This window comes from Cervus elaphus, chromosome 5 (assembly GCF_910594005.1).
Source record: "Cervus elaphus chromosome 5, mCerEla1.1, whole genome shotgun sequence".
Lineage (NCBI taxonomy): Eukaryota > Metazoa > Chordata > Mammalia > Artiodactyla > Cervidae > Cervus > Cervus elaphus.
In genome coordinates, this window is record NC_057819.1 from 75,662,807 (window position 1) to 75,734,895 (window position 72,089).

Below are 72,089 nucleotides of genomic sequence, written 5' to 3' on the forward strand. Positions count from 1 at the left end.
TTCAGTCTCTCAGTCGTGTCCAACTCTTGGCGACTCCATGGACTGAAGCACGCCAGGCCTCCCTGTTCATCACTAACTCCCTGAGTTTACTCAAACTCATGCCCATTGAGTCTGTGATGCCATCCAGACATCTCATCCTCCGTCGTTCCCTTCTCCTCCAACTTTCAATCTTTCCCAGCATCAGGGTCTTTCAAATGAGTCAGTTCTTCACATCAGGTGATTACAGTATTGGGAGTTTCAGCTTCAGCATTAGTCTCTCCAATGAATATTCAGAACTGATTTCCTTTAGGATGAACTGGTTGAATTTTTTTGCAGTCCAAGGGACTCTCAAGAGTCTTCTCCAATGACACAGTTCAAAGCATCAATTACTTGGTGCTCAGCTTTCTTTATACTACAATCTCACATTCATACATGACTACTGGAAAGACCATAAATTTGACTAGACAGACTTTTGCTGGTAAAGTAATGTCTCTGCTTTTTAATATGCTGTCTTGGTGGTTAACGTTTCCTTCCAAGGAGTAAGTGTCTTTTAATATCATGGCTGCAATCACCATTGACAGTGATTTTGGAGCTCCAAAAATAAAATCTGTCACTGTTTCCATTGTTTCCCCATCTATTTGCCATGAAGTGGTGGGACTAGAAGCCATGATCTTAGTTGTCTGAATGTTGAATTTTAAGCCAAAGTTTTCACTCTCCTCTTTCACTTTCATCAAGATGCTCTTTAGTTCTTCTTCGATTTCTGCCATAAGGGTGGTGTCATCTGCATATCTGAGGTTACTGACATTTCTCCTGGCAATCTTGATTCCAGCTTGTGCTTCATCCAACCCAGTGTTTCTCATGATGTACTCTGCATAGAAGTTAAATAAGTACGGTGACAATACAGAGCCATGACGTACTCCTTTCCCTATTTGGAAACAGTCTGTTGTTCCATGTCCAGTTCTAACTGTTGTTTCCTGACATGCGTACAGATTTCTCAAGGGTTATGTCAAGTGGTCTGGTATTCCCATCTCTTTAAGAATTTTCCACAGTTTATTGTGATCCACACAGTCAGAGGCTTTGGCATAGTCAATAAAGCAGAAGTAGATGTTTTTTCAGGAACTCTCTTATTGTCTTGATGATCCAAAAGATGTTGGCACTTTGATCTCTGGTCCCTCTGCCTTTCCAAACCTAGGCTGAACATCTGGGAGTTCAAGGTTCACATACTGTTGAAGCCTGACTTGGAGGATTTTAAATATTATTTTACTAGTGTGTGAGATGAGTGCAATGTGTGGTAGTTTGAGCATTTTTTTTTTTTTTTTTTGCATTGCCTTTCTTTGGAATTAGAAGGCTTTACTGTGCCCATCTTTGCATGAAATATTTCCATGGTATCTCTTATTTTCTTGAGGAGATCTCTAGCTTTTCCCTTTCTATTGTTTTCCTCTATTTTTTTGCATTGATCACTAAGGAAGGCTTTCTTTTCTCTCCTTGCTATTCTTTGGAAGTCTGCATTCAATTGGGTATATCTTTCCTTTTCTCCTTTGTTTTTCATTTCTCTTCTTTTCAAAGCTATTTGTAAAACCTCCTCAGACAGCCATTTTGCTTTTTTGCATTTCTTTTTCTTGGGGATGGTCTTGATTCCTGTCTCCTGTACAATGTCACAAACCTCCCTCCATAGTTCATCAGACATTCTGACTATAAGATCTCGTCTCTTAAATCTATTTCTCACTTCCAGTGTATAGTCATAAGGGATTTGATTTAGGTCATACCTGAATGGTCTAGTGGTTTTCTCCACTTTCTTCAATCTAAGTCTTAATTTGGCAATAATGAGTTCATGATCTGAGCCACAGTCAGCTCCCAGCCTTTTTTTTTGCTGACTGTATAGAGCTCTTCCATCTTTGGCTGCAGAGAATATAATCAATCTGATTTCAATATTGACCATCTGGTGATGTCCATGTGTAGACTCTTCTCTTGTGTTGTTGGGAGACAGTGTTTCCTATGACCAGTGTGTTCTCTTGGCAAAACTCTATTGGTCTTTGCCTTGCCTTATTATCTTAGATCACATGAACTTGGAAAACATTTCAATCATATTCTATATTTCTGAAAGTATACCTGTTTTATACAAATGCTTAACATTTTAAAAGCAATTAGATAAAGTTCTTTATAAATTAACTTTGACTATACAGTAGAGGTAGAAAAAGGACAAATTTATTATATATTAATACATACATACATAAACATCCAGAAACATAAAGACAATCAGTTTTTGCCTCAAAATGTTAGCCACAAGACAGGTACAATTAAGTTATACTAAAAAAAAAAAAAAATACTTTTATTTCTTACATCTAGATCCGTTACAATATCTGCAAGTTTTTTGAGATGAACAGGGGAAATTTGCAAATTGTAAAAATGATAGGTGTACTTTGAATTGTTTCTAGGGCTACATCTCTGTTCTCATAAAGAGTAGATTTGTAAGACAACTAACTGTCTTTATTATTATTATTCAAAGAATTATGTTGCAACCTGAATATCAAGAGACAAACAAATTTTTAGTTTGCTTCTTTGTATCAGGAAGATCTTCGACATGTAAATCAAAGGACTGGTATAGTTTAAAGTCTTTGGAATATTTTAGTAAATCTCTTCACAAAGTTGTCAGAATGTTTTTAATGTCCCACTGGATTCATAGTTTCATTTTTAGCTTAGGTTAAATAAAAAAGTTCTAATCAGTCTTTGACTATCAGCTTCCAATTTGACCAACTTCTGACCATTGAGCTAGTTAAAAAAGAAAAAAAAAAAAATCCTTTCAGGTATTCTGTCACAATTCAGCCAGGACAAGTAGAATATATTCCTAGCCATTTTGATCAACCCCATGAAATCAAGAGTTGTCCACAGAGAGGCTGCAAAAAATACACTACTCTCCCAAGACACAGAGGAACCCCCAAAGATAAATAAAAAGAAAGATTTAATCCTCTAGGCTAATGGTAGGGAGCATGTCCCACCAGATAACAAGTCTTCTTATGAAGATACTAAAGCTAAAATAAGGTGGTATTGTGCAAAAATAAACAAACAGATACATAAAATGAAATAAATAAATAAAATTTGTCAATTCTTCTGAGTTGGCAACAGTGGTAGGACCTTGCCAGAAATGAAGTCTAACCCATACTTCTGTCCAGTCATATCAAGGAACAAATGGGGTTCACCTCACATTTCTGTCTGGCCAGAGTTTAGAGGTTCACAACCTTACTGTTGTCAAGACAAGTTATCAGGACTCAGAATGATATGGGGGTGGGGGAGGCAATAACTGTCCTTTGGGGAGAAAGTGTGGAAGATCAATGGGTATGTAAAAAAAATAATAATAATAATAACAACTCAACATTCAAAGATCTAATTCTTAGAAATGTTGTTTGCCTGTCAATCTGGATTTTGAAAGAAAGGGGTACAGGAAATTGCACCCTTCTTTCTTAAATAGCCATGACAGATAAATATCTAAGAGTACTGACTTTTGGTGAGAATGCTTTTCTGGCTTCTGCAATTTTTCCCAGAATCCCATCTGCAGGTTCTGGAGATAGTGTTAGTGTCCCAGTGGCTCTCATTCTGTTCACCAAAAACCTTTATAGGAGGAAAAATAATTTTCCTTCTACCCTTTATGATGAAGTCTTGACTAAGACCCCTTTTTCTCTGCAGCATCTCATAAATGGATAAGTTTACTTAGAATAAAATGTCTCCATTCTGACCATAGTGATTCAAGATTATCTTTGGTACATTTAGCCTGCCTCTTTAGTCATAAAATTTTATTTATTTGAGGCTTCATACTGGATTCAGTACAAATTAAATTAGACCCAGGTCAATTCTGGTAAGTTTTCAGACTCAGCCCAGAAAAAGATATGCTGAAATAAAGTCTGAAACCTCATAATATAAAAGCTGAAGCACTAGTATTCAATAATGACTATCTCCAGAGGCAGGATGATAGCAGGATAATAGCAGTGAGTTCTAGGGACTCAACAGTTACCCATTATTGATTGTTTTTTGCTCCTGGAAGCCTTAAGGGTCTCATTTGGTTTCCTTTTCTGGCCACAGAACTGTTAAAAGATAAACTAAGGCATATTAAAAATTACAAGAATATATTAGAGCAAAAATTAAATCAAACAACAGACAATCTAGTAGAAAGGAGCTAGGAGGAGCTGTACAAAATGAAATATTTTATAAGGCAGAAGTGAGTAGGAACAAAGAAGTCACTTTAGGAAAAAAATAAATTGATTATTATAAGGTTGCTCTCATTTAGAAATGGCAAGGATCTTTCAGACAGATTACCTAACTAGTGCTGGTCAGGCAATTTCTGGCTAACTTGTTTAACATTTCATTTCTCTGAGAGCCAAAAATGTGTTTGTCTCAGCTTGGTGATGTGAAGCTTAAGTGACTCCATTCTGGGCCTGTTATCTTGTTTGTTTGTTTGTTTGTTTTGTTATCTTGTTTTTAACAACAAATATGCTTGTAGAAATAGTGTAGCCGTCATAGTAAACAAGAGTCTGAAGTATAGTACTTGGATGCAATCTCAAAAATGACAGAATAAACTCTGTTCCTTTCCAAGGCAAACCATTCAATATCTAGTAATCCAAGACTATGCCCCAAGAAGTAATGCTGAAGAAGATGAAGTCGAACGGTTCTATGAAGACCTACAAGACCTTGTAGAACTAACACCCAAAAAGATGTATTTTTCATTATGAGAGGGTAACAGACAGGAAGGCCAGGGGTCTCCAAATGGAGGAAATAGGCTGCAAGTGCCCGACATTTTTATCTCTCTTAAGCGGCAGGAGGAAACAAACCAGTGATAGTTTTTTCTTCTCTATACAAATTTCTTCTCTATACAAATCTTCTCTTAAAATGCTGTGTTGCCATGACATCTGGTTTCACCTGAAGCTAACTATTCTCAAACCTTGAGTTAACCAATACATTTTTTTCTTATGGAAAAGTTTGTGTTAAGCTATGTTAATGTGCTGTGCATTTACCCCAGACTCTAAATTCCGCCAAAATGGCTCAAACTATACTCAGATATTGTTCCCCTAATCTATGTAAACAAAACTATTTGTTTGGTAATCTGCCCTTCTACAAGATTCAAGTCAATCGTTTATGGCCGGAGATGAATTATCTGGTGCCATTCTAAATTTTATGACATTCCTTTCTTTTCATTAACAGACTGTGAGTGGTATATAATATACAGCTAAAGACTAGCAGAGGGGTACTCTTTCTGCTCCCTTCCGATGCCTATGTCAAAAGCTTTCTCTATCTCCTTTATACTTTAATAAAACTTTATTACACAAAAGCTCTGAGCGATCCAGCCTCGTCTCTGGCCCCGGGTTGAATTTGTCTCCTCCAGAGGCCAAGAATCCCGGTGTCTTATCGTTCAGCAACAACATTTCAATTATAGGGGACTGGAATGCAAAAGTAGGAAGTCAAGAGGTATCTAGAGTAACAGGGAAATTTGGTCTTGGAGTACAAAATGAAACAGGGGAAAGGGTAACACAGTTTTGCCAAGAGAATGCACTGGTCATAGCAAACACCCTTCTCCAACAACACCAGAGAAGACTACACATGAACATCACAGATAGTCCATACAGAAATCAAATTGATTATATTTTTTGCAGTCAAAGATGGAGAAGCTCTATACAGTCAGCAAAAACAAGACCAGGAGCTGACTGTGGCTCAGATCATGAAAGCTTTATACTCAAATTCACATGTAAATTGATGAAAGTAGGGAAAACCGCTAGACAATTCAGGTATGACCTAAATCAAATCCCTTACAATTATACAGTGGAAGTGAGAAATAGATTCAAGGGATTAGATCTGATAGAGAGAGAGCCTGAAGAACTAAGGACAGAAGTTCCTGACATTGTACAGGAGGCAGGGAACAAGACGATCTTCAAGAAAAAAATGCAAAAAGGCAAAATGGTTGTCTGAGGAGGATTTACAAATAGCTGAGAAAAGAAGAGAAGAAAAAGGCAAAGGAGAAAAGAATACCTATTTGAAAGTAGAGTTCCAAATTATAGAAAGGAGAGACAAGAAACCCTTCCTCAGTGATCAATGTAAAGAAATAGAGGGAAACAATAGAATGGGGAAAACCTAGAGATCTCTTAAAGAAAATTAGATATGACAAGGGATCATTTCATGCAAACATGGGAGTAATAAAAGCAGATGTGTTATGAACCTAATAGAAGCAGAAAATATTAAGAATAGGTGGCAAGGATACACAGAAGAACTTCATCTTCTGAGAAGATTATTTTCATGACCCAGAAAACCACAATGGTGTGATCACTCACCTAGAGCCAGACATCCTGGAATGTGAAGTCAAGTTGGCCTTAGGAAGCATCACTACAAACAAAGCTAGTGGAGGTGATGGGATTCCACTTGAGCTGTTTCAAACCCATAGATGATGCAGTGAAAGTGCTGCACCCAATATGCCAGCAAATTTGGAAAACTCAGCAGTGGCCACAGGACTGGAAAAGGTAAGTTTTCCTTCCAATCCCAAAGAAAGGCAATGCCAAAAAACACTCAAACTACTGCACAATTGCATTCATCCCACACACTAGTAAAGTAATGCTCAAAATTCTCCAAGACAGACTTCAACAGTACATAAACCGTGAACTTCCAGGTGTTCAATCTGAATTTTAAAAAAGCAGAAGAACCAGAAATGAAATTGTCAACATCCATTGGATCGTTGAAAAAGCAAGAGTTCCAGGAAAAAACAAAAACAAAAACAAAAAACATATATTTCTGCTTTATTGACTATGATAAAGACTTTGACTGTGTGGATAAAAACAAACTGGAAAATTCTTAAAGCGATATGAATACTAGACCACCTGACCTGCTTCCTGAGAAATCTGTATGCAGGTCAAGAACAACGGTTAGAACTGGACATGGAACAACAGACTGTTTCCAAATTGGGAAAGGAGTATGTCAAAGCTTTATATTGTCACCCTGCTTATTTAACTTATATTGAGAGTACATCATACAAAATGCCGGGTTGGATGAAGCATAAGCTTGAAACAACATTGCTGGGAGAAATATCAATAACCTCAGATATGCAGATAATACCACCCTTATGGTAGAAAGTGAAGAGGAACTAAAGAGTCTCTTGATGAAAGTGAAAGAGGAGAGTAAAAAAATTGGCTTAAAACTCAACATTCAAAAAATTAAGATCATGACATATGGTCCCATCACTTGAGTCAAATAGATAGGGAAACAATGGGAACAGTGAGAGACTTTATTTTTGGGAGCTCCAAGATCACTGCCGATGGTGACTGCAGCCATGCATTAAAAGATGCTTGCTCCTTGGAAGAAAAGCTGTGACCAACCTAGACAGCATATTAAAAAGCAGAGATATTACTTTGCCAACAATGGCCTGTGTAGTCGAAACTATGGTTTTTCCTGTATTCGTGTTTGGATGTGAGAGTTGGACTATAAAGAAAGCTAAGTGCCGATGAATTGATGTTTTCGAACTGTGGTGTTGGAGAAGACTCTTGAGAGTCCCTTGGACTGCAAGGAGAACAAACCAGTCCGTCCTAAAGGAAATCAATCCTTAATATTAATTGGAAGGACTGGTGTTGAAGCTGAAACTCAGCACCTGATGCAAAGAAGTGACTCACTGGATAAGCCTCTGATGCTGATAAAGATTGAAGGTGGGAGGAGAAGGGGCTGACAGAGGATGAGATGGATGGATGGCATCATCGACTCAATGGACATGAGTTTGAGTAAGCTCCAGGAATTGGTGATTGACCGCAAAGCCTGGTGTGCTGCAGTCCATGGTGTCACAAAGAGTCTCACTTGACTGAGAGACTGAACTGAACTTTTGTTTTTAGTGTACTGGGGAGTATGGAGCTCCTGTTCTCATATGTAGCATTATATTTTTCTAGGTTCAATCCATGCTCAAATTTTACTTTTAAAACTACACTATTTGCATTGATTGTGAGTGAAACATCTCTGTATCCTCAATTCATGCTACACTGCTTGGCAACAAAGAGGGATTCTGTAAATGTTTATTTAATTTCATGGCTCAGTAGGATTTTTTTTGGATGGCTAATATGTGTCCATATTTTTAAAGTCATATTTCCTATTTTGAGGTAAGTTTGAAATTGAATAAGATATATCCAGAAGCAAACAACCAGCGTTAAGCAGACTGTTAGAAATCAAATATGGTACTCACTGCATTAGCTTTCTGAATCAGAACATAAGTAAGAGTGTCAGGAATGTTTTTGTAAATGTGTAAATCTCAAAATAAAGAGCAGATGCATTCAGTTCTCCCTACTCCATTGGTAGATAGCTATGAGCTCTGCCCTTGAAGGCAGGCAACTGATATTCTGATTGCTTTCAAACTGAATTACTCACTATTTCCAAACTTGTACTCTTCTCCTTTGCTCTGTTATTGAACAAGTAGACTTTGATTTCTATTCCCTTTTCTTTTTTTTTCTTTTAAAGTGTCCCATGTTTATGAGATACAGCACTCCCTGCTTAGTATTCAAAACTCACATTGACTGAATCAACTGGTTGCCTTAGGATATAGTACCACCCCATACTTGTTCAGTTTCTAAGTTGTGTGTGACTCTTTATGACATCATGGACTGCAGCACCCCAGGCATCCCTGTCCTTCACTACCTCCCAGAGTTTGCCCAAACTCACGTCTATTGAGTCGATGATGCCATCCAACCATGTCATCCTCTGTCACCCTGTTCTCCTCCAGCCATCTATCTTTTCAGGCAACAAGGTCTTTTCCAATGAGCCAGCTCTTTGCATCAGGTGGTCAAAGTATTAGAGCTTCAAAATTACTCCTTCCAATGAATAGTCAAGATCCCTTTCCTTTAGAATTGACTGGTTTGTTCTCCTTGCAGTCCAAGGGACTCACAAGAGTCTTCTCCAGCACCACAGTTCAAAATCATTAATTCTTTTGTGCTCAGCCTTCTTTATGGTCCAGCTCTCACATCCATACGTGACTAATTGAAGAATCATAGCTGTGACTAGACAGACCTTTGTTGACAAAGGGATGTCTCTGCTTTTTATTATGCTGCCTAGGTTTGTTATAGCTTTTCTTCTAAGGAGCAAATGTCTTTTAATTTCATGGCTGCAGTCACCATCTGCAGTGATCTTGCTGCCCAAGAAAATAAAGTTTGTCACTGTTTCCATTTTTTTACCTGTCTATTTTCCGTGAAGGGATGGGACCGAATGCCATGATCTTAGTTTTATGAATGTTGAGTTTTAAGACAGTTTTTTCACTCTTCTCTTTCACCTTCATCAAAATGCTCTTTATTCCTCTTCTCTTTCTTCCATTAGGGTGATATTATTTGCATATATGAAATTGTCTGTGTCTTCCCTGGAAATCTTGATTCCAGCTTGTGATTCATCCAGCCTGACATTTCTCATGGTGTACTCTGCATGTAAGTTAAATAAGTAGGATGGCAACATATGACATGAATGTACTCTTTTCCCAATTTTGAAACAATCAATAGTAGAACAGTCAAGAAAAATGTACAGTCTTTTGAAAAAGCAAGTAAAATGAGAGAGAAACAGAAAAAAAAAATAGCATAATAGCATTTTCTGAGATTTTTCATGTTCTATGCCCTGAAATTTGTGTCATTCAATTATTAATGTTCACCCTGGACAATGGTGATTATGTTTATTTAACAAATTTAGAAAGTGAGTCTCAATGATGTGGATGGCCTGATATTTTTTTAAAAAAATAGAGTAGTTGGCAGAGCTGGTATTTGGAATTCAGTTTACCTGATTTCCAAATATTAAAATAAAAGGATTCAAGGATGCCATCTTCTAAAAGCATGAAGTTATGGTCTGAAAATCTACAGCTTCAAAAATTAAGTAGAAATTCACAGAATCTTGGGGTTCTGTTAAGAGCAGCTAGCTCTCCTCTGACTCTTTTGTATGGTATGAATAGCTAGCATTTCTTTTCTACTTTGCATTAAATTCTTATGGCAGATTTGGTTGTCTTTTTCTCTATCTGATTAAGACAGATAGACACTTATAAATGAAAAAAAAATAAGTTTAATATATTATTTTATTCTGAAACCTTAGTATGAGGATGTCACATTAGTGGACTGTTCTCTCTGAGAGTCCTGAACAATTAAATATGTACTTGTGACAACCCTCTAGGAGGAAGCCAGGCCCTTAAGAAGTCTTTGGAAATGGAGATACTGGCACCTGGGCACCTTACTAGAGATAGTTGGCTCCAATGCTCCAATAATCTGGTTTCCAGAAGGTTTCTTTCCTCTCTCCTTCCTCTCTTCCTCTTCCTCTCTTCTTTTCTTTCCTCTCTCTCTCTTTCCTTCAGGCCTGGCTACAGTGTGTACACTTATGAATTCTCTGCCTTGTACTTTGCTATCAGTGAATGTTGTGAATGTGTTGTCAAACTCAGAGGTGGAAGCAGAAACTTCACTTTGGTATTACACAGTCCTGAATTTTCAGGAGTGATAATTATATTTATAGTGATATGTTGTTGTGTTTATATATTGTGTGTTTGCTTTTATCTAAAAGTTTGGATTGTAGATTCTTTACCTATCTCAACTACTGACAATTTTTAATACCATAGAAAGAATAAATACAAACCTACAAAGGAGGTTTTTGCTTAAATGAAAATAACAAAATGTGTTTCTCTCTGTAGTAGAGCATAGGTTCCTTTGTCTCGGTACAGAAAGAAACCAGTGAGAGGCAGAGTGACAGGTAAGGAAAGAGTTTATTAATATAGGAAGCTTGTGAGAGATACAAGTGGGTGGGAAAGGGAGTGCCACACCCAGAATTTAGTAGGCTACTGTCCTGTAATCAAAATAAATGTGGAGAGGGGGAGAAGACCACCTTCTTCATTCTTGAGTAGATTTCATTCCTCTGTCATCAGTTCCTCCTCCACACTGTGTGGGAAAGTTTTCTCGTCCTTACATAGCCAAACTGGGACTGTCATGGCACAATGGAAATAAGCAAAATGGTGGTAACCTACACTAAACTATGGTAAATCATCTCAGGTTTCAGTATAATGCCATCTTTCCTTACATTTTTATATTTAGTGTGTACAAAAGAGCACGTCTTAGGATCTGCCAGCAGATATCCATTTCACAGACATATATACCACTCTCACAACAATTTCCTCTCCAGTACTTTTGCCTGGAAAACCCCATGGACAGAGGTGCCTGGTAGGCTACAGTCCATGGGGTCTCGAAGAGTCAGACACGACTTCACTTTTACTTTCACTTTTCACTTTCATGCATTGGAGAAGGAAATGGCAACCCATTCCACTATTCTTGCCTGGAGAATCCCAGGGATGGAGGAGCCTGGTGGGCTACCGTCTATGGGGTCACATGGAGTCAGACACAACTGATGCGACTTAGCAGCAGCAGCAGCAGCACAACACTTCAGATGGTTGAATAGGATGTGTGTGTGTGTGTGTGTGTGTGTGTGTGTGTGTGTGTGCATGCGCGCACATGCGTAGAAACAAAGAAATAGATTTTAAAATGTTAAGGAATATTTCTGACACTATAAACCTAGCAAACAGATCTTATTTCACTGCTCTACACACATGACTTTATTTATTTATTTATATTTCATTTATTTTTATTAGTTGGAGGCTAATTACTTTGCAATATTGTAATGGTTTTTGCCATACATTGACATGAATCAACCATGGATTTACCTGTATCCCCCATCCCATCCCTCTGGGTCTTCCCAGTGCACCAGCCCTGACCGTCCATCTCATGCATCCAACCTGGACTGGTGATCTGTTTCACATCTGATAGTATACTTGTTTCAATGCTATTCTCTCAGAACATCCCACCCTTGCCTTCTCCCAGAGTCCAAAAGTCTGTTTTACACATCTGTGTCTCTTTTTCTGTTTTGCATATAGGGTTATCGTTACCATCTTTTTAAATTCCATATGTTTGTGTTTGTATACTGTATTGGTATTTATCTTTCTGGCTTACTTCACTCTGTATAATGGGCTCCAGTTTCACCCACCTCATTAGAACTGATTCAAATGTATTCTTTTTAATGGCTGAATAGCATTCTATTGTGTAAATGTGTCATAGCTTCCTTATTCATTCGTCTACTGATGGGCATCTAGGTTGCTTCCATGTCCTGGCTATTATAAACAGTGCTGCAATGAACATTGGGGTGCATGTGTCTCTTTCAGATCTGGTTTCCTCAGTGTGTACGCCCAGAAGTGGTATTGCTGGGTCATATGGCAGTTCTATTTCCAGTTTTTTTTTTAAGGAATCTCCACACAGTTCTCCATAGTGGCTGTACTAGTTTGCATTCCCACCAACAGTGTAAAGAGGGTTCCCTTTTCTCCACACCCTCTCCAGCATTTATTGCTTGTAGACTTTTGGATAGCAGCCATCCTGACTGGTGTGTAATGGTACCTCATTGTGGTTTTGACTTGCATTTCTCTGATAATGAGTGATGTTGAGCATCTTTTCATGTGTTTGTTAGCCATCTGTATGTCTTCTTTGGAGACATGTCTGTTTAGTTCTTTGGCCCATTTTTTGATTGGGTCATTTATTTTTCTGGAATTGAGCTGCAGGAGTTGCTTGTATATTTTTGAGATTAATCCTTTGTCTGTTTCTTCATTTGCTATTATTTTCTGCCATTCTTAAGGCTGTCTTTTCACCTTGCATATAGTTTCCTTTGTTGTGCAAAAGCTTTTCAGTTTCATTAGGTCCCATTTGTTTATATTTGCTTTTATTTCCAATATTCTTGGAGGTGGGTCATAGAGGATCCTGCTGTGATTTATGTCAGAGAGTGTTTTGCCTATGTTCTCCTCTAGGAGTTTTATAGTTTCTGGTCTTACATTTAGATCTTTAATCCATTTTGAGTTTATTTTTGTGTATGATGTTAGAAAGTGTTCTAGTTTTTCTTTTACAAGTGGTTGACCAGTTTTCCCAGTACCACTTGTTAAAGAGGTTGTCTTTTTTCCATTGTATATCCTTGCCTCCTTTGTCGAAGATAAGGTGTCCATAGGTTCATGGATTTATCTCTGGGCTTTCTATTCTGTTCCATTGATATATATTTCTGTCTTTGCCCCAGTACCATACTGTCTTGATGACTGTGGCTTTGTAGTAGAGCCTGAAGTCAGGTACATTGATTCCTCCAGTTCTATTCTTCTTTCTTAATATTGCTTTGGCTGTTCAACGTTTTTTTTGTGTTTCTATACAAATGGTGAAGTTATTTGTTCTATTTCTGTGAAAAATACTCTTGGTAGCTTGATAGGGATTGCATTGAATCTATAGATCACTTTGGGTAGTATACTCATTTTCACAGTATTGATTCTTCCAATCCATGAACACGGTATATTTCTCCATCTATTTGTATCCTCTTTGATTTCTTTCACCAGTGTTTTATAGTTTTCTATATATAGGTCTTTCGTTTCTTTAGGTACTTTAATACGTCTCTGAGAGTGGCATTTAAGAGTTTGGAAATACTTCTCTTAATTCACACTAACAGGGAAATTCACATCTTAATGGAGATGTACATTGTGTGTTCGTTAGTTCATTATGTCTAACTCTTTGTAACCATTTGGATTGCAGACTGCCAGGCTCCTCTGTCCATGGGATATTTCAGGCAAAGTTACTGGAGTGGTTGTCATTTCCTCCTCCAGGAAATCCTCCTGTGTCAGGAACTGAACTCATGTCTCCTGCATCTCCTTCATTGCAGGTGTTTTGGCACTTTGTTAAAAAATAATTCTCTTGAAATATGACCAGGATGTAATAATCCATTACTATTTTTGCCTCTATAAAACGGATTGAGTTTTAGTAAAGCTCTTTGATTATAGATGATTTTCAAACAACTTTTATTGAATTGGAATTATGTCATCTTAGAGCTAATAGAACTTTTTTGATTTTCTTCCTCAATTTTTTTGATTTTCTTACTGTTTTAAATAATGAGCTATTGAGCTGGAATACCTGGATTCAACCCTGGCCCTGATTACTTTGTGACTTTGAACAATTAACCTCACCTTTCTGAGCCTCAGTTTTCTCAGTGATACAAAGGCCAGAGACTTCTGCTACATGGAAATATGAAATTGAGTGCCTTAAAAATATTGGCAATTTTCTCGGTACTTTCACAGCACTTAATAAATGTTTGTTATTATTTCATTTTTCTAGTACATTGAAATCAGTGCTTTTCTTTTTTTTTTTTTTTTTTATCTCTTGAGGTTACTCTGTGTGTGTGTGTGGTTAAGAGTTTGATCAAGGGTCATGTACATACATGTACATATTTAAAATGGATAACCAACAAAGACCTTTTGTATAGCACATGGAAGTCTGTTCAATGTTAAGTTCCAGCCTGGATGGGATGGGAGTTGGGGGAGAATATATATATATCTGAAGCACTTCACTATTTGCCTGAAACTATGACAGCATTATTAATTGGCAATAACAATACAAAGATGCTTGCTCAAAAAAACAAAAACAAAAAAAATCTTAAGATGTATGGATGTGAGAGTTAGACCATAAATAAGGCTGAACACTGAAGAGTTAATGCTTTTGAACTGTGGTGTTGGAGAAGACTCCTGAGAATTCCTTGGACTGCAAGTAGATCAAGGAAATCAATCTTGAATAGCCTTTGGAAGGATGGATGCTGAAACTGAAGCTCCCATACTTTGGCCACATTATGCAAAGAGCTGACACGTTAGAAAAGACCCTGATGTTGCAAAAGATTGAAGGCAGGAAGAGAAGGGGATGACAGAGGATAAGATGGTTGTATGGCATCACTGACTCAATGGGCATGAGACTGAGCATGCTCTGGGAGATGGTGAAGGGCAGGGAAGCCTGATGTGCTACAGTCCATGGGGTTGCAAAGTGAACAACAAAAACCAATGCAAAATAAAAAAGTTTAACGTTTGGGAGGGGGGAGAATAAAGAAAATTTTCTTCCAAATTAAAAAATAAAAAAAAAAAGAATTTGATCAAGGGTCAAGCATTTTTCTGAGACAAAATATATCAAAGTAGATTATCTGTAGTATTTCTCATTAGCTTAAAATCTGTAATCAGACTCTATTCAGCTCTTTAAGTTAATGTTGTTGCACTTACATGGCTATTTGAGTTCTTCTGAAAAAGTAAAGATAACCTAAGAAAACCTGAAGAATTTCATTCAGTTACCATGGCACAAGGTGTGGGAGTTTCTTGTAACCATTCTTTCAAGGGAGTAATTTTACTAATAATATTATAATGCTCAATTATAACAATAAATTATGGTAGGATTTAGTTGTTGATCAGTGCAAGGTTTGTGTTGTTGAACATCTGAGCCAGACTAATCTGACTGGAATCATGTTATGAAAATGGAATCTTTCAGAAGTTAGCATTAACAGAGTTATATACATTAAATGCATGAAGCAAAAAACTTGCTATCGTATTTTCCTTTCTCTTCAAATAGGCTCTTGGTCCCTTTAAGCACTGAGCAAAACGTGGAGGCTGCAACCTAAATTTCTTATATATTCAAACACAAATGAACAAGCTTGTTTCCTCGCTTTTGTATATCTTTTTATCACAAATTATTATCTGTACATAGAGAAATTTCTGCTTTAGGGAGATGATTCATATATTTTCTACTTTGTGATAGATGCTGCTAACACTAACCCAACCTCCTCTCTGCTATGCCTAGCCCTAAACATGTCTTTGACATCTCCCAAATACTTAGCCTCCTTATTTAACTTTTATGAATAGTACATCATATGAAATGCCAGGCAGGATGAAGCACAAGCTGGAATCAAGATTGCCAGGAGAAATATCAATAACCTCAAATACATGATAACACCACCCTTATGGCAGAAAATGAAGAAGAACTAAAGAGCTTCTTGATGAAAGTGAAAGAGGAGAGTGAAAAAGTTGGCTTAAAGCTCAACATTCAGAAAACTAAGATCATGGCATCTCGTCCCATCACTTCATGGCAAATACATTGGGAAACAAAGGAAACGGTGAGGGACTTAATTTGCGGGGGGGGGGGGGGGGGGGGGGGGGGGGCCTCCAAAATCACTGCAGATGGTGACTGTAGTCATGAAATTAAAAGACACTTGCTCCTTCGAAGAAAAGCTATGACCAACCTAGACAGCATATTAAAAAGCAGAGACTTTACTCTACCAGCAAAGGTCCGTCTAGTCAAAGCTATGGTTTTTCCAGTAGTCATGTATGGATGTGAGAGCTGGACTATGAAGAAAGCTGAGTGCCAAATAACTGATGCTTTTGAACTGCAGTCTCGGAGACAACTCTTGAGACTCCCTTGGACTGCAAGGAAATCCAAGAAGTCAATCCTAAAGGAATCAGTCCTGAATATTCAGTGGAAGGACAGTTGCTGAAGCTGAAACTCTAATACTTTGGCCCACCTAATGTGAATAACTGACTCATTTGAAAAGACCCCAATGCTGGGAAAGATTGAAGGTGGGATGAGAAGGGGATGACAGAGGATGAGATGCTGGATGGCATCACTGACTCAATGGACATAAATTTGAGTAGGATCCAGGAGTTGGTGATGGACAGGGAAGCCTAGCGTTCTGCAGTCCACGGGGTTGCAGAGTCAGACATGACTGAGGGACTGAACTGAACTGAAATACACAAAAAGAAGCAGAATATAACTCACTGGCAAGTTTAAGACTTTGGCTCACCCCTTCACCCACATGATCCTCCATCCTAACAAACAGAGAGAGGTTCCAGGACTCTAGGGAATTTGATTCACTTTCCTATGTGTTTTTCAATGGTGAATTACAGTACTTATACAATGTTTGCATTTTACTTCCCTTATTGCTTCTCAATTTCCAAATGCCCATTCTGTTACTAATAACAATCTATATAGATGGGGGCAACAGAGGATGATATGGTTAGATAAGCATCCTGCCTCAATGAACATGATTTTGAGCAAACTTCAGGAGACAGTGGAGGACAAAAGAGCATGGTAGGTGAGAGTCCATCAGGCCACAAAGAGTTGGATATACAACTTAGTGACTGAGCAACAACAAAACTAGTGGCAATGGCAGAGCCTTGTGGATGAGAATGAAGTATACAGAGTCAAAGGCCAACTAATTTCCTGCTCTAGCCTTCATTAGCTGTGTAACACTGAGGATATTAATTTACTTCTCTAAGCTTCAGGTTTATCATATAGAAAATAATGAGAAGTAATTAGAATCACACCACAGAATTTACATGAGCATTAAACATGATAATGCACATAAAATACTTACCACAGTGCATGGAAATAGTAAATTCTCAACAAAAGGTAACTATTGTAAGTCCCAGCTTGGTATATCAGTAGATAAACATTTCTGGACTTGAGCCCTATCCACACTATTTTCTTCACTTTTCCCATCTGTTAAATTAGAATAATAAAGTTGACAAATTAAGATTTTTAGGTGAAATGTTTAGTCTGACACCCAAGATTTCATAATTCATAGGTTTAAGGATAGAAAAGATAATTCTTAAATATTTTTCTTTGACCATACTTAATAAATTCAACTTACATTATCCTTTTAAAGATATAATCAATTTTATTTTTTGGTAACTCTGGAATTAAAGTCCTACTAGTAACCTTGTTTCTTAATGTTTAATGGCTAAATCTGCAAGTTATTCTTTGGATTACAAAAGAGCTGAGACTTACTACTTGGGCCCCAGTCATAGAAAAATAATAGAGACTTTCAGTGGGGAAAGAGGTAGTTTGAGGAAACATGTGCATATTCTTTTCTCAATTGAGTTGACTTTGTAATTAACTCCAAAATCAATTTTCAATTAGTGGTTGTTTGGCATTTTATATTAGTTGTTAAAATTATGAGAAGAGGTAGAAAGAAAAGCACATGACTTAGAAATTGCTTTTGGCTACACCAAAGGCCTTCTTCCCAGGTGACCCAGTTGGTGAAGAATCCACCTGCAATGCAGAAAACCCAAGTTCAATCCCTGGGTGGGGAAGACCCCCTACAGACATAAATGACAACCCACTCCAATATTCTTGCCTGGGAAATTCCATGGAGAGAGGAGCCTGGTGGGCTATAGTCCATGGGGTGGCAAAGATTCAGACATGACTTTGTGACTAAATCATACAAAGATACAATGAAAGCTAAAAGTTGGACACTGTGATTGCTAAAATGATACAATGCTTTGAAGAAACACAAAGGATTGGGGTAGATTCACTTGCAGGTAGCATGATATCAGCTGGTAAGCCCTGATAGTTATTGATGCCTTCCTTGTGTTTATTTTCTCCCATTCCTCAGCATTTTAGTTCATAACATTGTCTCTTGTTTTTATCCTAAAAATCTTGAGGTGGGGGGAAGGAGAAGGTAATTTAAAAAGCCTCCTAGGTTTTCAAGATATAGTGAGGCGTATTTGTCTTTAAAAATTTCCTTCACACTCTCAGCCATTTTATCACAAAATGTTCCAGCACATACCTCTAAAGCAGAATAAAGATCCACCTCTCTTTCAGAAGAAGAGCTACCATGTCTGCATATTCAGGCACCATGTTGATTTTAATCTTAGCAATTTTGCAAAATACTAACAGTGTTGTAGTTTGTATGCCAGATCTTAATCTAACAGTTGTGTTTCAGATCAGAGGGATCATGGGAAGTTGGAGGGAATTCCACAGTAACAGTAACTGGACCTTAGATCACAAAAATTGTTCCTCATGACGTCTTTATTTATATGTTGACAGGTTCAGTCCTGACTGGCTGATGAAAAATATAGAAAAAATTATTATGATAAATATTTAAAAATATATATATATATATATATATATATATATCACATATGTATAAACTAAATATTTAAATTAGTAAAGTTTCCCTGTACTTTATATACTAAATATACATTTTATCTATATACAGTAAATTATTTCTGTATACATGTGTATTATCTATACAAACACACAAACATATATATGGGATATAAACATACATCTATATGTACATACTTAGTGGAAGAACTGTAGAAAATCACTCCTTATGTTGTTTTAAATCTACTCTTTCTTATCTTTCTTTTCCTTCCCTTCCAAGCAAGTAAAATTGTGATTATGATAAGCAAAAATTCATCTCACAAAAATTTTAAGCAAAAGCTTCAGTAAACAAAAGAACTGTTTTAGAATTTTTTGAAAAGACAGTTAATTTCTTATATTATGTTATTTAGAAAACATTATATAGCATCTGATACTTAGTAGATGCTAATTCTCATCAATGAATGAGTAAATTAGTGGATGAATGAAAGTGATATTTAAAGAATTATTGGATCCAAGCATCTGTCCTTTGTTTCACTCCACTCATAAGTATATAAATACATTTTGTTTTTTCTATTTCTAGGGAAGGACACTTAGATTCAATACTATGTGTCAGGTTTCATGGGCTAGTTGTCATTGTGAGGAACATTTTAACTGCAAGCCAAACAACATAAGCACTTCGCTAAGGACATATCAAACAAGCTCACGTTCATGAACATCACAAAGAGAAATGTGTTTCATGGCTTATGGTCTACCAGTGATTTTATCGTTTTGCAGACTATGATGACCACTCATTCTATACTGGACAGTAGATGGAATATATGAGAGCTAATGTGTGTTTTGTTGAAACTTTGCTCCAATTTAGTCCTTTAAGTGTTCATAGTGGATCATGATCTTGAGAACTAAAAGGATTAGATATGTATGTATATTAATTTTGACAAGCTTGCCACCATATTTTTTAAAAATTCAATCACAATATTTCCATTATACAAACAAAAAATTACTGAGTTAAATAAAAGAAAATACTGAGAAACATTTAATGAGAAAAGCTTATTAAGTTAAACAAGCCCCTTATTGCAAAATTCAGGCCAAGATTGAAGAAAGTAGGGAAAACCACTAGGCCATTCAGGTATGACCTAAATCATATCCCTTATGATTGATACCCTTTATGACCTAAATCATATCCCCTTATACAGGGGAGGTGACAAACAGATTGAAGGGACTGATCTGATAGGCAGAGTGCCTGAAGAAATATGGATAGAGTTTCATAACTGCACATGAGGCAGTGATCAAAATCTTTTCAAAGAAGAAGAAATGCAAGAAGGCAAAGTAGTTGTCTGAGCAGGTTTTATGAATAGCTGAGGAAAGAAGCAAAAAGCAAGGGAGAAAGGAAAAGCTATACCCAGCTAAATACAGAGTTCCAGAGATGAGAAAGGACATATAAGATGGCCTTCTTAAATGAATAATGCAAAGAAATAGAGGAAAAAACAGAATAAGAAAAACTAGAGATCTCTTCAAGAAAATTGGAGATCTCAAGGGAACATTTTATACATGGATGGGTATGATACAGGACAGACATGGTAAAGACCTAACAGAAGTAGAAGAAATTGAGAAGAGGAGGCAAGAATACACAGAATAACTGTACAAAAAAGATCTTTTGGCCAAGATAGCCACGATGGTGTAGTCAATCACCTAAAGTCAGACATCCTGGAGTGTGAAGTCAAGGGGCCTCAGGAAGCATTACTACAAACACAGCAAGTGGAGGTGATGGAATTTCAACTGAGCTGTTTAAAATCCTAGAAGATTTAAAATCTTAAAAGCTATTTAAATCCTATTAAAGTCCTACACTTAATATGTCAAAAAATTTGGAAAGCTCAGCAGTGGCCACAGGACTGCAAAAGGTCAGCTTTCATTCCAATCTGAAAGAATGGCAATGCCAAAGAATGTTCAACCGCCACAGAGTTGTGCTCATTTCTCATGTTAGGAAGGTTATGTTCAAAATCTTTCAAGCTAGGCTTTGGCAGTACATGAGCCAAGAAATTCCCTGGGTTTGGAAAGGGCAGAGGGACAAGAGATCAAATTTCCAACATCCACTGGATCATAGAGAAATCAAGAGAATTTATATATATATATTTATATATATATATATAAATATATATATATCATTGACTATGCTAAAGACTTTGTGTGGATCACAACATACCATGGAACAATCTTAAAGAGATGGGGATACCTGACTACCTTACCTGCCTCCTGAGAAATCTGTATGCAGGTCAAGAAGCAACAGTTAGAACCAGACAAGGAACAACAGACTGGTTCCAAAATGGGAAAAGAGTACATCAAGGCTGCATATCGTCACCTGCTTATTTAGCTTATATGTAAAGTACATCTCCCCAACCAAGGGATTGTGCAAAATTCCAGGCTAGATGAAGCAAAACTTGGAATAAAATATGGCAGAAAGTGAAGAAGAACTAACTAAAGAGCCTCTTGATGAAAGTGAAAGAGGAGAGTTAAAAAGTTGGGTTTAGACTCAACATTCAAAAAAAATTATGGCATCTGGTTCTATCACTTCATGGCAAATACATGGGGAAACTGGAACCAGTGGCTGACTTTATTTTTCTGGGCCCCAAAATCACTGAAGATGGTGACTGCAGCCATGAAATTAAAAGACATTTACTCCTTGGAAGAAAAACTATGACCAACCTAGACAGCATATTAAAAGGTGGAGACATTGTTTGCTGACAAAGGTCAATCTAGTCAAACCTGTTTTTTTTCCAGTAGTCATGTATGGATGTGAGAGTTGGACTGTAAGGAAAGCTGAACACTGAAGAACTGATGCTTTTGAACTGTGGTGTTGGGAGAAGACTCTTGAGTCCCCTGGATTGCAAGAGGATCAAACCAGTCAATCCCAAAGAAAAGCAAACCTGGGTTTTCACTGGAAGGACTGAAGCTAAATTGAAACTCCAATACTTTGGCCACCTGATGCAAAGAACTGCCTCACTGGAAAAGATCCTGTTGCTGGGGAAGATTGAAGGCAGGAGGAGAAGGGGATGGCATGGGATGAGATGGTTGGATGGCATTAGCGACTTGATGGACATAAGTCGAAAAAGCTCCAGGAGTTGGTGATGGACAGGGAAGCCTGGCCTACTGCAATCCATGAGGTCACAGAGTTGGGCATGACTGACTGACTGAACTTACTGAATGACTGCTCCTTGGAAGAAAAGTTTTGACAAATCTAGACAGTGTATTAAAAGGCAGAGACATCAATTTGCTGACAAGGGTCTGAATACTCAAAGCTATGATTTTCCCATAGTCATGTATGGATGTGTACATTTGACCATAAAGAAGGCTGTGCCCGCAAAGAATTGATGCCTTTTAATTGTGAGTCTGGGGTCCCTTGGACTAAAGGGAAACCAAACCAGTCAATCTTAAAGGAATTCAACCCAGAATATTCATTGGAAAGACTGATGCTGAAGCTTCAATACTTTGACTACCTGATGCAAAGAGCTGTCTCATTGGAAAAGACCCTGATGCTGGGAAAGATTTAAGGCAAAAAGAGCAGAGGTAGCAGAGAATGAGATGGTTGGATGGCATCACTGACTCAATGAATGTGACTTTCAGCAAACTGTGGGATACAGTGAAGGACAGGGGAACATGACATGCTGCAGTCCATGGGGCTGAGAAGAGTTGGAGATGACTTTAGCAAGTGAGCAGCAACAAAGAGAAAATTAGTACAATAGAAATATCAATCTTTTTTTTTTTTTTTTGCTGGGGATGATGCCATTAAATATTGTTCTAAAATTTGTTCAGTAAATATATTTAAGAATATCAAAGATAAACCAATAAGATAATGAGTAATGGAGAGTCTTGGAAGATACTGAACTGTAAAGTAAAATCATAATCTCACTTTAACTGTAAATATAAATGATTTTAAAGTCATGAGACTCTACCAGTAGGGCACAGGAGGCAAATAGCTTCACAAATTTACACGCATCTTATTTAGTATGTTGTTTTTGTTATTCAGTCACTCAGTCATATCTGATTCTTTGCAACTTCATGGACTGCAGCATGCCTGGCTTCCCTGACCTTTGCGATCTCCTGAAGTTTGCTCAAACTCATGTCTGTTGAACTGGTGATGCCATCCAAACATTTCATCCTCTGTCATCCCCTTCTCTTCCTGCCTTCAATCTTTCCAGCAGCATCAGGGTCTTTTACAATGAGTTGACTCTTCACACCGAGTGGCCAAACTACTGGAGCTTCAGCTTCACATCGGTCCTTCCAATGTTAATTCAGGGTTTATTTCCTTTAGGATTGACTAGCTTGATCTCTTTGCTGTCCAAGGGACTCTCAAGAGTTTTTTCCAGCTTCACAGCTCAAAAGCATCAATTTTTCAGTGTCCAGGCTTCTTTATGGTCCAACTCTCACACCCATGCATGACTATTGGAAATACCATAGCTTTGACTGCAGACATTTGTTGGCAAAGTGATGTCGCTCTTTTTAATATGTTGTCTATGTTTGTCATAGTTTTTTCTCCCAGGGAGGAAGCATCTTTTAATTTCATGGCTTCAATTACCATCTGCAGTTATTTTGGAGCCCAAGAAAATAAAACCTGTCACTGTTTCCATTATTTCCCCATCTATGTGCTATGAAGTGATGGAACCATATGCCATGATCTTAATTTTTGAATGTTGAGTTTGAAGCCAGATTTTTCACCCTCCTCTTTCAGCATCATCAAAAGGTTCTTTAGTTCCTCTTCACTTTCTGCCGTTAGGATGGTGTCATCTACCTATCTGAGGTTATTGACATTTCTCCCAGAAATTTTGATTCCAGCTTGAGCTTCATCCAATCTGAGAGTTCAAATGATGTACTACGCATATTAGTTAAATGAGAAAAATTACAATATACAGTCTTGACATGGAACCCCAAAAGATTACCCTGCTATTCCTGAAAACAGCACATTGTTCTCATTTTAAACTTGCTGAAAGAGACCATGTCTTAATCCTACCGAATAAAATACAATAGGACCCTTAATGCTTTCAATAGCTAAGTTTTAATCTTCACACAATTATGTAATTTAAGAATCAACATGCTCATGTATTTTCAGATAAGATAACTGAGTTTCAGAAATTTTCATGAGCCTTCCAGCTGTGGTAAATTTTCTCATCAGCATCAGTTCACTCACTCAGTCATGTCCAACTCTTTGAGACCCCATAGACTTTAGGGCAGCAGGCTTCCCTGTCCATCACCAATTCCTGGAGTTTACTCAAACTCATGTCCATTGAGTTGGGGATGCCATCCAGCCATCTCATCCTCTGTCACCCCCTTCATCTACACCTTCAATGCTTGCCAGAATCACAGACTTTTCCAATGAGCCATATCTTTGAATCAGGTTGCCAATGTATTGGAGTTTCAGCTTCAGCATAAGTCTTTCCAATGAATATTAAGGACGGATTTCCTTTAGGATTGACTGGTTGGGTCTCCTTGCAGTCCAAGGGACTCTCAAAATGTCTTTGGTGTTCAGCTTTATGTATAGTCCAACTCACATCCTTACATGACTCCTGGGAAAACAATCGCTTTGACTAGATGGGCCTTTGTTGGCAAAGTAACGGCTCTGCTTTTTAATAGGCTGTCTAGTTTGGTCATGGCTTTTCTTCTAAGGAACAAGCACCTTTTAATTTCATGGCTTCAGTTACCATCTGCAGTGATTTTGGTGCCCAATAAAATAAAGGCTGTCATTGTTTCCATTGTTTCCCAATCTATTTGCCATGAAGTGATGAGACCGGATGCCATGACCTTGGTTTTCTGAATGCTAAGCTTTAAGTCTGCTTTTTCACTCTACTCTTACAATTTATCAAGAAGCTCTTTAGTTCTTCTTCACTTTCTGCCATAAAGGTGGTGTCATCTGCATATCTGAGTTTATTGATATTTCTCCCAGCAATCTTGATTCCAGCTTGTGCTTTATCCAGCCTGGCATTTCGCATGATGAGTTAAATAAACAGGGTGACAATATACAGCCTTGATGTACTCCTTTTCCAATTTGGAACCAGTCTGTTGTTCCATGTCCAGTTCTAACTGTTGCTTCTTGACCTGCATACAGATTTCTCAGGAAGTATGTCAGGTGGTCTGGTATTCCCATCCCTTTAAGAATTCTCCACAGTTTGTTGTGATCTACACAGTCAAAATCTTTGTCATAGTCAATAAAAGAGAAGCAGATTTTTTTTTTTTTTTTACAGAACTCTCTTGCTTTTTCTATGTTCCAATGGATATTGGCACTTTGATCTCTGATTCCTCTGCCTTTTCCAAATCTAGCTTGAACATCAGGAATTCCATGGTTCATGTACTGCTGAAGCCTGGCTTGGAGGATTTTGAGCATTACTTTGCTAGCATGTGAAATGAGTGTAATTGTGTGGTAGCTTGAACTCTTTGGCATTGCCTTTCTTTCAGATTGGAATGACAACTGATTTTTTCCAGTCCTGTGACCGCTGCTGAGTTCTCCAAATTTGATAGCATATTGAGTGCAGCACTTTCACAGCATCCTCTTTTAGGTTTTGAAATAGCTCAACTGGAATTCCATCCCCCCACTACCTTTGTTCATAGTGATGTTTCCTAGGGCCCTCTTGACTTTGCATTCCAGGATGGCTCGCTCTAGGTGAATGATCACATCATCATGGTTATCTGGCTCATGAAGATCTTTTTTGTATAGTTCTTCTGTGCATTCTTGCCGCCTCTTCTTAATATCTTCTGCTTCTGTTAGATCCATATCATTTCTGTCTTTTATTGAGCCCATCTTTGCATGAAATTTTCCCATGGTATCTCTAATTTTCTTGAAGAGATCTCTAGTCTTTCCCATTCTATTGTTTTCCTCTATTTCTTTGCATTGATCACTGAGGAAATCTTTCTTATCTCTCCTTGCTATTTTTTGGAACTCTGCATTCAAATGGGTATATCTTCCCATTTCTCCTTTGCCTTTAGCTTTTCTTCTTTTTTCAGCTGTTTGTGAATTCTCCACAGACAACCATTTTGCCATTTTACATTAGCCAGCATTCAAGTAGTCACATGCAGCAATCACAGATTTTTCTTCATTTATTTATTTCTTCCTAACCAGTCCATCCTAAAAGAGATCAGTCCTGGGTGTTCATTGGAAGGACTGACGCTGTAGCTGAAACTCCAGTACTTTGGCCACCTCATGCGAAGAGTTGACTCATTGGAAAAGACCCTGATGCTGGGAGGGATTGGGGGCAGGAGGAGAACGAGACGACAGAGAAAGAGATGGCTGGATGGCATCACCGACTCGATGGGCATGAGTTTGAATAAACTCCGGGAGTTTGTGATGGACAGGGAGGTCTGGCGTGCTGCGATTTATGGGGTCGCAGAGTGGGACACGACTGAGCGACTGAACTGAATTGAACTGAAAGTCATACAAACCTTGTCAGTAAGGAAGAAACCATACTGTTTCTTTTTGGGAAACATAGATTGATTAACATACTATTGAATTTCAATTTTAAAACTGTTGCACTGTATCTTTGAATTAGAATGTAGAGACCTAAGAGCAGAATTCCCAAAATGAGCCTTTCCACTAGTAACTACTTTGAATTCTTTGCTTCTGTTTACTTAGGGAAGACATTTCTCAATCAAGAGCAGTCTGTTCTTTCTAAGTGACGATACTTAACATGAATATAATAGCCTGATGGGTGATAATCGTAAAATGAAATACTCAAGGCCATGTACATTTTGCTACATTAAATTAAAAACAGATTTCTACTTTATCCCCCAGTAAATAAAAAAGAATGCAGGAAGAATATAAACAAATATTTTTATTAAATAATAGATTGTTTTATTGGCTTTCTAATGTTCATACAATTAACAGATATTTACTTTATAAATTTGCATAAAAAAGAAAAAACATCTTGCCTAACATACTAGATAGAAGTAAGCATCATTTTCATGAATAATGCTTTACTGAAGTCTTCAAAAATTTTCAAAGATCTGAGATTATACTATATATGCTCTTTTGTAGTTTGTTTTACCCCAGCACCAGTGAATTTTCCAATGAGTCAGCTGTTCACATCAGAAACCAAAATACTTCCCCTGATGCTGGGAAAGATTGAGGGTGGAAGGAGAAGAGGGTGTCAGAGGATGAGATGGTTGGCTGGCATCACTGATGCAATGGTGACATAAACTTTGGCAAACTTTGGACATAAACTTTGGCAAACTTCAGGAGATGGTGAGGGACAGAGAGGTCTGGCATTTGACAATCCATGGTGTCTCAAAGAGTTGAACATGACTGGGTGACTGAATGACAAAAGCTTTGGTTTTTAATTGCTAATATAAATTGAGATTTTTTTCCTTTGTGTTGCATACGTTTTTAAAGAATTATTTCTAATATTTGTCTATTCAAGTACTATATGTATAATGTAATTTAACAGTTTCTTCTTATTAGTCATTGTGATGACTAATATTTCATGAAATATCATGAAATTAAAACTGTGGTAAACAAACTTTTGATAAACGATAGATGAGGTATTCATCACCAAAAATGTTGAAGTCCTTTTCTGAAAGAGTTGTGATGTATTTTGTCAGACACATAATACCTTCCAGACCTTATAAAGTAATGTCTGTTGCATGTGTGTGATAGCCTATATAGCCTTTCCAGTACTAGATATTTTCATTAAAATAGTTTTGAAAAGGTGACAACTGAAAACTCTACCTAATGTCTGAATATATTATATTCACTTAACAGTGAGCCTGATTATTATGTGCCTATGTATATAAAATCACATCTAATCCCTTGACAAACACAGTTAAAAAAAGCAGAGACATCATTTTCCAAAAAAGGTCCATACAGCCAAAGCTATGGTCTTTCTAGTAGTCATGTACAAATGTGAGAGTTAGGCCATAATGAAGGCTGAGTACTGAAGAGTTTAGACTTTTGACTTGTGATGCTGGAGAAGATTTTTGAGAGTCCCTTGAACAGCAAGGATATCCAACCCATTCCATCCTTTTTTTGTACTGCTTCAAAAAGCTGCTACCCCACATCCAAGGTCAGAAGTGGTGGCCAAGAGGAGATACCCCACGTCCAAGGTAAGAGAAACCCCAGTAAGACAGCAGGCGCTGAGAGAGGGCATTGGCATCAGAGGTCAGACAGACTGAAACCATAATCACAGAAAACTAACCAATCTGATCACATGGATCACAGTCTTGTTTAACTCAATGAAACTAAACCATGCCATGTAGGGCCACCAAATATAGACCGGTCATGGTGGAGAGTTCTGACAAAACGTGGTCCACTGGAGAAGGGAATGACAAACTACTTTAGTATATTTGCCTTGAGAAGCCCATGAACAGTATGAAAAAGCAGAAAGATAGGACACTGAAAGATGAATTCCCCAGGTCGGCAGGTGCCCAATATGTTACTGGAGATCAGTGGAGAAATAATTTCAGAAAGAGTGAAGGGATGGAGTCAAAGCAAAAACAACACCCAGCTGTGGATGTGGCTGGTGATGCTGTGGATGTGACTGGTGATGCAAGGTCCAATGCTGTAAAGAGCAAAATTGCATAAGAATCTGGAATGTTAGATCCATGAATCAAGTCAAATTGAAAGTGGTCAAACAGGAGATGGCAAGAGTGAACGTCAACATTGTAGGAATCAGCAAACTAAAATGTACTGGAAAGGGTGAATTTAACTCAGATGACCATTTATCTAATACTTGGGCAGGAATTCCTAAGAAGAAATGGAGTAGGAATCATAGTCAACAAAAGAGTCCAAAATGCAGTACTTGGATGCAATCTCAAAAACAACAGAACGATTTCTGTTCATTTCCAAGGCAAACCATTCAATATCACGGTAATCCAAGCCTATGCCCAACGAGAAACGCTGAAGAAGCTGAAGTTGAACGGTTCTATGAAAACCTACAAGACCTTTTAGAACTAACACCCATAAAAGATGTCCTTTTCATTATAGGGGACTAGAATGTAAAAGTAGGAAGTCAAGAAACCCCTGGGAGTAACAGGCATATTTGCCTTGGAGTACAGGGCATGAAGCAGGGTATGAAGCAGGGCAAAGGCTAATAGAGAACACACTGGTCATAGCAAACACCCTCTTCCAACAACACAAGAGAAGACTCTACACATGGACATCACCAGATTTCCAACAGTAAAATCAGATTGATTATATTCTTTGCAGCCAAAGATGGAGAAGCTCTATACAGTCAGCAAAAACAAGACCAGGATCTGACTGTGGCTCAGACCATGAACTCCTTATTGCCAAATTCAGACTTAAATTGAAGAAAGTGGGGAAAACCATTAGACCATTCAGCTATGACCTAAATAAAATTCCTTATGATAATATAGTGGAAGTGAGAAATAAATTTAAGGGCCTAGATCTAATAGACAGAGTGCCTGGGTGAACTATGGACAGAGGTTTGGGATGTCGTACAGGTGACAGGGAACAATAACATCTCCAAGAAAAAGAAATACAAAAAAGCAAAATGGCTGTCTGAGGAGGCCTTGCAAATAGCTGTGAAAGAAGAGAAGCCAAAAGCAACAGTGAAAAGGAAAGATATACCCATTTGAATGCAGAGTTCCAAAGAATAGCAAAGAGAGATATGAAAGCCTTTCTTAATGATCAGTGCAAAGAAATAGAAAAATAGTAGAATGGAAAAGACTAGAGATAACTTCAAGAAAATTAGAGACACCAAGGGAACATGTCATGCAAAGATGGGCTCAATAAAGTACAGAAGTTGTATGGAACTAACAGAAGCAGAAGATATTAAGAAAAGGTGGCAAGAATGCACAGAAGAACTATGCAAAAAAGATCTTTACAACCCAGATAATCACGATGGTGTGATCACTCACCTAGAGCCAGATATCCTGGAATGTGAAGTCAAGTGGGCCTTAGGAAGCATCACCACAAACAAAGCTAGTGGAGGTGATGGAATCTTAGTTGAGCTACTCAAAATCCTAAAAGATGATGCTGTGAAAGTGCTACACTCAATATGCCAACAAAGTTGAAAACTCAGCAGTGGCCACAGCACTGGAAAAGATCAGTTTTCCTTCCAATCCCAAAGAAAGGCAATGGCAAAAAATGCTCAAACTACCGCACAATTACACTCATCTCACATGCTAGCAATGTAGTCCTCAAAATTCTCCAATCCAGGCTTCAGCTATACGTGAACAGTGAACTTCCAGATGTTCAAGCTGGTTTTAGAAAAGGCAGAGGAACAGAGATCAAGTTGCCAATATCTGCTGGATCATCAAAAAAGTGAAAGAGATCCAGAAAAAAAAAAAATCTACTTCCACTTTATTGACTATGCCTATGCCAAAACTTTGACTATGTGGATCACAGTAATCTGTGGAAAATTCTGAAAGAGATGGAAATACCAGACCACCTGACCTGCCTCCTGAGAAATCTGTATGCAGGTCATGAAGCAACAGTTAGAAGTGGACATGGAACAACAGAGTGGTTGCAAATTGGAATAGGAGTACTTCAAGGCTGTATATTGTCATCCGCCTTATTTAACTTATATGCAGAGTACATCACGAGAAATGCTGGACTGGATGAAGGACAAGCTAGAATCAAGATTGCCAGGAAAAATAACAATAACCTCATATATGCAGATTATACCATCCTTATGGCAGAAAGTGAAGAACTAAAGAGCTTCTTGATGAAAGTGAAAGAGGAGAGTGAAAAAGTTGGCTTAAAGCTCAACATTCAGAAAACTAAGATCATGGCATCTGGTCCCATCACTTCATGGGAAATAGATGGGGAAACAGTGGAAACAGAGACTGACTTTATTTTTCTGGGCTCCAAAATCACTGCAGATGGTGATTGCAGCCATGAAAATAAAGACGCTTACTCCTTGGAGGGAAAGTTATGACCAACTTAGACATCACATTAGGAAGCAGAGGCATTACTTTGCCAACAAAGGTCTGTCTAGTCAAGGCTATGGTTTTTCCAGTAGTCATGTTTGAATGTGAGAGATGAACTGTAAAGAAACCTGAGCGCAGAAGAATTGATGCTTTTGAACTGTGTTGTTGGAGACTCTTGTGAGTGCCTTGGACTGCAAGGAGATCCAACCAGTCCACCCTAAAGGAGATCAGTCCTGGGTGTCCATTGGAAGGACTAATGTTAAAGCTGAAACTGCAATACTTTAGCCACCTGATATGAAGAGCTGACTCATTTGAAAAGACCCTGAAGCTGGGAAAGATTGAAGGGGGAGCAGAAGGGCACAACAGAGGATGAAACGGTTGGATGGCATCACTGACTCAATGGGCATTAGTTTGGGAAAATTCTGGGAGTTGGTGATGGACAGGGAGGCCTGGCATGCTGCAGTCCATGGGTTTGCAAAGAGTTGGACACGACTGAGCAACTCAACTGAACTGACCTGAAAAAGCTGCTCATATATTAGAACAAATGCTCCTTGGATTGTCTTTATATTGCAAAGATTTCTTTATTGTTTAAAATTTACTTTTATGTATTAACGCATTACTTTTTCCTTGTTTTAACTCTTAAAGTTTGTTTGTTTGTTTGTTTTTAAGAATGATACACAAATATATAGGAACACACAAACATACAGAGAAGTAGAAAAAATATTGTACTTTTAATGTCCATATTATTAGCTGAGAGTTGTTCATAATATTCCTTATTATTATTTTTTGTCTGTAAAATATGTAGTGGTGTCACCTCAATTATTCCCATAATTGATAACTTGTCCTTTCTTTCATTTATTCCTGATATATCTTTCTTTGAGGTTTCATCAATTTTATTGATTTTATAAAAAAAATTTAGGTTTGTTTTCAAAAAGCAAGCACTAGAGGAATCATTAATGGATGGATAATATATGTAATATAATGCCAGTAAGCACTCATACACACACACACACACACACACACACACACACACACACACTGCACCACATACAAAATAATAGCACAGTTCTATAAAAATTATGTTGGCTTGCTATTTATTTATTTCTAAAAGAGTTTTATTGTGCCATAATTCATGCACCACACAATGCATCCATTCAAAGTGTACAATTCAATGTTTTGTTTTGTTTTTGTATTTCACAGATACATGCAATCATCACCACAATCAACTTTATTTTGTTTTATGTTTTTTAAATTATAGTATGGGTGTTTTACACTGCTGTATCAGTTTCTGTTATATAGCAAAATGAATCAACTATATATATATATATTTATCCCCTCTTTTCTGAAATTTCCTTCCCATTTAGCTTACCACAAAACACTGAGTTCCCTGTGCTATACAGAAAGTTCCCATTAGTTATCTATTTTATACATGAAGGTGAAAGTGAGAGTGTTATTCGTTCAGCTGTGTCTGACTCTTTGTGACCCCATGGAGTGTGTAGCCTCTCAGGCTCCTCTGTCTTGGAATTCTTCAAGCAAGAATACTAGAAAGAGTTGTCATTTCTTTCTCCAGGGAATCTTCCCAACCCAGGGATCAAACCTGGGACTCCAGCATTGCAGGCATATTTTTCACCACTGAGCCACTAGAGCAGTCCATTTTATACATAGTACTGTCTATAAGCCAACTCAAATCTCCTAATTTCTCCCATCCCCTCTTACCCATATATTTGTTCTGTACACGTTTCTATTTCTACCTTGCAAATAAAATAACCTATACAAGCTTTTTCTAGATTCCACATATGTGTGTTAATATGTTATATTTGTTTTCTCTCTATCTGGATTCACTTTATATGTCAGTCTCTAGGTCTATCCACATGTCTGCAAAAGACACAATATTTATTGCCTTTAAAGGCTGAGTAATATTCCATTGTAGATATGTATTACATCTTCTGTATCCATTCTTCTTTTGATAGACATTTAGGCTGCTTCCATGTTCTGATTATTGTGAATATTACTTCAATGAACATGCAGCTTTTTGAATTATAATTTTCTCTGGGTATATGTCCAGGAGTGGGATTGGTGGGTTATATGGTAGCTCTATTTTTAGCTTTTTAAGGGACAGCCACACTGTTCTCCATAGTGGCTGTATCAATTTACATTCCCACCAATGGTGTAAGATGATTCCATTTTCTCCACAGCCTCTCCAGCATTTATTGTTTGTAGATTTTTTGATGATGGCCATTCTGAGAAATGTGACTTTATACTTTATTGTAGTTTTTATTTGCATTTCTCTAATACTTAGAAATGTTGAATATTTCTTCATGTGTTTGTTGGCCATCTCTATGTCTGCTTTAGAGAAATGTCTATTTAGGTCTTCACCCATTGTTTGATTCAGTTGCTTTATTTGACATTGAGCTGCAGGAGCTGTTTGTATATTTTGGAGATCAATCTCTTGTCAATTGCTTTGTTTGCAAATATTTCCTCTCATTCTGAAGGTTGTTTTTTCATCTTGTTTGTGGATTCCTTTGGTGTGCAAAAGTTTTTAAGTTTAATTAGGTCTCATTTGTCTATTTTTATTTTCACTACTCTAGGAAGTGCATCAAAAAAGTCTTTGTCTTGTGTATGTCAGAGTGTTTTATCTATGTTTTCCTCTAAAAATTTTATAGTATCCTGATTTACATTTAGACATTTAATCAATTGTGTGTGTGTGTGTGTGTGTGTGTGTGTGTGTGTGTGTGTGGTGTTATGGAGTGTTCTACTTTTGTTCTTTTATATGTAGCTGTCCAGTTTCCACAATACACTTATTGAAGAGGCTGTCTTTTCTCCCTTTCTCCTTCCTTATAGATTTGGTGACCTTGGGTGGATGGGTTTGTTTCTGGGCTTTCTATCCTATGCTGTTGATTTTTTTTTTCCTTTGTTTCTGTTTTTGTGCTAGTACTATACAGTCTCAATTACTGCAGCTTTGTAGTATCATCTGAAATCAAGGAGCCTGATTCACCCAGCTATGTTTTTCTTTCTCAAGATAATTTTGGCTATTTGGGGTCTTTTGTGTTTCCATACAAATTGTATTTTTTTTTTTTTTTTAATTCTAATTCTGTGAAAAATGCCATTGCCACAGGGAAGTAGCACAGCAGTCCAGTTAAGCTGCGAGTGTCACTGCTGGGAGGAGACGGCAATGGCGCCCCACCCCAGTACTCTTGCCTGGATAATCCCAGGGACGGAGGCGCCTGGTGGGCTGCAGTCCATGGGGTCGCTGAGTCAGATAGGACTGAGCGACTTCACTTTCACTTTTCACTTTCATGCATCGGAGAAGGAAATGGCAAGCCACTCCAGTGCTCTTGCCTGGAAGATCCCAGGGACGGGGGAGCCTGGTGGGCTGCCATCTATGGGGTCACACAGAGTCAGACAAGACTGAAGCGACTTAGCAGCAGCAGCAGCAGTCACTGCTGGGAAGATCACTGGGAGATGGGCAGGCAGTGGGTAGCTCTGTATCTTGGAAGAAACATAATCCTGCTCAAGGAGAATGGGGTCATTCATCTGTAGAAGAACATCAAATAGTGCAGCTGTATTCCATGGCTGAGGCCAGTGGAAATGAAATGGGTGGTGATGAAAATGTGAAGGTCTTGGCAAACAAGACCTATGAAAAGAACAGTGAGAAAGGCCACTACACACACACACACACAAGGTCTACAAACTTATAGAGCAAATTGTCCATGTTTGTTCAAATGCTGGTCCAAGAGGGAACCTTGAATGTATATGAAAAATCATGGCATGCTAACTCTTATTGCAGACCTGTTAATACAAGTGAGTACATGAAAGTAGGCTTTTTGATTAAAATTGAAACACGGCAAAAAACAGATCTTGGCACCCAGGAGAATGTACATTAACTGGAGACTCAGGCATGGAAACATGTGGAAGCCATTATATAGACATTGTAGATGGAAACAAAGTACTTTGTAAGCATTACAAAGCAGAAGACCCAGAATAATTTAAATCTTTCAAAACAGGCTGAGGACTATTGGGCCCTAATTGGAAGCAAGAACTTATAAATCAGAGAGACACTCCATACTTGTGTGCATACAAACTGGATACTGTAAAGTTCAAGTTGCAGGGGGTGGTGGTGCTTGCAGAATAAAGTGGAAAAACTTAATAAAAAGCAATAATGACATCTGTTTATGACAAACAGACATCTGTTTGGTCTGCTCAATAAGTGGGTTGACCTGACTATGGACAATATTCAAAGGATGGAAGAGGAAAGGGAGAGACAGCCAGGTGAGATGAGAGAAAAGGACCCAGTGAAATGAATGATGGCAAATGACTAAATCAACCCTCTTCTTTATGTACCTTTTGCAAGACAGAGGTCAACAGGAAGACATAGCAGCTCCACCCTCCCAAGTGACAAAGCATGCAGAACCAGCCTTTCTGTGTCCATCCTCCAGGCAACTTTAAATCCCTTACTGTAGCTAATTCCAAATGCCACTTAATATTGTGAACAATTAGGCCATCTAGGATTATGAAACCCCTTTGTCTGGAAGCCTGAACTTCTGAGATATGTGCCTAAATTTACAGTTCCTCCCTTTTCAACCATTGTGTTCTCAACACAAATATGTGCCCACCTTTTTATTTCCAAGTGAGATATTTGTTTATTTAATGTGATGACTTTTTTAAAATTAATTTAATTGGCAGATAATTATTTCACAGCTTTGTGATGGTTTTTGCCATGAATCAGCCACAGGTACACATATGTCCCCTCATCCTGAAACCCCCACCCACTTCCCTCCCCACTCTATCCCTCTGGGTTGCCTCAGAGCACTGGCTTTGTGTGCCCTGCTTCATGCATCAAACTTGCACTGGCCATCTATTTTACATATGATAATGTGCATGTTTCAATGTTATTCTCTCAAGTCATCCCACCCTCACCTTATCCCACTGAGTTCAAAACATGTTTTTATTGTCTGTGTCTCTTTTGATGCCCTAGGTTTAGAATCATTGGTACCATCATTCTAAATTATGTATATATATGTGTGTGTGTTAATATACAGTATTTGTCTTTCTCTTTCTGACTTGCTTCACTCTGTATAAAAGGCTCCAGTTTCATTCTCTTTATTAGAACTGACTCAAGTGCATTCCTTTTATAGCTGAGTAATATTCATTTTGCATATGTATCACAACTTCCTTACCCATTCATCTCCTGATGGACATCTAGGTTTCTTCCATGTCCTAGCTATTGTAAACAGTAATGCAATGAACATTGGGGTGCAATGTCTCTTTCAATTATGGTTTCTTTGGAGTATAAGCCCAGCAGTGGGATTTCTGAGTTGAATGCAGTTCTATTCCCAATTTTTTAAGGAATCTCCACACTGTTCTCCATAGAGGCTGCACCAGTTTGCATTCCCACCAACAGTGTAAGAGGGTTTCCTTTTCTCCTCATGCTTTCCAGCATTTATTGTTTACAGAATTTTTGATGATGGACACTCTGATGGGCATGAGATAATAACTCAATGTGGTTTTAATTTGCATTTATCTAATAATGAATGATGTTGAGCAACTTTTCATGTGCTTTTTGGCCATCTCTATGTCTTCTTTGGAGAAATGTCTGTTTAGGTCTTTTCCCCACTTTTTGATTGGATTGTTCATTTTTCTGGTATTGAGCTGCATGGGCTGCTTGTATATTTTGAAGGTTAATTCCTTGTCAATTGTTTTGTTTGCTATCATTTTCTCCCATTCTGAGGGGTGTCTTTTCACTTTGCTTATAGTTTCTTTCACTGTGCAAAAGCTTTTAAATTTAATCAGGTCCCATTTGTTTATTTTTATTTCCGTTACTCTGGGAGCTGGGTCATAGAGGGTCTTGGTTCATTTACATCAGAGAGTGTTTTGCCTACATTTTCCTCTAAGAGTTTTATAGCTTTTGGTTTTACATTTAGGTCTTTAATAAATTCTGAGTTTATTTTTGTTCATGGAGTTAAAAAGTGTTCTAGTTTAATTCTTTTACATGGAGTTGACCATTTTTCCTGTCACCATATGCTGAAGAGACTGTCTTATCCACTGTTTATTTTTGCCTGCTTTGTCAAAGATAAGGTGTCCACAGGCATGTGGATTTATTACTGGACTTTATATTTTGTTCCATTGATCTATATTTCTATTTTTATACCAGTATCATATTGTCTTAATGACTGTAACTTTGTAGTATAGTCTGAAGTCAGAAAGGTAGATTTCTCCAGTTCCACTCTTCTTTCTCAATATTACCTTGACTATTTGGGGACTTTTGTGTTTCCATACTAATTGTGAACTTTTTTTTTTGTTCTAGTTCTGTGAAAATTACCATTGTTAATTTGATAGGGATTGTGTTGAATCAATAGATTGTTTTGGGCAGTATACTCATTTCACTACATAGAGTCTTCCAATCCAAGAACACAGTATATTTCTCTATTTGTGTCATCTTTGATTTCTTTCATCAGTGTTTTATATTTTATATATATATATATAGGTATTTTGTTTATTTAGGTAAGTTTATTCCCAAATATTTTATTCTTATTATTGCAATGGTGAATGGGATTATTTCCTTAATTTTGCTTCCTGATTTTTCATTGTTACTATATAAGAATGCAAGGAATTTCTTTGTACTAATTTTATATCCTGAAAATTTACTACATTCATTGATTAGTTCTAGTAATTTTCTGGTGGTATCTTTAGGATATTCTATGTAGAAGATCATGTCATCTGCAAAAGTGAGAGTTTTACTTCTTTTCCAATCTGAATTCCTTTATTTTTCTTCTCTGACTACTGTGGCTAGGACTTTCAAACGATGTTGAATTATAGTGATGAGAGTGGGCACCCTTGTCTTATTGCTGATTTTAGAGGAAATACTTTGTTTTTCACCATTGAGGATAATATTTGCTGTGTATTTGTTGTACACGGCTTTTATTATACTGCTATATGTTCTTTCTATGCCTACTTTCTGGAAAAGTTTTATCAAAAATGATGTTGAATTTTATTAAAGGCACTCTCTGCATCTATTGAAATAATCATAAGCTTTTCCCTTTCAATTTGTTAATATGGTGCATCATATTGATTGTTTTGTAAATATTGAGAATCCTCGCATCCCTGAAATAAAGTCCATTTGCTCATGATGCATAATCTTTTTAGTATGCTGTTGGCTTCTGTTTGCTAGAATTCTGTTGACGATTTTTGCGTCTATGTTACTCAGTGATATTGGACTGCAGTTTTCTTTCTTTTGTAGCATCTCTGTCTGGTTTTGGTATCAGCATGACTGAGAATGAGTTTGGGAGTTTTCCTTCCTCTACAATTTCCTGAAACAGCTGGAGTAGGATATGTGTTAACTCTTCTCTAAATTTTTGGTAGAATTCCCTGTAAAACAATCTGGTCCTGGCCTTTTGTTTGTTGGAGATTTGTTATTGCAATTTCAATTTCCATGCTTGAGATTGGTCTGTTCAAACTTTCTATTTCTTTGTGGTTCAGTTTTGGAAGGTTATACTTTTCTAAGAATTTGTCCATTTCTTCCAAGTTGTCCATTTTATTGGCATATAGTTGCTCACAGCAGTCTTTTAAGGTCATTTGCATTTTTGTGTTATCTGTTGCAAATTCTCCATTTTTATTTCTAATTTTATTTATTTGTAATTTCTTCTTCTTTTTTTTTTTTTTTTTTCCTTGATGAACCTGGCTAGCTGTTGGTCTATGTTGTTTATCTTCTCAAAGAACCAGCTTTTAGCTTTATTGATCTTTGCTTTGGTCTCCTTCATTTCTTTTTCACTTATTTCTGCACTGATGTTTATGTTTTCTTCCCTTGTACTAATTTTGTTGTTGTTGTTCTTTTTTTCTAATGTAAGGTTAGGTCATTTGTTTGATGTTTCTCTTCTTTCTTGACATAGAATTACATTGTTATGAACTTTACTCTTTGCACTTCTTTTACTGAATCCAATAGGTTTTAGATTGTCCTGTTTTTATTATCATTGGTATCTATGCATATTTTGACTTCCTTTTTTATTTCTTCAGTAATTTGTTGGTTATTTAGAAGCATGTTGCTTAGCCTTCATTTGTTTTTTTTTTTTTTGTTTTGTTTTTTTTTTGTAATAGCTTGTTTCCTATTGCTGATTTTTTTTTTTTAATTTTTTTATTAGTTGGAGGCTAATTACTTCACAACATTGCACTGGGTTTTGTCATACATTGATATGAATCATCTTACACCATTATAATCAGAAAATATGCTTAGAATGATTTCAATTTTTTAAATTCACCAAGGATGTGGCCACAACCTGGAGAATGTACAATGTGCACTTGAGGAAAAAAAAAAAAGTGAAATCCATTGTTTTGGTATGAAATGCATTGTAGGTGTCAATTAGGCCTAACTAGGCCAATGCATTCTTTAAAGCTTGTGTTTCCTTGTTAATTTTCTGTTTGGATGATCTGTCCATTGGTGTGAGTGGAGTGTTAGAATCCCCTACCATTATCATGTTACTGTCAATTTCCCCTTTAATAGTCGTTAGCATTTGCCTTATGTATTGAGGTACTCCTATGTTGGGTATATATATATATATATATATATATATATATATATATATATATATATATTTATGATTATTTATCTTCTTAGATTGATCCCTTGGTAATTATGTAGTGTCCTTCTTCGTCTCTAATAACAGGCTTTATTTTAAGTCTATTTTATCTGAGATGAGTATTGCTACTCCCACTTTCTTCTGTTTTCCATTTGCATGAAATACCTTTTCCAGACCCTTACTTTCAGTCTGAATGTGTCTCTAGGTTTGAGGTGGGTCTCTTGTAAGCAGCATAAATAAGGGTCTTATTTTTGTATCAATTTGGCTAGTCTTTGTTTTTTGTTTGGAGCATTTAAACCATTTATGTTTAAGGTAATTATTGATAAGTATGATCCTGTTACCATTTACTTTATTGTTTTAGGTTCATTTTTATAAAATTTTTTTGTGTTTCATGTCTAGAGAAGATCCTTTAGAGTTTCTTGAAGACTTGGTTTAGTGGTGCTGAATCCTTTTAGCTTATGCTTGTCTGTAAAGCTTTTGATTTCTCCTTTTAATCTGAATGAGATCCTTGCTGGATACAGTAATCTTGGTTGTAGGTTTTCCCCTTTCTTCCCTTTACCTATATACAGCCATTCTTTTCTGGCCTGCAGAATTTCTTTTGAACGATCAGCTGTTATCCTTATGGGGATCCACTTGTATGTTATTTGTTGCTTTTTCCTTGCTGCTTTTAATATGCGTTGTGTGTGTGTGTGTGTGTGTGTGTGTGTGTGTGTGTGTGTGTGTTTAATTTCTGTTAGTTTGATTAATATGTGTCTTGGTTTGTTTCCCCTGGGATTTTTCTTGTATGAGACTCTTTGGGCTTCTTAGATTTGGGTGGTTTCTTCCTGCACCATTTTAGGGAAGTTTTTTACTATCTCCTCATGCTTTCTCATGCTCATTCATTTTGTCTTCTTCTTCTGAAATGCCTATGATTTGAATGCTGGGGCAGTTAATAATATTGTCCCAGAGGTCTCTGATGCTAGTCTCTTTTCTTTTTATGCTTTTTTTTTCACTTTTCTTTTTACTATTTTTTTCTTTTTCTTTTTTTCCAGTCTCCTCCATTTATTTCCACCTTCTATCTTCCAACTCACTTAGTTTTCTTCTGCCTCAGTTACTCTACTGTTGGTTCCCTCCAAAGGGTTTTTAATCTCAGTCATTGCATTGTTCATTACTGATTGATTATTCTTTATTTCCTCTATGTCCTTGTTAAAAAGTCATTTCAACTTCTCAATCCGTGTCTCTAGCCTATTTACTGTCAGGAACACCCAAAGAGCTTCACAGAGTTATACACATAAAGGAAGACAGAAGAAGGAGAGAGGCAACCAGGAACAGAAAAGGGAGAGTCAAAAAGGAAGTCAGTGATCAAGCTGGTAATCAAATCCCTAAGTGAAAATGGATACTAAAAATCAGGCTCAATGGTACAAAATTAAAAACAAAAGGTTAAAAATTAAAAACCTAGAATAAAAATTAGACTAAAAAATACGATTAAAAAAATCAAACACACACAAAACAATACAGAATTTATGTCAAAAATAAGTTTTTTTTTTTTTAAGAAAGGTAAAAGTAAGCTATGAAAAATAAAAGTTAAAGAAGTAATAAAGAACTATATTATGACAATAGGAGTGGAAAAAAGAGTAGGGGAAGAAAGGAAAAACACAGAGAAAAGAACAAATAAGAATATAAATTAAAATAAATTTTTAAAAATTTACATTTAAAAAAGTTAAACAATAATAATAATAAAGAAAAATATATCTATGATTTCTCTGGAGCTGTTGGGGCAGTGTGGGGGCCGATTCAGTGTCAGATATTCGCCTTTCTGACTTGTACTTTTTCTCAAAGTCTACAATGGCCCCTCAAATGCTCAGTCTCAGCCTCACTGCAGGATTGTATTCTGTTGCACTGCCACTTCTGGGGCAGTCCCCCCCTTCTTTTCTTTCCGTAGTTTCGTTTCTTCCGCTTGCAAGTCTTTTCAGTGTCTGATCTCTGCCCTGACATGAGGGGACAGAAGCGTCCACTTATTTGGACTCACTTGCTCGGCTGTGTTGTGGAGAGCAAAGGACACTGCAAACGCTGCTGGCACGTGTGGGGAGACCTGGCAGTGGTTGAAGCACACAGCAGTTGCCTCAGCCCAAGGCACTGCCCCTCCCAGGCTCCCAGGTGGGCCATGAGGGCACAGTCCTACATGGGCCGTGCGTCCCCTTGGGGGAGCTGATCTTGGGCTGTGACATTCTCAGTAGATGTGAACTGGCCCAGATCCCAGGAGGACATGGTTTGCAGTAAAAGTCCTCTCATAGCTTGGGAGGAGATGCAGTCTCTGGGGCCGAGATTGCAGCAGCCCCTTGTCTTCCACCTCTGGCTGTTGCCCACCTGCCTCTCTCCCTCTGTGGAGAGCCAGAAAAGGCAGATGGCTTGCTCTCCTTTGGTATCACTAGGGTGCGATCCTTTGTTTTGTGAGCACACCAGTGGTCACAGCACAGCATTAGAGCCTTTCTGCAGGGAAGGCCCTTTCTTTTACTTTGTCTCTCTGGCATTCCCGTGGTTTGGGTTTTCCCCATTTTGTCCATGCTGTGTCACATCAGTTCCTTCAGAGTGTCCCCACAGCATCCAACCCCCAGTCCTTTCCCTTAGGACTGATGATGCAGCCTGTGTCTCTGTACCTAGCCCCCACTCACTAAGGGTGGATGCAAGTGTGTGAGCCACTTCTCAGCTAGTAATTGCCATTTGGCATGATTGCTGTGTTTTTTGTTTGTTTGGTTGGTTGGTTATGCTGCCCTCTGTGATTCCAAAGCTCCCCACTCACCCGCCTGTGAGAGGAGTTGCTGTTGTGTGGAAACCTCCCCTCTCAAGATTCCCTCCCCAGGATAGGTCTATCCCCAAATCCTTCGTCTCCCTTTTCATCTTTATTCTTTGTCCTACATTATGTAGAAGAGATTGATTTGCATTTTGGGGTGTCTGGAGTCCTCTGCCAGCATGTATATGCTGTTTTATGGAAGTTGCAACACATGATGTTTTGATGTATTTGTGGGGGAGAAAGTGGTCTCCCCATCCTAGTCCTCTGTCATCTTATGACATCCCTATACTTAACTTTTTTAAGTAAGCCATATGATATTTCTTTTCCTCAGTATCCTCAGTTTTGAGAAAGGAAGGATAATATCAATGTTACATCATAAGAGTAATTGTTTTATTGAGGGTTAATATGTATAAAATATTTAGAACTGTGCTTGAAACAAAATAAACACTCGTCGGATAATAGCTATAACTTGAATGATGAATGATGTGTACTTCTGAATTGTATTTTATATTTTTAATCTTTAATATTATATACATATATACATAATATACATATATACATAATATAAAGCAATCACAAAAATAACTAGTAGAGTTTTATTTATCAAAAATTTCTGAGTTTTATTTTTTTTCATTTCCAATTCAGTGTGTGGAAGGCCAGACCTAGAGATTTCCCTTTCTAAATTTAGCTCCAATGGTAAGAGGATTTAGATATTTTATTCTTAACTTGACAGAATTGCTGAATACTCCTTCTCCATTTGTGTGGTATGCTTTCTTTTTCCACAAGCAACTGCTGCATTACCAAACAGAGTTGAACTTTTGTAGATTCACTAATGTTGATTATTTTCCTAGTTTACACATATCAAAACTATTGAAAAAAGCTAAGGAATCAAATTCAAATTGCTTGGGTTTAATACATTTCAGACTCCCCTGTGTTTCAGGAGTAAAGAATCCACCTCTGATGCAGAAGGTGAAGGAGACGCATGTTCTATCCCTGGGTCAGGGAGATCCCCTGGAGGAGGGCATGGCAACCCACTCTAGTATTCTTGCCTGGAAAATCCCATGGATAGAAGAGTCTGGTAGGGTCTACAGTCCATAGCGTCACAAAGAGTCAGACACGACTGAAATAAATGAAATGACATGCATGCATGCCAAGTACATTTTGACCATGATTTGTATAATATTTAATAACTCTTAAGAGTAACTTTACCTATGGATTGAAATACACTATCATGCATAAATTTCTCATGCCTACAAATTATAAAACAATATGCATATTTAATGAATAGGCCACCTTCACTTCTACTGTTGCCATTACTTAATGCTTTTCCTTGATAACCATCATCCAGGTTAATGTGAAACTCCTCAACTTTTAAGGAGGATATTGCTAAGAATCATTTTAATTGCAAATAGGAAAAATCCAACTCAAACTGATTTAAAAAGGAATCTATTGATTTAGGTAGCTTAAAATTAAATAATTAGTTTTTATTTCAGCCATGCTTGAATCCAGGGTTTCAAACAATCTATCAATGAGCAAGAAATTTTTCTTTTGCAAAATTTTGCTATACAGTTCTACACATTTTTATATCCTTAGGCAGGCTATCTTCAAATAGTCACAAGATAACTCTTAGAAGTTTATGCTGATATTCTGTTAGTTTCAACTCCAGTGAACAAATATTTGTTTTTTCCAAATGATAACTCCCTCTTATTGGTTATATTTGGTCTTTGAGTCACATGCATATTACTAAATAATTATTGTCGACAGGATTAGAGGGAATACATTGAATGGATAGGTGTAGGGCACCATCCAACCCTGGAACTGGATAACATCCAACATATGCACCTTTTAAAGACAGAGAGTAGATAAGGGATGCTTCCGCATGGAAATTAGGGTGTGGTTATGAAGAAACAGCAATAAAAAGAGTACATCAAAATATGAAAAGTTCTATAGTAAGATACTAAATTACATGCGTACACTATCTATGGGTGCAAATATACATATCTGTGCACATATATTTCTAGATAGAGAGGTAGGTAGATAGATAAATGATATAGACAAGTTTTTGTACATATATTAATTGGACTGAACTTGTTAATTAGGATACATCTTTATACTTTTCCCATTAGTTCCTTCAGGCATGGACTACTGAATCTTGTTCTTGTCTCTCAACGTTTTTGGAAGATCTCATAACTTCTCAAATATAGTCTAATTTTTAGATTTTTAAAATCCAGTCTAAAACACACTAATCACCATTTCTGTTTTGTATCCAATTCAGTGATCTTTACACCTCCTCAGCTCAGGCCTGAGGCTTGGTTGTCTGCGGTGAGAAAACAAGTTAAGGTTACTCCACTTCTTCCCACCTCTTCTGTATAGTTTTATTAGAATTTGAGAGACAATTGAGGAGACAGGATTAAAGATACATTTAGTAGTCAGGCATTTCTTGGCTATCATGCTTTCTGTTACTCTCATTAACATTAATGAGATTAATCTCATTAATCTCTGTTAATGTCTGTTGACTATTCCATAGGAACCAGAAAGATTCTAAAGAGACCTTATCCCCAAGCATACTGCATCCTTCCCTAATAAGAGGGGCACTTTTACCTGATCCCTTTTAACCCTTGCAAAGTCAACACCATAGTTCTTGCACACTGCAGGAGATCAACTCTAGTTTTCTTCTGCTGGAGTTACCTTACTCTGTAAAGCAATCCAAAAGGATTATAGGAAACCTCTTTGAGAGATCTCACAGTTACTTCCTCAGTATCTTCTTGGTCTGTGGAAAATATTGTACATTCCTGCTCTGCAAAGAAGATCTTGGCTGTTTTTCCACTGTTCTCCCTGCTTCTTGTCTTACTTCACTCTGTGTCTACTCCAGCGAGTCCCTGAATTCAACCTTTTCTAGGTAAGAAGCAGCTACCTCATGTACCTTTCTGCCCCAGAATCTCTCCAAATCTGGGAGATATATGTTACCTTGTCCAAGCAGCAATAAGGTGTGCTTCACTCCCTTAGTGCCACAAGAGTTTACAATGGTCTGGTTTTGGAATAAGAGGATGGTGTATTTCTTGCAACCATTCCCACCCCTATCAATATTTCTTTGAGAATCATTGACTAGAGGTGGTAGTGGGAAATAATTCTGCCTCCAAGTGTAGGGAAGAAAAGGTGACAAAGATTTTCATATCCTATGCATTTTCCTACTTGAATGAATTCCTCTCCAAAAATTTCATTTTATTCTTTCTTATTTTATTTTTTTGGAGAAATGATGTGACCAGTGGTCAAAAGACTTCTTTTATTTGATTCTAGTAAATCTTGTCTAAATGTGTCCAGGATTTTTACTTAGAAATCGGGAGAAGAAGCATTTATTTTTAGTCATTTTCAGCTTGGGTGCTTCAGAGGAAATTTTAAATGACAAGAAAGTAGTATTTCACATCACAATACTTATAAGATAACTTTCACATTTTTTAAGAGAAATGCAAAAGATTTCACATTGCAATAGCACTTTGAGGGCAAGGACTGTTAGTCCTCTCTCTAGATGAGAATATAAGTTACAGAGAGAATTACTGCTTTACTCAAACTATTTCACTGGAAACAGGGTCAAAGCCTTGGTTTACTCCATTTCTAACTTGTATTTTCCTCCATTAAAATGTTTTCAATATCTTTTATGTATGAACTTAATGGCAATGTGTATGTGATGTGAATACTAATATGTTTGTTTCTAACAACTTACTCTTTACATGATTTGATGTCTGGTGTGTGTATGTGTGTTTATGCAGCTAATTTGTGTTACTTTTTACCCTGCTGTTCAGAAAACTGCGACTAAAACCACAGTATACTTAGTACACATGTAATGGGGATTCTGTAGAAAATCACTAAAATTTAAATTTAATTGTAACTGCTTTTTTTTTTTTTTTTGGTTTTGTTTTGTTTAATACACACACACACACACACACACACACACACACACATTCGGCTTAGCTACTAAACGTATGGGACCTTATTGATTGTTACTTGACCAGGGATCTAACCTATGCCCTCTTCAGTGGAAGCACAGAGTCTTAATCAGGGAAGTCCCCAGTTCTTATATTTTTAATCAGACTTGGTTCATAATGGTGGTAAGTGAAGAACTCCATAATTAAAAGACATATCTCCAGTCTGGTGGGAGCCAAGGCAAAAAAACCTGTTCCCTGTATTATATGGATTGTGCTTCTCTATTTTAAAGGAAAAACAACAGGGAACTACCCTGCCCAACACAATACAGGGTAGGATCCCATCTTAACCCCTCTCCTCAGAGATCTGTACATAGTGCCCTGAAGTCAGCAGAGGCCAGGCTGACCATGCAAGTCAGCATTCTGGAAGGCTTCAGTGTCAGAGTGCCAAGGGCTGACAAAACATTCCAGGGGACATCCTTCATTTGAAAGGGGGTGGAAACACTCCTGTCACAAGAAGGATCTGTAAGTCACAGGTACAGTCACAAACCATAGCTTGTGTTCCCATAAACTTGATATTTCAGATATTGCTATATATGCATACCACTCATATCCCTCTTCACTATACCTGTTAATGGAACAATTGTCAAGCAGAAGTGAAGGATTCTAAGTTTACTATTTTTGTCCTTTGGTCTGAAGCATCCATTCTATATAAGCTAACAAATCTATTACTGGCTGCTTTCTACCACTGGCTTTATATTGGGGCCAGTACTGCAATTTTTTGTATTGTACTTCTCTGGCTGGATTTGTCTCAGGAAAATTTAGAACTGTCTTATGCATGGATCACTGTTTACTCTATTAAAGGGTGATATGACTCTATGGGAAACACTGAGTTGAGTGAGTATGGCAGGAAACTGGAGGAAATAAAAGATAGACTGAGATTACTGAGTCTAAAACAATCTGCCAGAGTAACCTGATGCCTCGCAGAGAGAACTTACCATCTACAACTAAGGTTGTGTGGCAAAGTACTAGGGTGGTAGTTTGAGAAGCCCCACTAAAAAATTAAACCCTGAACTCCATAGGTCTGACCCAGTAAAACATCTCTAAATTTTTATGAAATGACATATAAAATTCCAAGATTGTCAGTATATTTTTGACTCTGCTGACAACTTGGCTGTTGAAATCGATAACATTTGTGGCAGTGATCTCAAAGTCTCTTGAAGACATATTGCTATCCTTACATTTTTTTTTTTTAATAGTTGTCTCTAATATACATTACATATATTTATAAATTATGTATATGTTCTTTTAAACTATTAGTATAGTAAAATGCATAAATTGTACATGTTAATGGATAAAATGGCTTCCCTGATGCCTCAGCTGGTAAAAGGCCTGCAATGCGGGAGACCTGGGTTCGATCCCTGGGTTGGGAAGATCCCCTGGAGAAGGGAATGACTACCCACTTCAGTATTCTGGCCTGGAGAATTCCATGGACTGTATAGCCCATGGGGTCATAAAGAGATGGACACAACTGAATGACTTTCACTCACTCACTCAAAGGATAAAGTAAATAAATGCCAATTTATTTCAAATTTTTCTTAAACATTTTTGTGTCATCCTTCTCATTCCGCTTTGAAGATCATTGGACATTTTCCTCAATTTACATTGAAATCATTTCCAAACCCATTATCTCTGACATCCATTTGGGTAAGACCACTGATTTTTCCCTTTTACATATGTGATAATAATGATGTGGGCAGTTCTAAAATACTTTATCCTTGTTGCTATACATAAATATATTTAGCTAGCCTGTTCAGCCTAGCATAAGAAATAATAAATAGATCTCAGCATGTCAAATCTGGAATTTCTACAGGATATCTCGCATTTGCTTATTCAATAGTGCCTCTTTTAATGCACTTTCCAAGAGGACCTCACTCTAAAATTAACTATTGATCGCAGACACAGGGAAATTGCCCTTGCTATTCAAGCTGACTCCTGTTCTCTCTCCTTTGGTTTCCCACACTACATCAAAAACTTTTGGCCCCTTAAAAATTAACAGGTGAATTGGACACCTGTCCTATTTCATATCATACAGAAAAGAACTCTCATAAAATAGGCTTGCCTAGGATTTCAGTTTCACATACTAGTGCAATCTTTTGCTGTGTAGCTATTTGGTGATATGTTGAAGTTGTGTGCAGCCATAATCGAGTTTATATAAGATATATGTGTATACACACACACACACATATACATATATATATATATAATTTAGTTTTCATACTTTGTTCAAAATGAATGCTGTCTCTGATCATTGCATCATAAAACTGGTTACTCTGATTTTATTTTCAAAGCTGTTTATCATATATCTTTTTTTTTTTTCCTGACCTGGATTTCTGTATGAATACTACACATCACATTTTTCCTTATTACTATCACACTTTGGGATGCTCTAGAGCAAATTACCAGGTACCCAACTGCATTTGTATTTTATTTTACTATATTTTATTTTAATCAGTTGTATCTTCAAAAAGTTTTAATCTTGGTTTGATTGATGGACCTTTAATAAATTATGTCACCATTTACTTATTTATTTTTTTGCCATAAATTACCACAAAGAGTTATCTTTGTGTTTTCTCATTTAATCTTAAAAATAGCCCTAAAGTATTTTTATTAAAATACACATTTAAAAACTGAACACTGAGGTTTACAGAATTATCTTACTTGCCTAATATGTGAGTAAGGCAGTATGGGGAGGGAGAGAGTTAGTTTGATATTCAAATAGAGATCAGACTGACTTAGTTGCCCACCATTTTAATTCTTTGCCATAGTAGCTCTAAACAGGTTGAATTTTTTTTTTCACATTTGATACTCAACTTTGCTTTTAATTGCTGAGTATGGTCCCAATAAAATTCCATTGAAAATATATCATAAACATTAAATGAGTCAATTAATATAATTAAGATGTAAATATTAGTGTATTTGGGTATCAGCACCTTCTTGGATAATGATTCTCAGCTGATATCCTAGCACTGGCAGTATCCAGAAAATGAGTCATTTCCTTGCTACTACTACTATTAATACACACACACACACATGCCCACACATTCACACATGTACACACATACTCTAGAAAACTAACGAATCCCAGAATACAAATAACTATGTTTATCAGGCACAAAGCATTTACTATATAGTAGAGAGAAAAGAGGAGAAGGCAATGGCAGCTCACTACAGTACTCTTGCCTGGAAAATCCCATGGATGGAGGGGCCTGGTGGGCTACAGTCCATGGGGTCGCAAAGAGTCGGACACGACTGAGCAACTTCACTTTCACTTTTCACTTTCATGCATTGGAGAAGGAAATGGCAACCCACTCCAGTGTTCTTGCCTGGAGAATCCCAGGGATAGGGGAGCCTGGTGGGCTGCCGTCTATGGGGTCTCACAGAGTCAGACACAGCTGTAGTGACTTAGCAGCAGCAGCAAAAGCAGCAGCAGATGCAGAGAGAAAAGATCCATAGAGTTATTTTGAAAGTCATCAGGGGATAGTGCCTTCTAAATTGGCATGTCGTTGGACATTTATGAGAGGTAGTGAGAAATATGCTGATTAAATTATTGACAATGCAAAGATTATAAAGATTAGACCTAGTTCCTATACTCAAGGGACCTATTGGGGTTTAACTCTCTTCATTTAATGCCAATGCAATGCTATGCTAACTTTATGATTGATTACATTTTTTCTAGCTTATCATCTTGTTTCAACTTTAAAACCCTAGTTATCATCCTTTTAAATGATTTGTAATTTGTTGCATACATCTTGTTTCCCCAGGAAAACCCTCACTTGACTGAGGGCAATGGAACATTTTCCCATTTCTTTGTTTTCTTCACAATGGTTGGCAAAAAAGTTATGCGTGAAGTAGACTGTAACCAAATATCCTTTGAGTTGTTGAAGTAAATTTCAGTAGTATTTTTGGAAGGTTGATGGGAAAGAGTTTTCAGAGGATGTTGTAACTTCTTGTAAGTTCACAGACACATATCATCTCTTTTAGTTTGAATTGTATTTGTAAAATTTATACACAAAATGCTTTCAAAAATCCATGTAGGTGAATTGACTGCATCAGATTTTGATTAAACAGGAACATTTTAAGTAAAATTGGGTGCCATTAAAAATTACACCAAGAAAACAGGCCAAACCCATTATTGTTGTATCCCAACTAGGTTTATAGGCATACTACTTCTAATTCATAAATTCTAAAGTTTTGTAATTTTCCACTTTATTCATGTTGGATTATAGTGAAGAGTGTTTTAATGAACACTTTTGAAAGCTTCTTTTGAAATACACTTTCTTTTGTACTTGTTTCAAAAGATTTTAGGAAAGGACTTCACCAATTGTTTTAGCACAGCTAATTTTGGGCCTTTTGGCCTAGTTGTGGCCTAAGTCACAACTGAGTAGTGAAAGATTATATACTTTGGATTAAACTATAGTTGTATGCCTGTATAAATGTTTGCAGGATCCCACAGTGGTACCAAAATCCATGAATGTTTAAGTCCATTATATAAAATGGCTTAGTATTTGCATATGACCTATGCACATACTCCCATATACTTTGTCATCTCTAGATCACTTATAATACCAAATACATTGTGAAGAAGTGAAAGTCGCTCAGTCGTGTCTGACTCTTTGAGACCCCATGTACTAAACAGTCCATAGAATTCTCCAGGCCAGAATAGTGGGGTGGGTAGCTGTTCCCATCTCCAGGGGAATCTTCCCAGCACAGAGATTGAACCCTGCTTGCATTGCAGGCAAATTCTTTACCATCCGAGCCATTGCAAAGTTGCCAGTGTGTGGAAAATGTCAAGTTTTGCTTTTAGGAGCTTCCTAGATCTTTTTTTTTTTTTCAAATATTTTCAATCTACAGTTGGCTGAATCCATAGATCCCACAGATACTGAGGGCAGGCTGTGGTAAAAAGGAAATGCAAATCTAGCTAATAGACACAAAGAACTCAAACCCAGCACTCTGTGACAACCTAGAGGCATAGGATAGGGTGGGAAGTGGGAGGGAGGTTCAATAAGGAGGAGATATATGTATACCTATGGCTGATTTATGTTGATATATGTCAGAAACTAAGAGAATATTATAAAAAATATCCTCCAATTAAAAATAAATACATTTATTAGAAAAAATTAAGCAACGGTGGAGGAGATGACTAACATGTAAAATGCCTAACCTTTTATTGAAAAGGTAACTTCTAGGAACTAGCTTTTGTATGAAACAGACTTCAAAGAGAATTTTGTAAGACAAAACTTCATAAAATAAAAATCCTCCAAACACCGATTGTGCAGAAGCGATGTATATTTCTTATAAAAATTTATGGTGGGATGATTTTGTTCTTTATTATAACTTCAAGGGTGCTGAACTTCTCATTGTTGGTGCTGTAAATTTCAATAACAAGAAGGAATATCAGTCAATAAAAATTTAACAACAGTATAGCAAGCATTGGGGTCTCAAAGAGTCTGACATGACTGAGTGACTGAACAACAGCAGTATAAATTATATATGACAGAAAAAGTGAGTATTGCAGAGAAGTCATAGACTAATGAACCTGATTACAGAATACTAAAAATATTAAACACCCTGAGTATGTACCAGTTGGGGTACATTAACTAAGAAAGTTATTTCGTTATTTTATTATTTAAAAACTTACCATCTTACATTTTGAGAATGATTTTTGAAAAGTCAATGGGTGATATCTGTGAAATTCATTTAGTAAGCCTAATCAAAATGCCCATAAGTGTATTATATATAATAAAATAATCAATGCAACACAAAGATATAGTAAATAATAAAGGATTTCCAAGGAAGTAATACTGTAGGTTGGGAGCTTCTAAGGTGGCACTGGTGGTAAAGAATCTGCCTGCCAATGCAGGAGACGTAAGAGATGGGTTTGATCTCTGGGTGGAGAATACCCCTTAGAGGAGAATGTGGAGAGAGATCAAATTAGCCAAGATAGCATGTTCCGGTTCTCTCACCCTGCACTGTGTAAATCATGACTATGTAATAGCCGAGACAATTTATAGTACTGCACATGCGCGTCGGGGTACTCGCTTGGTTACGGGCTATTCTGTGCGCCATCCTGTGTGCGCTCCACCCAAGGATGCAGCAGCGTTACTGCTGTGTCAGGGCTCTGTCTGTTGGGTCAGCCTTGAGAGGAGAGAATGTAGTGTGTCTACTGTTAGGGCGGCTGCGTCAGCCAGGAAGAGAGTGAGTGTGTCTGCAGTTCCTTCAGCTCCTGAGTCTCCTTCCAGTTTCTTAGCACATGCCTCGCCCACCCTGGATTCAGCGAACAGTGTGAACAGTGTAAACTGCGAGACAACTGGCACTGTGAGCAGGATCAGCGAGGCATGGGGCATGGCAGCCCACCCACGCATTCTTGCCTGGAGAATCCCATGGACAGAGAAGTCTGGCAGGCTTTGGCCCATAGGGACGCAAAGAGTCAGGCACGACTGAAGTGACTTAGCACGCACTCACACAATGCTATAGGTTAGTGTTCACTTCTATCTATAAAGTATGAGGGACATCTAGGTTGCTTCCATGTTCTAGTTATTGTAAATAAGGCTTCATTGAACATTGGGACATATGTTTCTTTTTCAATTTTGGTTTCCTCAGGGTATATGCCTAGGAGTGGGAATACTGGGTCATATGGTGGCTTCATTCCTAGTTTTTTTAAAGGAATCTCCATACCATCTTCCATCTTGATAATGGCTGTATCAATTTACCATCTTGATAGTGGCTGTATCAAGGGACAATAGTGCACCAATAGTGCGAAAGTGTCCCCTTTTCTCCACACACTCTCCAGCATTTATTGTTTGTAGAATTTTTTGTTGATGACTATTCTGACTAGTGTGAAGTGTTATCTCATTGTAGTTTTGATTTGCATTTCTCTAATAATGAGATATTGAGCATCTTTTCATGTGTTTCTTAGCCATCTGTATGTCTTCTTTGGAGAAATGTCTGTTTAGGTCTTTTTGCCACTTTTTGATTGGGTTGTTTGTTTTTCTGGTATTGAGTTGTATGAGCTGCTTGTATATTTTGGAAATTAATCCTTTGTAATTTGTTTCATTTGCTATTATTTTCTCCCATTCTGAGAATTGTCTTTTCACTTTGTTTATAGGTGAAAAGTCCTAAATATAAGACCATAAACTGTAAAACTCTTAGAGGAAAACATAGGCAGAACATTTGATGACATAAATCAAAGCAAGATGTTCAATGATCCACCTCCTAGAGTAATGGAAATAAAAACCTACTTAAACTTAAAATCTTTTGCACAGCAAAGGAAAAATAGCTTTTTTTTTAAGAAAACTAATTTGAAAAACCTGATTTTTCAAATTTTTTGAGAAATCAAAGCAGATTTCTTAAGTCCTGATTTCAGCTCCTACTTCCTGATCCATTAGTCTTTATGCTCTAACTTAGGTAGCAGAGAATAAATCAGGCTTCTCACAGAACTAATTACAGAGGATTTTGACAGTACACTTAGCATCAGATATAAACTTTTAGGAATAAATGCTCTTACAATGTATTACACTCAGCATGGCAATAGAACATAATATTTAATTGCAGTAATTACCACAGCCCTTATTTAACTTTTTTTTCCTCTTTCTTCTAAATAGTTACTCCCTTTTACCTTTGTTTTACATTGTGTGCATATTTTATTGTATATTTTCTACTATATCTTTTTCAGGGAATGTGGTGACACATATATTTTAAGATAAAGTATTTGTCAGCCTAGATCAAATAATAAAGAATGGTTTCTACAAGATTCAGAAAGAAACTGTGAATGCCAAGATTGTGCTGTAGTGCTTAGAAATATTTAAATGAAAATTCTACTCAAATTACAGTTGGGAAAGAACTGCAGCCAATGTCTTGTGATTTAATAGCCACAGTTTTGCTTTTACAAATGGATATGCTTATCTCTTTCAAATTCCAGAGTACATTTCAGTAATTCCTTTGTAAATCACTTTAATAATAATTACTGATTAATGCAGTTGTTATCTGCATGGTTCCAGCATATTTAAGAATTTGTTTTGAAAATTGTATACTCATAGGTTAATCTCTGGAGTGAGTTAAATGTGATTTACAAGTGGAGAAAAAGTGACACAGATACTTAATTTGACTTAATAATGGTCGGCACCAAATATGTGGCAGAATTGGGAAAAGAGTTCACCGCCCTTGATCAATATTTACACTTCTCAGCAATACGTATTTTAGGGTCCAATAAAAATGTTGCATTCATATTTTTAAAAATTGTTTCTTACATTTTGTTACCAAATAAAAATTTTTATGAAAGTGTGCATTAAGTGATAACAAGCTTCTTGAAACTAGTAATATTAATCAAAAGGGAGGTGGGAGGGGGGATCAGGATTGGGAATACATGTAAATCCATGGCTGATTCATATCAATGTATGACAAAACCCACTGGAAAAAAAAAAATTAAAAAAAAAAAAAAAATGGGCCAGAGAACTAAACAGACATTTCTCCAAAGAAGACATACAGATGGCTAACAAACACATGAAAAGGTGCTCAACATCACTCATTATTAGAGAAATGCAAATCAAAACCACAATGAGGTACCATTACACACCAGTCAGGATGGCTGCTATCCAAAAGTCTACAAGCAATAAATGCTGGAGAGGCTGTGGAGAAAAGGGAACCCTCTTACACTGTTGGTGGGAATGCAAACTAGTACAGCCACTATGGAAAACAGTGTGGAGATTCCTTAAAAAACTGGAAATAGAACTGCCATATGACCCAGCAATACCACTCCTGGGCATACACACTGAGGAAACCAGATCTGAAAGAGACACGTGCACCCCAATGTTCATCGCAGCACTGTTTATAATAGCCAGGACATGGAAGCAACCTAGATGCCCATCAGCTGATGAATGGATAAGGAAGCTGTGGTACATATACACCATGGAATATTACTCAGCCGTCAAAAAGAATTCATTTGAACCAGTCCTAATGAGATGGATGAAACTGGAGCCCCTTATACAGAGTGAAGTAAGCCAGAAAGATAAAGAACATTATAGCATACTAACACATATATATGGAATTTAGAAAGATGGTAACGATAACCCTATATGCAAAACAGAAAAAGAGACACAGAAATACAGAACAGACTTTTGAACTCTGTGGGAGAAGGTGAGGGTGGGATGTTTCAAAAGAACAGCATGTATACTATCAATGGTGAAACAGATCACCAGCCCAGGTGGAATGCATGAGACACGTGCTCGGGCCTGGTACACTGGGAAGACCCAGAGGAATCGGGTGGAGAGGGAGGTGGGAGGGGGGATCGGGATGGGGAATAAGTGTAAATCTATGGCTGATTCATATCAATGTATGACAAAACCCACTGAAATGTTGTGAAGTAATTAGCCTCCAACTAATAAAAAAATTAAAAAAAAAATTAAAAAAAAAAAAAACACCTTATACCTGTGTAGATTTTATAACTCCTTAATCAATTTCAACATAAATTAACTAATTTTAATCTTAAATTTCATTATTTTGGACAAATTTTTTTTTATTAAAAAAAAAAAAAATTCCCATAAGATAACCTTGTGTGTGTGTGTATGTGTGTGTGTGTTAGTGCTAAACACATGGTTTAGTTGTTAAACCAGGTCCAACTCACCAGTTTCCTGTCTATAGAATTTTCCAGGCAAGAATACTGGAGTGTGTTGCTATTCCCACCTCTAGGGGATCTTCACAACCCAGGGATCAAACCAGGGTCTCTCATGCTCTCATGTTGCAGGTAGAATTTTTACCATCTTGGGCAAGCCCAAGATGGCCTTAGTAGTGCTTATTTGTCTTCGATTTCACTAGAAACAGCTATGTTAGATTTTATTGTGACAGCTGTTATATAAGCATGCATTTTAAAAGAAACTTCTAAAATCTGTTGGGTTTTGAGTAGTAATTTTAATATCAAAGTTGCAAGAAAATAAAAATAAATGAAAAAAAGTTGCAAGAAAAAAACATTTTGGCATATTATGCTTTATTATTTCAAGAAGGGTAAAAACACAACTGAAACATAGAGAAAAAAAAAAAAGATTTGCACAGTGTGTGGAGAAAAAGCTGTGACTGAATATGTCAAAAGTGATCTGCAAAGTTTCATGCTGGAAATTTCTTGCTGCATGATGTTCCATGGTCCTGTAGACCAGTTGAAGTTTATAGCAATCAAATTAAGTCATTAATTGAGAACAGTCAAAATTAAACCATACCAGAGATAGTCAACACACTCAAAATATCCAAATCAAGCACTGAAAATAATTTTCACAAGTTTGGTTATGTTCATTGCTTTGATCTTTGGGTTCCAAATAAGGTAAGTGAAAAAAACCTTCTTAACTATATTTTGACATTTGATTTTCTACTCGAACATTAAAAAAAATCCATTTTTAAAACAAACAGTGATAGGCAATGAAAAATAGATACTGTGCAATAGTGCGGAATGGAAGAGATCATAGAGCAAGAAAAATGAACAACCACCAACTACACCAAAGGGTGGTTCTTCATCCAAAGAACATAAGCTTGTTTATATGATGGGGTTGGAGGAAGTCCTCTATTATGGGCTTCCTTCTGGAAAATCAAATGACCAATTCCAATGAGTACTACTCTCAATCAGATCAACTGAAAGCAGCACTTGTTGAAAAGCATCTGGAATTAGTCAACAGAAAACACATAATATTCCATCAGGGTAACACAAGACTGTATGTTTCTTTGATTACCAGGCAATAACCGTTATAGTTTTGATGGGAAAGTTCTGATTTGTCTGCTGCGTTCACCAGGCATTGTATTTAGGCGTGGCCATTTATTTCAGTCTTTACAAGATTGTCTTAATTGAAAAAAAAAAAAAAAAACCTCAGTCCCCTCAAAGACTGTAGGAGATACCCAGAGCAGTTCTCTGCCCACTAATATAAAAAGTTTTGGGAAGATGGAAAAAGTTTTGGTAAGTTGCCTAAAAAATGGCAGAAAGTTAGTGGAAAAAAATTGAGTACTTTGTTCAATAAAGTCTTAGTGAAAATGAAAACTGTGTCTTTTGCTTTTACTTCAGAAACAGGGAACTTTTTTGCCAACCCAATATTTAACTATTTTGTATGTATAACATATGTACAGAGAAATTGTATACACACACAGACAAGTGCATGCTATTCAATGATTTATTACAATGTCTACCATCATATGGGCTTCCCCAATGACTCAGTAGGTAAAGAATCTGCCTGCAATCCAGGAGACACAGGCAATGTGGGTTCAATCCATGGGTCAAGAAGATCCCCTGAAGTAGGAAATGTCAACCCACATCAGTATTCTTGCCTGAAAAATCCAATGGACAGAGTAACCTGGTAGGCGACAGTCTAAAGGGTCACAGAGAGTCAGAAATGACTAAAGCAACTATGCACACACAAACACTACCATCACATGGGTCAAAATTAGAATGCTTCTTTGACCCAGGAGCCTTCCTTATAACCTTTCCTGTGACAAAATCCTTCCTTTCCTCCAAAGAGAGATCCAGGTCTGATGTACACAGTGATTTTCTTGCACTGATTTGGTTTTGCTACAAAAGTCTGGAGCTCTAAATGCTATAGTTTTGCCTGTTTCCTAAATTTTATATAAAGAAAATTATACAACAGTCTTTTCTTTCTGGCTTCCTTCATTCATATTTGTGAAATTCATGCATGGTGTTCATTTGTATTGCTACATAGAATTGCTATATGAATATAGCACAATTTGTATACATTCTAGTATGAAAAGATATGCAGGATATTTCCAGTTTGGGGATTTTATGAATAATGCATCAACGAATATTTTGTTCATTTTTTGTGCACATATGTATGCTTTTACATTGAAAAATGCTGAGTAGCAGATCTATTGGGTCTGTGGATATGAGTTTATCCAACATTGGCAGATAATATGAAATGATTTGCCAAATAAATTGTATGAATTTATAATGCTCCTAGAATTTTAAGAGTTGTCATTTTATTACAGCCTAAAAAATATGTGTATTATATTCTTATTTTTAGACTTTCTGATAACTGTGCAGTGGTATCTCAATGTGCTTTTAATTCCCAGTTCCTGTGCTTTTCTGGGGAGATTAAACATATATTTATTGACTATTTTCTTTACAAAGAAAATGGGGGCTTCCCTGGTAGCTCAGTTGGTAAAGAATCCACCTGCAATGCAGGAGACCCTGGTTCAATTCCCGGGTTGGGAAGATCCCCTGGAGAAGGGACAGCTACCCACTATTCTGGCACCCAGTATTCTGGCCTAGAAAAGAGCTGGACATGACTGAGTGACTTTCACTTTCTTTACAAAAATAAAAGAAAAGTTTTAATATGGTCCAAATAATTTTTATTAAGTGCTTTTTATTTTATTCTGTTTAATAGGTTCTTTCTTCTCTCCAAAGATTAAACTATTATTCTGTATTAATTTCTAAGTACTTACTTTTTCTTCTTTCATGATTTTATTTACTATAATCCTAGAGGGCACTAGTGGTAAAGAATCCACCTGCAAATTTAGGAGACTTAAGAGATGTGGGTTCCCTCTCTGGATCAGGGAGATCCCCTGGAGGACAGTATGGCTACACACTCCAGCATTCTTGCCTGGAGAATCCCACAGACAGAGGAACCTGGCAGGCTACAACCAGGTCATAAATTTTCCAGCATGACTGAAGTGACTTAGCGTGCAACCCAGAATTAAATTTTGCATACAGTGTGAAGCAGGAGTCATTTTTTTCCCCCCATATGGATTTAGTATTGCCTTGCACAATTTCTTCAGTTAGACTGACCTTCCCAACTGTTTTGTTTTAGGCATGACATTTTAGTCATGTACCAAGTAGACATATGTACCTAGGTATTTATTCCTGACTCTTTATTCTATTGTTTTGATTGTTTTTTTTTTCCTATTCCTGAACAATCATTCATTATTTTATTTCCTGCAATTAAAACAAACAAACAAACAAACAAAACCCCTTGATATCTGTTAGAACAAATCTTCCTACCTTGTTCTTCTTCCTTTTTTTTTTTTTTTAATACATTTTGGCCACTCTTAAACCATCGTGTTTCTATAAATTTGTAAATCACTTTGTCAATTGTCAAAGCAAAAAGTTAATTTTTTGCTTTAATTTTTAATAAACTTTATATTTAAGCATGACATGTAGAATATGAACAAACTGTTCAATAAAATTCAATTTTTCCTTTTAATAGATTGATTTAACAATTATCTAGATTTAAAAATAGACTATTACTGGCATACCAGAAGCTCCCCTTATGCCCTTTTAATTTCTTCTGTGGTTGGACTTTCTATTTTCTTGACAGAAACTATTTGATGTGCCTAGGTGTTGGTTTTGGTCTTGCTTGTTGAAGTTTTCTTTAATTTTTAAATTTATTTTTAATTTGGGGAAATTGCTTTATGATGTCAAGTTGGTTTCTGCTGTACAATAAACATCACCATAATTATGTCACCTCCCTTTTGAGCCTCCCTCCCCTCCATCAGTCCCATCTGCTTTGTTTGCATTTAGACTGTTAATGTTTAGTTAGTATTTACTGAGCTTTTAAAAGCTTTTCCATTTTTTTCTCCTGTCCCCGTGAGGTCCCAGCTACATATATATATTTCTTTATGTCTCTTCTCTATTTTCTTCTCTGTGTCCCAATATGTATTTTCTCTATTAACCTTTCTTTAGTTCAATAATCCACTTTTCTGCTATGACTAGACTTGTTTTAAAAAATAAACAATTTATTGCATGCATTTAAGTTTTTAAAATTTGACTGTTTTTCCTCAAATAAAATCATTCATATATTCTCTATTTCCTTAAATAGTTTGTAGTTAAAAAAAAAAAATACATTTCTATCTGATAACTCCAGAATCTAGATCACTTATTTGCTCTCTCTCTCTTTTTTTTTCTTTAACTAATATTTTATTTCATTCTTTCTTGACATGCCTGGCAATTTTTATTATTTGATAACTATTGAGTATGGACTATTGTTGAGGGTTAGGTGGTTATAATTTTTTTCAAGGAGGAATTAAAAAATCTGGAAAGCAGATATTGTGGAAATTAGACTGTGGCAAATGATTTTCTCTTAGTCCTAAAATAAACCTTGTTCCTAGTGTTTCACTCCTGAATTTTCAGTGAAAGCCTGAGCTGTTAACAAGAGTGCTGTCTTGTTTTCTCAGGATCTCCAATTTTATCTCCCAAGACTCCTAAATCTTCTAATCAGCTCTTTAGCGACCCAGCTATTTCTGTCTTCTTGGTCTGTCCCAAATTTGCACAGCTATGCTTGGTCAAATATCTCAAATGGACATTATTCTTCTCTCCAAGATCTTGGTTCAGAAGCTCAGAACTCTTAACTTCTGTATCCCCAAACCAGTGCATCTGTAGCAAGCTCTACACTGATGAGTTTTGCTTGTCCTCTATTTCTTGGGCTGTGAACCAGCAAATGCCCATCTTGGCCCTCTCAAACCTTTGCTCTTTTGGTTTCCCTTTTAAATCTTTAATTTTTGTTTGTTTGTTTGTTTTTCAGTTTTCAAAGCTGCTTTTAGTTGAAGAGTCAGTATGACTGTTCTGTCAAGACCAAAAGCTGAGTCTTCTCATCTAAACTCTAGATCATATCATCACCCACATCTCAAGAAATTTAGTAGCTTTGAAATTAATTCTTTCATTTTCTAATTCTTTTGACTCCTTACTATTCTGTATGCTCCATCCCATAAGTATACAGGCGGATCTAAATCCCACTAATTGTAAACATAAATCCTTCGTTTAACCCTCCAAGATCAGCCACAACATTTTGACTCCCATCTTCTTGCTTCCTCACCTTGCATTCGTTCCTCCAAAGAAGTTCATTTTGGTTTCAAATACCTTTGTTCTATTGCATATATTGTGCCTAATATTGCCAATTACTTCTTTGTTGCTAAATAACCAGGTTGTTTTTTTTTTTGTACTCTTTTTTCTTTTTGACTACTTTCCAGTTTTGACAGTCAGCTACTTCATCTCAAAATATTGCTATTCTTTGGACTTTGCTTCTCCTAGCACTATTTTCAACTCTTTGTCTTACTTCTGTGTTGAAAAATTTTTTTTTTAATTTATCTTTTTAGCTTTTAAAAATATTTTAATTAATTAATTTTATTTCATAATATTGTATTAGTTTTGTCATACATTGACTTGAATCTGCCATGGGTGTACATGTGTTCCACATCCTGAACTCCCCTCCCCCATCCCTCCCCATCCCATCCCTCTGAGTCATCCCAGTGCACCAGCCCCGAGCACCTTGTATCATGCATCGAATCTGGACTGGCAATTCATTCCACATATGATAATTTACATGTTTCAATGCCATTCTCCCATATCATCCTGTCCTTGCCCTCTCCCACAGAGTCCAAAAGACTGTTCAATACGTCTGTGTCTCTTTTGCTCTCTTGCATACAGGGTTATCATTACCATCAAGCTCTAATCTAGTCTTCTAATCTCATGTTTAAAATTTGCTTTTATTATTAAATATTCTGTCCATATTAAAAATATGCTGTTCATTTGTTATCTTTGTCTCTCTTATTAGCAGCAGTGTTGATTGACATTCTGATTTATGTAATTATTGCCCGGTCAATTTTTCTGTATATATATTGCTACCAACATATTGAAAGTTTTGAATACTTTCAGTTTTATATTGATGGCAGTATCTATTCTTATCATTTTCCCCCAATAATACTGTCTTTCACTTTTATGTTACTGAAACTACAGACATTATTAATTTTCTTGTAGATAAACTCTTGATTTTTGTTTTCCCTTTTACAAACAATGCTGATTGAATGTTCTTACATGTGTCTTTTGGTACACACGCATGCACATTTGACTAGGTATATACTTAGACCTGGGCTTCTCTGGTGGCTCAGAGGTAAAGAATCCATTTGCCAGTGCAGGAGACATGGGTTTGAACTCTGACTTGGGAAGATCCCCTGGAGAAGGAAATGGCAATGCACTCCAGTATTCTTGCAAGTGAAATTCCATGGACAGAGGAATCTGATGGGTTACAGTCCATGGGGTCAAAGGTGATAACGATAACCCTATATGCAAAACAGAAAAAGAGACACAGAAATACGGAACAGACTTTTGAACTTGGTGGGAGAATGTGAGGGTGGGATATTTCAAAAGAACAGCATGTATACTATCTATGGTGAAACAGATCACCAGCCCAGGTGGGATGCATGAGACAAGTGCTCGGGCCTGGTGCACTGGGAAGACCCAGAGGAATCGGGTGGAGAGGGAGGTGGGAGGGGGGATCGGGATTGGGAATACATGTAAATCCATGGCTGATTCATATCAATGTATGACAAAACCCACTGGAAAAAAAAAAAAAAAGAAAAAATTAAAAAAAAAAAAAAAAAAAGAAAAGAAAAAATAAAATATTTCACCTCCCAAAAAAAAAAAAAAAAAAAAATTTGGACATAACTTAGTGGCTAAACTACAACAACAAACACTTAGAACTGCAATTGGAAATTGTATGACATAAATAATTTAAACTTTAGAAAATAATTCTAAATTTAATGCTTAAATTACTTGTAGAAATTCTCATGTGTAAAAATTATTGTTGTTCCATTGTTCTACATTCTTACCAATACTTGGTATAATCTGACATTTTGATCTCTGTCAATCCATGGTTGCTCTTCTTATGTCTTAAATGCAAGTATTTTTAATAGTAATGTTTAAAAATCACTCTCACTTCATTCAGAAGTGATAAAATCCTCTCTCATTTACCACTTATATTTTGTGTTTTAAAATGCATATTTCATTACAGACTTCTCTGCTCTAAGTTTTATATTCATTTATACTTGTTTTTTGACACTTTTACTTAAATATACCACAATCAATAAAAATTCACTTTGCCCAAAAGCTAAGTCATCTACCTTACTAGAATTGTTCCTATGATCTTAACTCAATAAACTGTGCCACCAAACACCAAGACACCTAAGTAAAAAATATGGACGTGATCCTGAATTTCTTCTCTTGTAATCAACTACATACCCTCAGTCTCCAAGTCCTGTTTGTTTTCTCCATAACTGATTTCTCTAATCCATTTACTTCTTTATGTTCCTGTTAAAAATTGTGAATTTCCAGACATAAATAACACCAGACATCAGACAGTCATAATAAGGAATGGTGCAAGAGGACAATCTAGTGGAGGGTGTGCCCTACTTTACCTCCTAGTGGGAAAAAAAAAATATTATAAACATGAAAGAGCTGGAGAAAATTACAAAAATTAACTATGTAAATAAAATTTAGCTTTATTAATTTTATGACAAAAAAGTTCACAATGGATTCAAACAGATAAGAACTTTAAAATAAACGGTGACTTTTTATTTGGTGCAGTACACCCAATGATGGTATTTTAGTTGTAACATCTATATCCAGCTCACTTGATGTCATTTTGCTCTCACTATTTTGTTTGCACTGTAAAACTTACACAGTTTTGCAAACTTAAGTTTGTGTGTTCACTACTCTCCTTTGGTAGTTCAATATTTTGACTATTTTTATTTATTTACTTGACCTGGAAAAATGTGATTAGTTATAATTTATTTCAAAGCAAAATTCTTTTTCCTTGCATCTTTGTGGCAAAATCTCAGTAATTATGCCTTTCTAAAAGCCTAAAACCACTGGTATTTATCTTCTTGTTCCCTAACTTCAGTGTTTTTCATTGTCTTTTATTTCATACTCTCCAAAAAAATGTCCAAATACAATTTATCTTCCTATATATGTCTATTTTGAGGGAGGAACTACAGTAATCATAGAAAGACATTTGTGTCTTCGTATCAATGAATAATTTATATGGGTTTTCACAATAAATTATTCATTGACATTCAATTTATACATCAATCTTGCTGAATTTGTTATATATGTATGTTAGTCACTCAGTCGTGTCTGACTCTGCAAGTCCATGGACTGTAGTCTTCCAGGCTCCTCTGTCCATGGGATACTCCAGGCAAGAATACTGGAGTGTGCTGCCATTCCCTTCTCCAGAGGATTTTCCCAACCCAGGGATTGAACCCTGGTCTCCTGCATTGTAGGCAGATTCTTTACTGTCTGAGCCACCAGGGAAGCCTATATATACACGTGTGTGTATATATATACATATATATGTATATATATATCAATATAACAATGTGTATTAGTATATATAACTAATGCAAAAATATATACACTCCTGAGAGATCAACTCATTCATCCTTGCTATGCTAACTGTATTATTTAGGGCATGTAACACTAGCTGCTTAACAAATAAAGCCTCAAACTCAATCCTCAAACTCATTAAAGTGGCTAAATCCAGCTGAAGCTAATTTCCTGGTTACATAAAATACAATCAAATGTTCAACAGATGGCACAGTCACCTCTAAGTAATAGTTCTAATATCACTAAAGCCTTCAGTGATTTACATTATATCAATTGAATTCATTTGGAAGATTAAAAAAAATGAGAGTGTGAATGTTTGCATGCAAGGGTTTCCATTTTAATTTATGTATTAATGGGCTGAGAATACAAATGACAGTTATCAACTCCATCATCATTAAATCAGCAAATATTATCTGGTATATAGTAGTCATGTATGGATATAAGTGTTGCACCATAAAGAAGGCTGAGCACTGAAGAATGGATGCTTTCAAACTGTGGTACTGGAGAAGATTCTTGAGTCCCTTGGACAGCAAGGAGAACAAATCAGTCAACTCTAATGGAAGTCAATCCTGAATATTCATTGGAAGGATTGATGCTGAAGCTGAAGCTCCAGTAATTTGTCCACCTGATGCAAAAAGATGACTCATTGAAAAAGACTCTGATGCTGGGAAAGATTGATGACAGTAGAAGAAGGGGGCAACAACCAGTGAAATGATTGGATAGCATCACAAAGTCAATGGACATGAGTTTGAGCACACCCTGGGAAATAGTAAAGGAAGCCTGGCATGCTGCAGTCCTGGGGTTGCAAAGAGCTGGACATGACTTAGCAACTGAACAACAACAACAGAAAAATCTGTTTTCCACCAATAATACTCTCTCTGCCACAATAGAAAATTACTAGAATGAACACTTAATTGTTGTAAATAATCCACTCCTTCCATCCCCTACTTTTAAAATCATAATTCCTGCTTATACATACACATATTCACAATCCTTGGGAATTTGGTACTAACTTTGTACCTTCTAAACTTTTTTTTTTGTTTTAGAAGAGATCACACTGCTCAGAGGAGATGTATTCTGTTTCCTACATCTTGCATATCATATTATATGTTGCTGGCCTCAGAGTAGACACTTACTAGTTGAGAAGATATATTTTCAAGACTGCTTTATGATATGTATTATTTCTGTGAGTTGTTCATTCAGACAACATTTTGTATGTTGTTGTTGTTCAGTGTCTAATTTGTATCTGACTCTTTGAGACCTCATGAATGCCAGGCTTCTCTGTCCTTCACTATCTCCCTGAGTTTGATCAAACTCAAGTCCATTGAGTCAGTGATGCCATCCAAACATCTCATTCTCTGTTGCCCACTTCTCCACTTGCCCTCAACCTTTCCCAGCATCAGGGTCTTTTCCAATGAGTCGGCTCTTTGCATCAGGTGGTTAAAGTATTGGAACTTCAGCATCAGTCCTTCCAAAGAATATTCAGAATTGATTTCCTTTAGGATTGACTGTTTTGATCTCCTTGTTGTCCAAGGTATGCTCAACAGTCTTTTCCAGCACCATAATTTGAAAGCATCAATGCTTCAGTGCTTAGCCTTCTTTATGTTCCAGCTCTCAAACCCACACATGACTACTGGAAAAACCATAGCTTTGACTATACAGATGATTCTCAGCAAAGTGTTGTCTCTGCTTTTTACTATGCTAATATGCTGTTTAGGTTTGTCATAGATTTCCTTCCAAGGAGTAAGCATCTTTTAATTTCATGGCAGCAGTCACCACCCACAGTGATTTTGGATCCCCAGAAAATAAAAATTTTCACTGTTTCCACTTTTTTCCCCATCTATTTATCATGAAATGATGGGACTGGGTTCCATGATCTTAGTTTGTTGTTGTTTTTTTGTGTTTTTTTTTTTTTTTTTTAATGTTGAGCTTTAAACCTGCCTTTTCACCCTCCTCTTTCACATTTATCTAGAGGTTCCTTAGTTCCTCTTTGCTTTTTGGCCAAAACAGTTTTATCATCATCAAAAAAGCAAGAGAGTTCCAGAAAAGACATCTACTTATGCTTTATTGACTGTGCCAAAGCCTTTGACCATGTGGATCACAACAAACAGCTGAAAATTCTTAAAGAGATTGGAATACCAGACCACCTGACCTGCCTCCTGAGAAATTGGTATGCAAGTCAGGAAGCAACAGTTAGAACTGGACATGGAACAACAGACTGGTTCCAAATAGGAAAAGATGTATGTCAAAGCTCTATATTGTCACCCTGCTTATTTAACTTGCTTGCAGAGTACATCATGAGAAACGCTGGGCTGGATGAAGCACAAACTGGAATCAAGATTGCTGACAGAAATATTAATAACCTCAGATAGGCAGATTACACCACCCTTATGGCAGAAAGCAAAGAGGAACTAAAGAGCCTCCTGATGAAAGTAAAAGAGGAAAGTGAAAAAGCTGGCTTAAAGCTCAACATTCAGAAAACTAAGATTATGGCATCTGGCCCCATCACTTCACAGCAAATAGATGGGGAAACAATGGAAACAGTGACAGACTTTATTTTTGGGGGACTCCAAAATCACAGCAGATGGTGACTGCAGCCATTAAATTAAAAGACACTTGCTCCTTTGGGGAAAAAAAAAATTATGACCAACCTGGTCAGTACATTAAAGAGCAGAAACATTACTTTACCAACAAAGTTCCATCTTGTCAAAGCTATGGTATTTCCAGTAGTCATGTATGGATGAGAGAGTTGGACTATAAAGAAAGCTGAGCACTGAATAATTGATCCTTTTGAACTGTGGTGTTGGAGGAGACTTTTGAGAGTCCCTTGAACTGCAAAGAGATCCAACCAGTCCATCCTAAAGGAGATCAGTCCTGAGTGTTCATTGGATGGACTGATGCTGAAGTTGAAGCTCCAATACTATGGCAACCTGATACGAAGAACTGCCTCATTGGAAAATACCCTGATTCAGGGAAAGATTGAAGTGGGAGGCGAAGGGGACAACAGAGGACAAGATGGTTGGATGGCATCACCGACTCAATGGACATGAGTTTGAGTGAACTTCTGGAGTTGTTGATGGACACGGAAGTCTGGGGTGCTGCCTTCCATGGGGTCTCAAAGAGTCAGACAAGACTGAGTGGCTGAACTAACCAACTAATCTGTGTATCTGAGGTTGTTTATATTTCTCCTGTCAATCTTGATTCTAGCTTGTCATTAATCCAGTCCAGAAGTTTGCATGATGTATTGTGCATATAAGTTTAATAAACAGGTTGACAATATACAACCTTGTCATACTCCTTTCCCAGTTTTGAGACTGTCAGTTGTTCCATGTAAGATTCTAACTGTTACTTCTTGACACATATAGAGATTTCTCAGGAGACAGGTAAAGTGGTATTCACATTACTTGAATAGTATTCACATTACTTGAAGAATTTTTCACACACTTTATTGTGATCCACACAGTCAAAGGTTTTAACATAGTCAATGAAGCAGAAGTAGATTCTTTTTTTTTTTTTTTTTTTTCAGGAGTTTCCTTGCTTTCTATGACACAATGAAAGTAGAAACCATAACTGAAAGTGACACATGTACCCCAATGTTCATTGCAGCAATATTTACAATAGCTAGGACATGGAAGCAGCCTAGATGTCTATGGACAGATGAATGGATAAGGAAGTGCAGTATATGGACACAATGGAATATTGCTAAGCTATAAAACGGAATGCATTTGAGTCAGTTCCAATAAGGTGGATGAACCTATAGCCTATTATACAGAGTGAAGCAAGCCAAAAAGAGAAATACAAATATTATATATTAACACATTCATATGAAATCTAGAAAGATCCTACATGCAAGTCAGGAAAGGAGACATAGACATAAAGAACAGACTTTTGAATACAGTGGGTGATGGAGAGGGTGTGATGATTTGAGAAAACAACATTGAAACATAAATATTACCATAAGTGAAATAGATAGCCAGTAGGAGTTTGATGTTCAGCACAGGAAACCTAAAGTTTGTGCTCTGTGACAACCTAGAAGGATGGGGTGCAGTGGGAGGCGAGGGTGGGGATCAAGAGGGAGGGGACATATGTATACCTATGGCTGACTCATGTTGATGTATGGCAAAAAGAATCACAATATTGTAATTTACTTATTCTCTAATTTAAAAATAAATAAATAAAAGAAAGTAAAAAAAATAAAACAGCCAGGACATGGAAGCAAGATATTCATCAACAGATAAATGCATAAAGATACTAATTACTTTGCACTATCTGCTACCTTCCAACTTTTATTCACCTCTATCTCATATTTTCATATCTATGTGCTATATTCTAATTACTTCATTTGAATATTTTAATTTTCTGTTTAATCTACATGTGAATTTTCTTTTATTTCATTGATTATATTTTGCATCTAAAATTTCAGTGTGTTTCTATTTAAAAGCCTGCCTACCCTTATTTTATCAAATGTTATTCTTTCAGCATTTTAAGCATATTTATGTTACAATCCCTTACTGATTATTCAAATATTATCAATTCTTGTGCTATTTTATGTGTGAACTCTTTCTTATAATAGTGTGTTTTCTCATATGGTCTGCAATTATTTTGTATCCATCTTCTGCTTCTGAGTCTTTTATTACATATATTTTGAATTGTTAAAATATTTAAATAAAATGGTTTCTCTCGCTTCTGTGAGGTAACTAAGGAATTTTAATTGTCTTACCAAGTTATGTTTTTTCCTCTGTTATTATAACTTTGTATTCCCTACTTACATACATGTATGCCTGTGGTTTTAATATTTATTTCTTCACCTCAAAGCTCAGAAAGAAGAAAAACACTCATAACTGCTAGATAATGGGAAAAAAACAATTGTTTAGATCATGAATATTGATCATATTTTTTGGCTCATCTTAAATACCAGAAGAGTTTCTAGTTTCTTTTGCAACTTTTATTCATAATTGGATGCTGAGAATCTCTTAATGGTTTAAACACTTTATGAATCCCTATGTTGTCAGACTAACCTACCATTTTGATGTAAATTCTTTATTTCAAGCATCTGGGTGAATTGTCTTTCTTTGGGCTGACCTGGGGGTGTATTTTAAATATTTTATCAATCAATTTTTGTGTGCATGTGTATAGTCGATAGGATGAACCATCTGAGTACAGTCTGTCATGTTGCTTGAATCAAATCATTAGTTTTAGAGAAGAAATGATTTGGTTATGATTATGCACACATGCTCAGTTGCTTCAGTCATGTGTGACTCTTTGCAATTCCAGGAACTGTAGCCTGCCAGGCTCCTCTGTCCATTGGATTCTCCAGGGAAGAATTATTGCCATGCCTTCCTCCAGGGAATCTTCCCAACCCAGAAATCAAACCCATGTTTCTTACATTTCCTGCATTGACAGGTGAGTTATTTACCACTAGTACGACCTGGGAAGCCCCATGAGTAGTAATGAGCATAGGATGTATAAACATGGATGACAAAAAAAAAAAATCCTCTTTATTTCTAGGTTAACAAACCAAAGTATGCAACTTTTTAAATGTGATTTATATATATATATATATATATGTATGTATGTATGTATGTATATGTGTGTGTGTGTATATCAGTTCAGTCCAGTCACTCAGTTGTGTCTGACTCTTTGCAACCCCATGAATCGCAGCACACCAGGCCTCCCTGTCCACCACCAACTCCCGGAGTCTACCCAAACCCATGTCCATCTAGTCGGTGATGCATCTAGCCATCTCATCCTAACCCTTATCCTCCTGCCCCCAATCCTTCCCAGCATTAGGGGCTTTTCCAATGAGACAACTATTTGCATGAGGTGGCTAAAGTACTGGAGTTTCAGCTTCAACATCAGTCCTTCCAATGAACACTCAGGACTGATCTCCTTCAGGATGGACTGGTTGGATCTCATTGCAGTCCAAGGGACTCTCAAGAGTCTTTTCCAACACCACAGTTCAAAACCATCAGTTCTTCAGTGCTCAGCTTTCTTCACCATCCAATTCTCACATCCACACATGACTACTGGAAAAACCATAGCCTTGACTAGATGGACCTTTGTTGGCAAAGTAATGTCTCTGCTTCTTAATATGCTATTCAGGTTGGTCATAACTTTCCTTCCAAGGGGTAAGCGTCTTTTAATTTCATGGCTGCAATCACCATCTGCAGTGATTTGGGAACCCAGAAACATAAAGTCTGACACTGTTTTCACTGTTTCCCAGTCTGTTTGCCATGAAGTGATGAGACCAGATGCCATGATCTTAGTTTTCTGAATGTTGAGCTTTAAGCCAACTTTTTCACTCTCCTCCTTCACTTTCATTAAGAGGTTTTTTAGTTCCTCTTCACTTTCTGCCCTAAGGGTGTACATTATGTGGAATACAGACCCTTTCTATTCTTCTTCAATTGGATATCTGGAGACATTATTCCAATATCTTGCATGAAGATCCAAAGCTGCTAGAAAGGACATTTTATATTATTACTCTGAAATGTGGAGAGCTGCTGGATTCATTGAAAGAAAGGTAAATCCATCTAAATGTGTCCCTAATTAAATTATTTTCCATTTTCCTCCTAATAGACTTTCACCCACTTTTGAAGTTTGAAACTCCTTCAACAAACTGCTTACTACAAGGAAAAATATGAACTTCCTTGAGTCTATGAGCACATACCTAGTTTGAAGGTTGGTATTTCCTATTGAAAAAATATCTTAAGTGTAACAAAGAGATAAGCTTGATTTTTAACAAGTACACAATGCTATATATATTTTAAGTTATTTTGTTTAGACTCTCTGCCTCTACTTACTAATGCATAATTTCAGCAACTGCCTGTGTCTTCCCAGAACATTTCAAAAGGTTACCATGAGGGATTTGCAAGTTCTATCTTGAAAGCAATTGACCTCTTCTCTTTCATTCCTTGGCTGCCCAAGTAATGAACCCTTTAGGTTCATCCTCTTCATTCTTTTACCTGCTTTAGATCCCATCATGTCTCCAACCCAGTGGACATTCTCTCATTGCTCTCTACCCACTGTGTTCATCTAACGTTTTTACTGCCCATAAAATGTGCTTTTTGTGCACTTTCCTGCTACCTGCGATGTGGCACTTAGTTCTTTAGTTTGCCTATAAGTTTCTGTAAAACAAGGAAAATGCTTTTTATTTCTTTATAATTTACTCAAAAATGTAATGACAATCTAGAGCTATTGTTCCCCAATATCTTACAACAGTCATAGGAAACCACCAATGTAGTTTTCCCTACCTCTATGTGATTCAGATACTTGTTAGTTGCAGATTGGGTCAAAATAAATAAAATTTCCTTATTCTTTCTTTTAAAGAGATTTCTACCAGTTCAGTTCTGTCCCACAGCTTCGGCATGTATGGCAGTGACCACAACATAGAATATATCCTAATCATATCCTAAAGAGAAAAAAAGCATAAGTGAAAAATAAAAGCAACAAAAATGATATTATCCAAATAAAGTAATTATGTTTAAATATTAATTTTATAACAGCATTAAAAATTCTTAGTTTCAATAAATATACCATGGTTTTGTATGATATAAAATTAGAGGAAGCTAGATGATGGAAACTAATATGTTATTCTTCACAACTCTCCTATAAATTAAAGCTACTTCAAATATACAAATGTCCTTTAAAAAAATAATAAGTTCATTCTATTCAAAAAACATCAAGTGAATGTATACTCACCTGTCTCTCCTAGGCCAGTTTTCAAGAAATAGTTAGCATATTTCTAGAGAAGGAAAAAATATATCCTTCTCCTAAGGAAAATCTAGTTTTATGGATAGTTTCTCCTTAAGAGAATGACCCTTTGTTAACTCAAACTTCAAGAGTCATAGCTTGCTGGAAGGACATTATCACATGCCTAGTGGCTCAGTTAGAGCTTGAGCTTAAGGAACCAGTAACATATTTGGGTAAAGAAACTTTCTGGTGAGATAAGCATAGATAGCCTGATTTACAATTTCACCATGCTTTTGAATCCTAAACCAGATAACCACCAGAGACTGGCTTTCATGAATTATCTAATTCTAATTTTAAAACTGTCAGTCCTTTTATAAAATA

General features: G+C 36.8%; 1 long non-coding RNA gene and 1 pseudogene across 1 annotated transcript; both read left to right on the plus strand.

Annotated features, from left to right (window-relative positions):
• The first annotated feature begins 15,784 nt into the window (after nucleotides 1-15,784).
• On the plus strand, nucleotides 15,785-30,527 carry LOC122693357. Its single transcript, XR_006340886.1, has 3 exons — nucleotides 15,785-15,927; nucleotides 17,650-17,652; nucleotides 30,479-30,527. It is a non-coding gene; the product is annotated as an uncharacterized LOC122693357 (long non-coding RNA).
• Nucleotides 30,528-34,025: 3,498 nt separating this feature from the next.
• LOC122693179 lies at nucleotides 34,026-34,882 on the plus strand (annotated as a pseudogene).
• Nucleotides 34,883-72,089: the final 37,207 nt, after the last annotated feature.